Source organism: Camelus ferus, chromosome 11, assembly GCF_009834535.1.
Source record: "Camelus ferus isolate YT-003-E chromosome 11, BCGSAC_Cfer_1.0, whole genome shotgun sequence".
Lineage (NCBI taxonomy): Eukaryota > Metazoa > Chordata > Mammalia > Artiodactyla > Camelidae > Camelus > Camelus ferus.
In genome coordinates this window covers 10,929,799-10,999,077 of record NC_045706.1, presented here as the reverse complement: position 1 = coordinate 10,999,077, position 69,279 = coordinate 10,929,799, and the positions used below count along the sequence as shown (strand labels likewise).

General features: G+C 47.8%; 1 protein-coding gene across 2 annotated transcripts; it reads right to left on the bottom strand.

Moving 5' to 3' along the window:
• Nucleotides 1-27,461: 27,461 nt before the first annotated feature.
• On the bottom strand, nt 27,462-61,342 carry RGS10 (regulator of G protein signaling 10). Of its 2 annotated transcripts, none has more exons than XM_032490787.1 (5): nt 61,192-61,342; nt 50,168-50,286; nt 48,898-48,984; nt 40,234-40,377; nt 27,462-28,644 (listed from the first exon to the last, which is right to left on the bottom strand). In XM_032490787.1, the coding sequence occupies exons 1-5, from the start codon at nt 61,238-61,240 to the stop codon at nt 28,498-28,500; spliced, it is 546 nt and encodes a 181-aa protein (XP_032346678.1). In that variant the 5' UTR covers nt 61,241-61,342; the 3' UTR covers nt 27,462-28,497. The 2 variants fall into 2 exon arrangements, with proteins under 2 accessions (XP_032346678.1, XP_014421731.1); XM_014566245.2 differs by lacking the exon at nt 61,192-61,342 and adding an exon at nt 55,885-56,024.
• Nucleotides 61,343-69,279: the final 7,937 nt, after the last annotated feature.

The following is a 69,279-nucleotide window of genomic DNA, read 5'->3' as shown; positions in this document are numbered from 1 at the left end:
TCCCCCTGTTCTCACCCATCTCACCCTGGACCCAAGCGGCTGCTCTTCCAGTCCTCAGAGCCTCGCTGACTCCTGCTTGGCATCTCCTGACCCCTCCCAGCCTCTCTAGATCATCCTCTTCTCCTGCTGCCAACTTTCCCAGACCCTCCACATGTCCCACTTCAAGTCCCAGAGAGAGACAGAGCTCGATGGAGAATGAGAGGAGCCGGAACATGGTGGTTCTTTTTGGGAGAAATGTGCCCCCAAGGCCATCTCGTAATGCTGGCAACCTGCCCCTTGGCTGCCCCTTCTTGGTGAATCCCTGCTGCCCCACGGTGGGAAGAGGGGGCAGGGAAAGTGGACTGGCCTCACGGGATGTCAAATATGGTTGCTCAGGACCATGCTGCGGGCAGGCTCCCAACGCTGGCTCCTGGACACTCCACCTGCCCCCTCCCCACAGTTCCCACCGGCTGTCTGGAAGCCGGGAGGATGGACATATTGCAGCCAAGGTAAAGGACAGGAGTCCAGTAGGGTCTCCTAATACAAAGTTTATTTTCATTTATGGTTTGCATTATTATTGTTTTAAAATACATTATCAGTGTGCTCCAGGCCAATACAACCCAGGCCACAGAGTCCCAAGTGTCAGTGGTTTCCAACCGAACTTGCCCCACCTGTCAGTCCCATCCTACAGCCCTGCAAACTGGGTTTAGATTTCTGACCTCCGGAATAAATTCGTGTTGTTTTCAGCCACCAAGTTTGTGGTAATTTGTTACAGCAGAAACAGGAAACTAATGCAATTCTTGACATCAATATTCATTGTATTAACAGTGTCTTACCCTCCTATTGTGCTTTATTATTTACCAAACCTTTTACATCCTTGTCGCCCTAACTAGACCGTAAATTCCTTAAGGATGTGAAGTGTCTTTACTTCTCTTGCACCCCAATACTGTCGGCCCTCCGTATCTGGGTTCCACATCCTCGGATACCAAGGGCAGACTGCAGTGTCTAGCATCTAATGGCTCTAGGAACTTAGAAAAGGAGGAGGAGGGAAGGGAAAGAGAGATGCTTCTTCAGCATACATTGTGTCCCAGGCACTATCCTAAGAATTTCACATGTTTTATCTCATTAAATCTCCACACTCCTTTAAGGGGGGGAGGCGGGGGCGGGGCGGTAATGAAACATTACGCTGTACACCAGAAACTGATATAACGTTGTAAACTGACTCCTTCAATTAAAAAAAAAATTTTTTTGAAAAGGAAAAGAGACACTCATTTTTTAAGTCCTCATGTTTCCCTTGTTTATTTCCCTTTGGGCCTTGCGGGTTGTCACTAAAGTTCCAGTTGAAAACCTCTGTCCTTTAAGCCAAGGGAAACACAGAAAAGGGACCACTTTGACCACACTTGGCCAGAGAGAAGAAAGAGCCGGTCCAGAAGGGGGTTGAGAACGAGGCTTTGAGCCAAGAGAGTTGGGTACAAGACCAGGCTCTGCATCTCACTGGCTCCATGAACTTGAGCAAGTTACTTACGTTCCCCAAATCTAAGTCTCTTCTGCTGGAAAACTCATGCAACCTTCACTCCATGAATGTGTAGTGAGTTCTTTCTGTGTGCCAGGCCCTGGCCCTGGCCCTCGAGATGAACAGCTGAACTAAAAAGGCATAAGTCTCTACTTCCATGAGGCATACCTTCTAGAGGGGGATAGAAAACAAATAAGACACATAAATAAATGTGTAGCATCTTTGTCAGCAATGCTGAGGGGGAACAAACATCCTTCAGTAGGTGAGCAGTTAAGTAAACAGCAGCCCACCCAACATCAGCAATAAAAAGCCAGGAACACACAACAGTTTGCATGCGTCTGAAGGGCATTCTGCTGAGCGAGAAGAGCCCATCTCAAAAGGTCCCACGCTGTGTGATTCCGTTTATATGTCATTCTCAGAAAGTCAACATTGTAGACATGGTGAACAGATTAGAGGTTCCCCAGGGTTAGGGGTGGTGGGTGTGTGGGTGTGACTACAAAGAGCGGCATGAGAGAGATCTTTGCAGTGATGGAATATTCTGTATCTTGGTTGCAGCGGTGGTTACCACGTCTACACAAGTATTAAAAAGGGTCTAAAAACAGCACACACACATTGGACCAATGTGAATTTCCTGGCTTTGACGGTGCACGATGGTGACGCCACTGCGGGAAACGGGGTGAAGGGTGCTTGGGGCCTCTCTGAACTTTCTCTGCAACTTGCTGTGAATCTAAAATTAGTTCAAAATTAAAAGTGTCTTTAAAAATATGTAAGAAGATATAAACTAAAGCAGGGAAGAAGGATGAGCACTATGTGGGCAGCAGGTATCGAGATTTTTGGACAGGGCATCACAGCCTGTAACTGCCTCAGGGGGTAGCAGGTGGTTTAAATGCGATGTGATGTGGACCCAAACATGCCGCAGATACTCAGTAAATACTTTATCATTTTTTTATTAGATAGTTTAGGGTTCTGTTTCAGTAACTCCATTTTTTTTTTTTTTTTTTTTTGGTTTGATGAAATTGCTGTGGTTGTATCTTTTTAAGTCCATAGTTTTTGGAAATGCATGCTAAAACATTTACAGTTGATATGATAGGAGATCTGGGAATTCAAAACAAAACACAAGGCTGAGAAGTAGAGGGATGTGGATGGTCAGGACTGGCAAGGGTTTTGGGCTGGGAGGGGCAGGCTGTGAAGGTGGCGTTGTCCCTTGAATTCTGACACTAGGACACAGCAAGCCCTGGTCCCAGACGGACTCCAAGCACAGCCGGAGCCACTTGTCCTGTGGGTCCCTGAGGTCGACACCATGCTGATGTCATCGGCTTTTGGTGTTGCAGAGCAGGGGACGTGCCCTGCCAATCCAGGGGACCCACGTCTTTTGGGGGGTCTTTAGGAGTCGATCTGAAAGGGCTCCTCTTTCTGCTTTTTTGAGGCCCTTTCCTGGTTTGCAGTTTGAAGCTGGTTTTAGGGTTTGTCCCTGTCCCTGTTTCATTTCTTGATCTGTTCACTAGAAAGCCAGGTTCTGAGGGCAGGCAGGACAGCAAGATGTGTTTTCCCCAAACTTTTCTTCCCACAAACAAATCTTTATGAGGCAACCAAATGTATAAAACAGATCACCTTCGACACTTTTACTGCATGATCTTGGGGAAAGTGCTTCTCCTCCCCTTCGGTTTCTGCACAGCACTGCACTGCACTTTACAGTTTATCAGTTCGGCTCCAAAAGTCAGGCAGGCTAGACGAGGGCCTGGCTTGGAGTCCAGGAAACTGGGAGCAGAGGTTCTGTTATTTGCTCCAAGCCCCGTGGTTGCTGAGCAGTGGGGCCACTTTCTTCCTGCGTCTTCGACCGTGGCCGTGGAAGGGCGGATGGGCGGTCTCATCCCTGCAGCCCTAAACACAGGGCCCAGCGACACATGTCAGGGAAAAGACGGTGTGTGCTCCAGGCAGTCAGAGCCAGACCGTCTCCAGCTGGAGAGAACCACCTAGTTCCGGCCCTCAGTCGGCCACTGGCCACCCAGGGGACATTCGTGGCACCCACGTTTCTTGGAAAGAATGGAGTCTGACACAGCCTTCAGGCCTCTAAGGAACAGTGGCTTGTGCAAGGGGTCTTTATTAATAAAAATAATTAGCAGTATTTATTGGGTCATGTGCTTAGCATGCATTTCGCATTCAACTCTCCCAACCACCCGCCTCTTTGGGTGTCACTATGATTATTAACCCTATTTTACAGATGGGAACACTGAGGTTTAGACAGGTGAAGTAACCTTCCTGAAGTCAGACAGCCAGTAAGTGTTGGAAGCAGGACCCAAAACTCTGGTCCCGTCTGATTCCATAGGCTTTGCTTTTCCTTTTCAATTTTTTTTTTAAATCACAGAACAATCCCCCTCCCCAGTGGAAGAGAGTTTTCCTTCTTGTGTAGTTCTCTGGAGCTATTCCCTGCACATATATTCCTTTTAAATCTTACTTAAAGTGAGGACAGTACACAGTACTCTCCACTTGACTTTTTCATTCAACAGTGCATCTCTTTTTAAATTTTTTAAAATTTTATACAACTTTTAAAGATTCCTTCTCATTTACAGTTATTATAAAATATTGGTTATAGTCCTGTGTAGCCTTGTAGCCTGTCTTATACCCAATAGTGTGTACCCCCCTCCCCGACTCCCACACTGCCCCCCACCCCCGCCGGTAACCACTAGTTTGTTCTCTGTGTCTCAACAGCGCATCCTGAGCAGGGTCTGTATCAGCACGTACGGATTTGCCTCCTCACTTGTTACCTGCTCGGTATTCTGTACGTGTGGCCATATTGATTCTTCTCATCAGTCTTCCATAAATGATCGCTTAGGTGGGTTCCAGACTTCTCACCCCTAGCACTACCAGTGCTGATGCCCACACTTGGCCAACACTCCTGACTGCCTCTTGTCAAGCGACGTGGCCATGACCCAGCTCTGGGCTAAGAGTCCTTCCAGTCCTGACTACGGCCTCTGATCCTTCAGCTGGAGAAGGGCTGGGGCAGGTGTTCTCAATCGCTCCTGGTGTGAGTCAAAGGTCCTGCGGGAGGGGAAGAGGGCTGGTGAACAGTCGGCTGGTCCATTTGCCTCCTCCGTGCCTGGCCGCGTGCAGACCTCCCCGAGGAGACCCACTGGGCACACTCCTCCCATAAAAGAAGAAACACGTGGCACACACCGAGGGCCTCAGGCCCGCATCACTGTTTCCTGCCCTTTTGACTTGGGCCTCAGCCTCTAATCCCCCTTTTGCATCTTGTCACCTCCGGCCGACTTTCCTTCCTCATTTCCTCATGTTCCCTCTGCAGAGGGTGGAGCAGATGGTGACACAGTTCTCCAGGGTCAGCGCGGCCTCTCCTGAGAGGTGGCCTCAGATGGCTCAGGGTCTTCACATTGAAGAGGGGCTGTTGGTAGACAGCAAGTTTGGGGCCTGGGACAGGAGCCACTTGGGCACAAAGCAATGGCAAGACAATGTGGCCACAGGCAAGTTGGAAGTCATCTCAAACCCAAAGTGCCCCCCAGCGTCCCAGCCAAGTCAAATTAAGCACAAATTGAACCACGCCGAAGCTTTAGTAGTTCTCTTTCTATTCCTACAAAGTTTAAGAGAAGCAGGAAGAGGGAGAGGAAAGAATGTATCCTTCTCAGTGTGATGCTGAAAAATACGCACCTTGGGAGCAGAGGGATCTGGGCCTGAATCCTAGCTCGGCAACACGCTGGCCATGTGACCCAGAGTCACCCACTCTAGGCCTCAGTTTCAACAGCTGTAAAATGCGGTAAGAATATCAGCCTTATCCTGTGGAGAAAAGGGAACCCTCCTACACTACTGGTGGGAATGCAGGTTGGTGCAGCCTCTGTGGAAAACAGTTTGGAGATTCCTCAAAAAACTAGGAATAGACTTACCATATGACCCAGGAATCCGCTCCTGGGCGTGTATCCAGAAGGAACCCTACTTCAAAATGACACCTGCACCCCAATGTTCATAGCAGCACTATTTACAATAGCCAAGACATGGAGACAGCCTAAATGTCCATCAACAGGTGACTGGATAAAGAAGGTGTGGTATATTTATACAATGGAATACTATTCAGCCATAAAAACTGACAACATAATGACATTTCCAGCAACATGGATGTTCCTGGAGAATGTCATTCTAAGTGAAGTAAGCCAGAAAGAGAAAGAAAAATACCATATGAGATCGCTCATATGCGGAATCTAAAAAAAAAAAACCATAAATACAAAACAGAAACAGACTCAGAGACATAGAGTACAAACTTGTGGTTGCCAAGGGGATGGGGGGTGGGAAGAGACAGACTGGGATTTCAAAATGTAGAATAGATAAACAAGATTATACTGTATAGCACAGGGAAATATATACAAGATCTTATGGTAGCTCACAGAGAAAACAATGTGACAATGAATATATATATATGTTCACATATAACTGAAAAATTGTGCTCTACACTGGGATTTGACACAACATTGTAAAATGACTGTAACTCAATAAAAAAACTTATAAAAAGAAAGAAAAAGAATCTGAAGCTGTCCACCTGAAACTAAAACAATATTGTAGATCAACTAGAGTTAAATTTAAAAACCAGCTTAAAAAACTTCACTAATAAAATTAGTATTTTGAAAAAAAAAAAAAAAAGAATACCAGCCTTATCAATTACTGTGACAAGGCAGGTAAAGCATTTTCCACACTGCCTAGCACCTAGTAAAAACTCAGTACGTGTGAGTAATGTTGCTGTTTGTCTCAGGTCAGGTTCTTAGAAGCAGAGCCTGAGACCAGGATTCTCGTGCAAGTGCAGGCACGGGCACACCTTGGAGTTACTGCATGTTTGCTTCCAGACCACTGCAATAAAGCAAGTCGCATGAATTTTTTGGTTTCCCAGTGCATGTAAAAGTTATGTTTACACTATAAGCTATTAAGTGTATAATAGTATGTCTAAAAAAGCCAATGTGCATACCTTAATTTAAAAATAGTGCTGTTGGAAAAATAGTGCTGATGGACTTAACACAGGCTTGCCACAAAACTTCAGTTTGTTTAAAAACAAAGTTAATATCTGCAAAGTGCAATAAAGCAAAGAGCGATAAAAGGCGGTATGCCTGTATTGAGGGAGTAAAGGAAGTGGGACAGGCAGTGGAAGAAGCTGGGCAAAGATAATGGTTTCAGGGGAAGTCCAGCCTCACCCCAGTCCCATGGGGAGCTCTGGAGTGTGTGTTGCAGCACAGAGGTGGTCCTGGGGCTGGACTGTTACAGCCCTGCTTCCATCAGCCATTGGCCAAGGGTATCGTTGGGGGTGGTGGGGAGCTGTGAACCTGCCAGGCATCTCAGGATGAAGATGCAGGGGGCAATCTTCCAGAGAAGAATGTAGCTGTGAGTCCTTAACAGCCAAGCTCTGCAGCACTTGGGGTGTGGGTGCACCCCCCTGGTGGAAAGGCTTCTGCACTGGGCACCAGCATCATCTGGTGTGTTGTTACTATCATCAGTAGGAATGGCTGCCTGGTGCACTGTGCTGAGGAAGACTGTGAGGCTGAATGGTGGCTCAGTGGAAAAGAATGAGTCAGTCGATTAGTAATGTCTGCCATGGGCGTGGGAGGGGAAATGATGGCAGTGATTTGTCCATAAACTCGAGGGCCTCCCAGCCCTTTCCAGCCCTCCCTCTCTAGAATTCTAAATGCTGACCAGCTACTCATTCACTCACCATACACTGATAGAGGGATACTGAGTGTAAAGTACCGGACCTCTGCAGGACCTTCAAGGAGCCTGTTGTCCAGGAGGGAAGAGAAGACCCGTTCACACAGAAATAGTACCGAATCACACATGAGTGAGCACAAGCTAATAGTTGCCATCACTGCCAGCCATTCAATAGGGCCAGTCAGGAAGGGCTGTGTTTTCCAGCCATGCAGAGCCATTCTCAAAATTAAGTCTAAACAATTCAGTCCCTGAGTTTTGCTCATTTCCTCTTAACATGTGTCCAACTCTTTGGACCTCTTGCATTGTTCTCCAGGTGCTGTACAACACGTTTATTAAGGCCTCCGGCTTTGGCCCCAGAGAGAGATGGGGTCCAATCCTGGCTCTGCCACTTACTAGCTGTGTGACCTTGGGCAAGTTACTCAGTCTCTCTGTCTGTTTCCTCTTCTGTTAAACTGACCTTACAAGCAGCCATACGGCCAATGTGACATTTGCAGTGATGGCATTTGCTTGCCAAGGAGGACATATGTCCCAAGTGGAACAAGTGTTTCTGCAGAAGTAGGGACCTCCCAGCTCACTAAGGGTGAGAGGCTGGTGGGATGGCCCCTGAGAGGCCAGGAGAGGTGGGACCACCTCGGCTACTTCTCTTCCACTCTTTCCCTCTGCTGGGGGTCAAATATCTACCCCTGCCTCTGTGATTTAGGGGCCTGTCCCCCAGCAGGCTGTGATCTCAGCCCAGTCGGGTGAGTCCCTGTGCCTGTTTCCTCAGTGCTGTCTGGGCTGCAGCAGGAACCTGGGAGCCGCATCCCTGCTGTAGCTGCCAACAAGGCCCCCACACCCAGAGAAAGACCCTAGGTGCAGCGCCAGACTTGGAGGGGCTCGGAGAGCCAGGGAGGCCCTGGAAGGGTGCCGCCCACTCTCCAGCGAGAGGGACTGGGGTGGAAGCCAGAGGGAGACCCCATCGCAGCCAGGTTTGCATTTCTCTGGGAAGTGCCAGGAAGGAGGGAGTTGCAGTGAGGGGTGTGTGCAGCTGGGCTGGGGGCGACCTCTAAATGCCCTTCACACCCCACGGTGTTCTCCAGGGAGGAGAAGGGGGGAGCTTCGTCCAGCCCCCAGGGGACATTCCTGGTCAGTAACTCCAGGGAGCCCACCTGCCTCATCAGACAGGTGCTGGGAGGGGCTGGCGGGAGGAGGGGCGGGCCTCAAGCTGGCCTGGATCGCCTGACAGCTCTTTCTCTCTCGCTGTCTTCGTCTCTGTGGGTGTCAGTCTCTGTCTCTGCTCATTTCTCTGCCCCGTGTCCGCTTCTTCTGCCTGTCTCTGCCTCCCCTGTCCCTAGCACCGACCTCCCTCTCATGCCCTTTCCCTCCCACCCCACTTCCCTTTAGCCTCCCCTCACCCCTAGGTTTTTCTCTCTCTGAAAAGAACCCCAGTTCCCTGAGGTTTCGGGAAGGCGGGGTTTGGGACTCAGAGGCCAGGCCCTCAGGACCTGAGGAGTGACGCAATCACCAGCTCCCCCGGGGGCCATGGCCACAAGAGCCACGGCTGTGACCACCCTGTCATTTGGTCTATTTAACTACCTCATTTCTAGCACGTCCCACATGGAGTAACAAACAACCAGCCCATCCTCTCCCCCAAGGCCCCTTCCTTGCAAGGAGCTTTGTCATAGAGAGCTTCTGGCCTCCAGCACAGGGAGGGCAAGGAGCAGCGAGGCCCCAGCCAGCAGGGCTGAGGGCAGCTAACTGGGCTTTCTGGGTTTTTCCCACAGCTCATCCAGCCCAGCTCGGTTTGGAATCAGCCATGTTTGGCACACGCTGGGCTGGAATGGTGTAACGTGTGCTGAGATGCCAGGGGCCGTGAGGATGGCTTGTTAGATGTCAGGAGACCCTCCTCATCGGCTGAAACATATTGGCTGTTGCTGGGACTGGGAGCAAAGGGTGGTCCCTGGTGGGACGTGCTGACCTGTCCTGGCCCTAAGGCCCTGGCTGGTGGCACGACTGGCCCCGGATTCAGTTGGCAGGGTTGGGTCATGTTTGTTCCCTCTGCACCACCCAGTGGCACCCGCTGCCACCTGGCACAGTGGGCCGGGGCCCCAGGCACCTCTCAGCCGCTGGCCAAGACCTCCTTTGCAGTTTGCAGGTCTCCAGCTGTCCAGGACCCACTTTAACTGGAAGTAGGTTGGCACAGAGCTAAGCAAGCACTCCCCGCCAACTTCCTCACCGCCCAGCTTTTAATTCTAAAGCCATCTTTATGCCAGTCCCATAAAAGGGAGCCCGCGTCAGCAACAGCAAGGAGGGAGAAAACAACAATCAAAACGTGATGGACTCAGTGGGCTGTTGCACCAGCGCCTGGGGGCCCGGAGAGGTCCTTCTGTGCAGCCTGGGCTCAGCTTGTGACAGGGACGAAGCATCTGGGCCGAGTTACTGGCCCGGCTGCAAAGGCGTCCCCTTCATAGTGGCTCAGGACTCGCCAAAGATTCCAGAAACAGCAAGAGGGTTTGAGGTTGAAAAGTGTAGTTCAGGGTTTTTGTTCATGTTCTTGTAAATGATACACAAGTAGTCATCCGGGTGAATGGGGAAAGCTTAGGCGAATTAAACATAATGCGAACAAACAGGAGCAAGGCCATCTCAGTCCCTCGTGGGGCCCTGGCCGTGGGCAGTGTCAGAAAAGGCCTGCTCCTCTCTGCAGCTGATCTTGAAGTTGGGAGCTGGGACATTTCTAGAGGACTGGGGGCGGTGACATCACACCTCTTTGCAATGTAATTTGTAGAAATTCTGAAAAGAAGAAGGGATAAATTTTAAAATAATCTTTATCCTCTAAATAAGTATGGATTTGAGTTTTATCTCCGTCCTAAATCTGCTTATTACGTGTTTGTTCGTTTCTTCCCCATCCTTCACGTACCCACTGCTCTCGTCTGAGTTCATCATTGGCCCATTTTTTTTTTTAATTTGCCCATTGCCCAACCAAGGATGTGCTGATGTGTTTTTTTTTAATGATCCCCTGCCCCCGCCACCCTGGTCCTATAAATTAAACAGACAGGTAGTTAGATATCAATATCAATCTATCTTTCTATATCTATTTATAGCTCTATGTGTCTATATCCACTGATTGATTGACAAAGGAAACAATCAGAGACCAGGAATTCAAGGTTCTGTCACTTACCTGCCCAGAGCCCCCAATGGTCTTCAGCTGTATCAGAGACCACCCCTGCCTGGGACTGCCCTGGGACAGGGCTGTGCTGGTAAATGTTTAACAACAGGCTCTGAGGGGAGGAGGCTGAAAAGCTCTGATTATAGCTTTCGCCGATTTCTGTGGTGTAAATGTGCCCACCGTGGCTGACGTCACACTACCCGTGTGACTTCCCTGAGTGTGAAGCTGGGAAGACATGCACATGATTGGCTCTCACAGGCTGTATTTGCTGGATCCTGCACACCACGTGGGAGATCATTATGAGGTGGATACACATGGCCCCTGAGGCCGGAAGTCCCCGATCCCTCCTCTGTCCCAGGGGTTTGGAAGCACTTCCCCTCAATTCCTGTCCACCTTCCGCCCCTCCTCTGCCTCCAGCAAAAACAGACCAGGGAGGTGACAGTCCTTATCGAGCCGCCAGCCGGACCGCAGCCAGAATAACAGGACTTTATTTTGTTTTTAACAGGACTATCAACCAAATCAAAAAAAGTATTGTTTTCCCCAGATATGTAAAAGGAAAGAGAGCGAGGGAAGGGAAAGGGTGGTGGTGGCTGAGGGAACAGACCCGCTGAGGGGGCCCAGCCCCAGAGGGTCATGGCCTGTAACTGCGGGGTTTGTGGCCGATGGGGCGGGGAGGCCTCAGGAGAGGCGGCGGCGGCGGGCTGGAGCCCCGGGAGGCCACCCGGGGAAAGGGAGGCCGTGGTGTGCCTGAGGGCCGGACTTGGGGAAAGGAACCCCTGCACCAAGAGTCTCGAGTACGAGGCCACGGCAGAGGCTCGCTTAGTATAGAGATTCAGCTCCACCCACTCGAGAGCGAGAAGCGACCTTTCCAGTAGCTGAGACAATTCCACGCATGGCCCCCCGCGGGGAGCAGACGCCCCGCGTGAGCCTGAGCGGGGCCGGGAGTCTGAGCAGCTGGTCTCAGGCCCCGCTGCACGAGGACATCTTGCCGCTGCGTGTAGTTCTGCTGTTTAAAGACCTGCACATTCCACCCACCCATGTCCCTCCGCAGAGGTGGCTGCTGGGTTAGCACTTGTCCTCAGAGCCAGGAGTCTGTCCCACCCTGGAGGGAAGCCAGACCGGTGGGTCTTCAACATGGCGCCTTCTTGGGGGGAGCGGTTTCCAAGGAAAACTTTGACAAAGCACAGTTCTCACCTGATGTAAAGGCGCAGGGGGAGGGGCCGATGAGGCTCGTGGACCTGAAGGTGGGAGAGGTGAGGAGGCCATGGTGTAAAGTCAGTCCCAGCTGACCCGCAGTCACCACTTGTCCCTTGTCCCTTAGGGGGCTGAGTGATGCCACCCCCGCACTGGACTTTTGCCCCTCCCCACTTGACGGTGAAATGAAGAGTATAAGGTCCCTCCTTAGGGAAGTTGGGGACCCCTGAACCAGATGGGCACTGTTTCCACAACATAGGAAATGCTTTGGGATGCTGCTCAGACACAGAGTTAAACAACATAAGTCAACATTCTAGAAAAGTGATTTCTTTTCCATTTATTTTTTAATCTTTCTGGTTACTTTGCAGGGAAAGCCTGTATTAGTCTGCTAGGACTGCCACGCACAGTCCCACAGAGCCGGTGGCTCAAACAACAGAAATTAATTTTCTCATTGCTCTGGAGGCTGGAAGTCCCCGAGCAAGGTATCTGCAGGTTGGTTCCTTCTGAGTCCTCTCTCCTTGGCTTGCAGACAGCTGTCTCCTTCCTGTGTCATCACTTGGCCTTCCCTCTGCATGTGTCTGTGTCCTAATCTCTTCTTAAAAGGACACCAGTCAGATTGGACCAGGCCCCACCCTAATGGCCTCATTTTAACTTAATCACCTCTTTAAAGACCCTTTTTCTAAATAGTCACATGCTGACATCCCGGCGGTTGGAACTTTAACATATAAATTTCAGGGGGACACGATTCAGCCCTAACACCTCAGTTTAGTGCTGGCATCACACTGTCTCTACCTTCTCTCCTTTATTGAAAAGAGAGACCTCAGGTTGAGAGATGTGGGGAAGCAAGAGAACCTGAGTCAGAGATAATCAGGTCATGTTTCCATCCTTCGTACAGGACATGGGACACTGATTTGTCACTGACAGCAGTGATTTGATTTGATTTTTGAAAATAAGTACACTTGGGTAAAGCAGTGAGTGAATGCTTCACTATGAGAAGGGCATTATGAAGGCGGTACCCAGAGGACTAAAGTTTGGGGAAATACGATCTAGCCTAAGAGGATCAGCAGATGTGACTGGGTGTGTTAGAGCACGAACAGGAACCCAGGGCCCTACCTCCGAGCCCAGACCCTTCCCAGCATACTCAGTGCTATGCCAGTTGGCCTCTGGCTCCCTGCTCCAGGGCAGTGGAGCTCTGTGGTTCGATTTCTGTTTATGCTGCTATAACAAAATGTCATAGACCTGATGGGTTATAAACAACAAACATTTATTTCTCACAGTTCTGGAGGCTAGAAATCCAAGATCAGGCTGCCAGTATGATTGGGTTCTGGTGAGAACCTTCTTCCAGGTTGCAGATTAGCCATCTCTTTGGGTCTCTTGCATAAGGGCCCTAATTCTTGATGGGGGCCCCACTGTCATGACCGAATCACCTCCTGAAGACCCCCATGTCCTAATCGCGTCCTCCTTTGGGGATTAGGTTTTCAATATATGATTTTAGAGGGGAACATAAACAGTCAAACCATAGCATTTAGAGAGCATGTCTTACAAGTCTTGACCCCACCACATCCATCCAGGCTGTGACACACTGGACATGTTCCTTAAACAATATGTGTTTCTGTGTCTTTATCCACAGGGTTGTGGTAGAATTTAAAAAGCCATTATGGGGGTAGGGTATAGTTCAGTGGTAGAGTACATGCTTAACAGGCATGAGGTCCTGGGTTCAATCCCCAGTACCTCCATTAAAATAAATAAACATAATTACCTCCCCCCAAAAACAAAAAAAAATTTTAAAAAGCTATTACACATAAGTGCATAGGTTAGTACTTTGTCTGTAGGGAGTCCTTGATTAATATTAGCTTTTGAGCACGACCATAAAAAGAATCACGGAACACCCTGTAGAACAACTGAATCCCGAGTGTGCGTATTTTTTTAAAGAAAAAAACCTAGAAACCAACATCCTGTGAGCGCATCCCGTATGACTCCAGCACGTGCAAGCACTCACTCTGAGGAATGAATGGAACCAGTGAGCAATGAACGAGTGACCAGTTTCCATCTGATGCGCCTGGGCATATGTTAAAATGCAGATCCCTGGGCCCATCACAGAACAGGGACCCTCTAGGAGGAGGGCTTGGGAATCTGTTTTAATGAGTGCTCTGTGTAACTCTCATGTGCTCTATGTTTTAGAACCACGGACCCAGAGCCAAACTCATCTGCCTCCATGGCTTGTGGGCCCGTCAGCCTTACCCAGGCCCATTGAGGGTCCCTCCTAGCTACCAGATGAAAACCACCTTTCTCAAAAATGTGTATTGTTAGGAGCATGTTTCCATAATTGACTGTAATATGGAAATACAGGGGTTTTTTTTGTTGTTGTTGCTTTGTTTTGTTTGTTTTTTAAGTGAACTCTTTTATTTTGAGATAATTGTAGATTCACACACAGTGGTAAATAAAAGAGTGAGATCCCACGTAACCTCTACTCGGCTTCCCCCAGTGGTGACATTTCACAAAACTCTAGTACAAACCACAACCACGATAGCGACATGGATGCTGTCAACAGGCAAGACATCCCCATGACCCCAAGGACCCCTCAGCTGCCGTTCCACAGCCACGCCCATCTCCCCTGCCCCGTCAGATCCTTAACCCCTGGCAGCCACAAAGTAAGTGGCAGAAAGGGAGGCCACTGCAGAGGGCACACACTCACTGCAGAAGCACCAGCTCAGCGGCAGGAAGGAGAACCAGTGGGTTGAGGGCTTGGTGGCCTGAGCCAAGGGGGCTCACGATTAAGGAAAATACTTCAGAGACAAATTTATTTAAAAGGAAATCTTAAACAGGGTGTGGGTGAAATCTGCAAAGACCCAAAGGTGCAGCAGGACAGGTATCAGGGCCCCATGCTCTCGGCCGGCAGGGCAGGGGGAGGTAAGATGATTTCTGCCTCTCAGCATCTTAATGAAGGAATAAAGAGATCCATCAGGTAGTAACATATAGTGAAAAAGAATATGAAAACAAATATAGGTATGTGTATGTACGGCTGAAAAATTAGGCTGCACACCAGAAACTGACACAACATTTTTAATTGACCATACTTCAATTTAAAAAAATAATAAAAAATTTCAAAAAAATCAGTCAGCCTCTTCCCACTCTAGACCTCTGTGATACTTAAAGTCAGTTTTGCAAGTTAGTAGCATCTTGGAACCTGTTTTTTTCTACATTAAATTAAAAAAAAATATTCCAGTGAACTGGTTCCATCTCTGAAGAAACTCTGTGGTTTCTACAGCTTGAACTTGAGCAAAACTGGAACATCAGGAAATTCTTCCCTTCTGTGGCATCTCTTAAAATCTTCCAGTGTGATGCCGGATCTATTCCCTCACCCTGTTTCCAGAAGGAGAGCTGGGTGAATGAAGTTTTCTCAAAAATACATTTTATTGTCCCTCTTTCTGCTTCCTGGGCCCCTTCCACCCCCCCAGCCTCCTCTGGGACCCACAGAAGGAGGGTCCTGTTGGAAGGGGAGATCTACGCGCCAGTCGTTTTGAGAGGAGCTGCCAAGTAGTTTATTTGCTTTGCTTTTTCATCTCAACTCCAAACACCGCAGAACCAGCACCTGCCATTTTCCCTAGCACATCCTTTGAACTTGCTGCAAGTTAAACCATAGAAGGTTTCATTTCTCAGTTGCAATGTATGTCGCTTTCCCCGACCCCGTTTGCTTCCAAGAAACAACCCGTCCCTCCTTTCCTACCCCACCTCCCAACAACAACAACAGAATGGGAAGACGAACTTCAACAACAGCACACTTGGCTTGGCTCTGTGTAAACAGCAATGGTGAGAATAAAGCCCTGGCTCCCTCGCCCTCCTCCCTCCCGCCTCTGAGCTGAGAACACCACAAGCAGCAACCAAGCTGAGGGGCATGTGGGCACATCCAGATGGGACAGATGTAATTAGCGGCATCGCTCCTTTGTGTGTGCAGAATGGATAGCAGGATGCCGCCACCCACGTGATGCTTTGGCAAACGTTCTCTCACTCATTTTCACAAATAATTCAGTGGGTTTTTAAAAAGTGCCTACAACAAGCAAAGAAAGGCACAAGGGCAAAAAAAAGAAAAAAAAATTTTTTTTAAATCACAGAATGACAATTCAGCCTGTGTTCCAAAGTTACCTGAGAGTTGCTCTGGGGACAATGATGCCAAACGAGCTTGATAACTCTTCAAGCCCAAGTTCAGGTGGTTAGAGAGCTTGGTCCACAGGGCAGGCAGTGGGAAAGCACCTGATTCACAGTCAGACAAATTAAGCTTAAATACCCTCATGCTCTTTATTCAGCTAGCACGTGCCTCTGAGTCTTAATTTCCTAACTGCTTAAAGGGCATATCGATAGCAGTGTTTTATCTCTAGACTTCTGGTGAGGCTCGAAGGGGACCACTTGGAACAGTGAGTGCTTTGGGTTCTGTAGGATGGGGGTTGTTGTTTAGGGAGCCAGAAAGGCAAATCACACCTACGACCCTGAGCAGGAACTCCTCCGCGGTGGCAATCCCACTGGCCTCCCCTTCTAAAGGGCAAGGATTAAGAAAGCAACCTTAATAAACCCCAGAACCTACATGGTCCCATCTCAGAGCAGTTGCACAGTTGACAAGGCTCAGTTCAATGTGTTTTCCTTTTATTTTCCCCAAACTCTGAAGGAGCTCCAAACACCAAGTGCTGGGAACTTGTTAAAATCCCATTTCTCTCCCATCCTCCTCCCTCACCCCCCTCCCCCGTAATCACCCTGGCACCTCCCTCTGCTTCCCTCTCCCCTCCTCTCCACCCTCCTGTGTGATAGAGCTTAATTTAGCCTCTCTGGGCTAGAAAGAATCCTTTTTACGTGCAGGGTGGTGATCCAGCTGGCAGTGATGGGATTCTTGAGAGCAGCTGGTGGTAGAGGAAGGCTCCTGGGTTAATATTTATTCATTATGTCATTGTGATTGTTTCTTTTGATGGTGTTCGCAAAGCTCTCCATGGCCCAGACTTAAGAGCTTGTGTAAATGTTGAAAACAAATTATGCCTCTTGGGGTTTTTTTTTCTCTTAAGTCTCCCTTTTAAGCTCATTTCCTGCTTTCCCTCAGGGTGAAAAATGAAGATTTGAGTGTCTGCCTTTCTTGAGAAGTACCTTCAGAGTTGTAAGAGGTTGCAGAGTTTGGCTGGTCCCACGGCAGGTGATGTGTGAAGGCCCCGTACCACGTCTCACAGGTGGATGCCCAGCCTTTGTTCGGATGCCTCGAGAGAGAGGGGATTCTGCCCCTCCCTGAGTCCCAGCAGATGACGTCTGACTTCTCCCCAAGTGAGCCCTCCCCGAGGGGCACTCCAGCCCCCACTCCAGCCTCCATACCTTCCCACCCGACATACCCGGCTCCCAGGGGAGGATGTAGGAAGGAATGACCCAAAAGTATCCACACAGTGCCCAGTGTACAGGAGGTGCCCAAAACGTTCAAGCAGATGAAAGTTTTTAAGAATGATTTAACCTTGATCAACCAGAATGCCAGTGGTTTCTCCCCAGATTCACAACTGAAGTTGTTTCTGAGATGGGAACTCAAAAAGCACTGAAGTCAAGAGCGTGGACCCCAGCCAGGCCCGCTGACGGAGCCGGCGCCTAACACTTCAATTGAGAAGTTTAAATAATTCGCCAACGAAATATTGATACTTTCATGGAAAAAGAGCCCTTCAACCCCCACTGCCCACTGAGACTGGGGGGAAATGGCCTCATTTGGTATGGGATGGGAGAGTCAATATCCCAGGGTTTAAATCCACCCTGGCACTAAGTCACACCTGGAGGAACATTATTTGTCTCTCTGTCCTCTTAGCGGCTGGAGAAACTCAAGGGCAGGGCTGGGCTTGTTCATCTCTGGGTCTGGCAATGCCCAGAGCTCAGGGACTGTCACATGAAATGTATTCAACCAGCACCTAGCCAAGTGAACAGATTTTCTAGTGAGGGACATTCACAAGTCCTCTGAACTCACTCTGTTGGCTGGATCAAGAGCCAGGCCTTGTTCACTGAAACTTTATCCTGTCTTCTTCCATTTTCTTCTCTGAGCGTGAACTCTGCATCAGAGAGGACCTCAGAGGACTTGTCCTAACACAGTGGTCCTAGACCTAGGGTCTATGCTATGCTCCCTTTTTAAACGGATACCTGAAACCCCCGGATCAGTTTCCCTGGGATGGGGCTCAGGAATGTTCCTTGTAATAGGGTTCCCAGATGTTTCCAGAGCATAGCGAGGTTAAGAAGAACGGCTCTAGATAAGGAGGTGGTGTTCTCTGTTTATTTAGGTGAGAAAACCTGTGCTTGTTCACTTTGTCTTCAGGATGTGTGTAATCCTTGCAGCTGAAGTTATCAGATGCTAGACTCCTACTACAGTTCCCAAACTGCCTACCAAGGCACCCAAATGCCACAGCAAACTGACAGGGGTGCCAGACGATATCTTACATTGTAAAGGGAAACAGGGGGAGAGTTGACACTGAATTAGCTCAAGGTAGTTCACAGTTTCAAGGCTAGATCATGCTACATTCCTTCTGATGGAGTCGTATCTTTCCAAAGTTGGGCTTTCAGTGGTTGCTGTGGTAGATAAAAAAGAAATACCAGGGACCTAGTTAAACTTTTAAGTTTAATTCTTTTGCATAGCAAAGACCATAAACAAAACAAAAAGACAACCTACAGAATGGGAGAAAATATTTGCAAATGATGCAACTGACAAGGGCTTAATTTCCAGAATATACAAATAGCTCATACAATTCAATAACAATAATAACAAAACCCAATCAAAAAATGGGCAGAAGACCTAAACAGCATTTCTCCAATGAAGACATACAGATGGCCAAGAGGCAGGCACATGAAAAGATGCTCAATATTGCTAATTATCAGAGAAATGTAAATCAAAACTACAGTGAGGTATCACATCACATCAGTCAGAATGGCCATCATTCAAAAGTCCACAAATGACAAATGCTGGAGAGGGTGTGGAGAAAAGGGAACCCTCCTACACTGCTGGTGGGAATGTAATTTAGTGCAGCCACTGTGGAAAACAGTGTAGAGATTCCTTAAAAAACTAAAAGTATACTTACCATATAATCCAGCACTTCCACTCCTGGGCATATGTCTGGAGGAAACTCCAAAAGATATGTGCACCCCAATATTCGGAGCAGCACTATTTACAATAGCCAAGAAATGGAAACACCTAAATGTCCCTCAACAGATGACTAGATAAAGAAGTTGTGGTATATTTATACAAGGGAATACTACTTGGCCATAAAAAAACAATGAAATAATGCCATTTGCAGCAACATGGGTGGACCTAGAGATGATCATATTAAGTGAAGTAAGTCAGACAGAGAAAGACAAATATCATATGATATCACCTGTAAGTGGAACCTAAAAAATGGCACAAGTGAATTTATTTACAAAACAGAAACAGACTCACAGACATAGAAAACAAACTTACAGTTACCGGGGGAAAGGGGGCGGGGAGGGATAAATTAGGAGTCTGGGATTTGCAGACACTAACTACTATATATAAAATAGATAAACAACAAGGTCCTACTGTTTAGCACAGGGAACTATATTCAATATCTTGTAATAACCTATAATGAAAAAGAATATATATGTATAACTGAATCACTATACTGTACACCAGAAACTAACACAACATTGTAAAGTAACTATTCTTCAATAAAAAAAATTTTTTTTTAAGTAGCACAGAAAAATCACTGTGGGACAGGATCTAAGGGTGGTGGCATCAATCTGATTCCAAGGTTTGGGAAGCGGCTGGAGCCCACACGTGCACACATTCCATCAGTAAGTAATTTTGGTTATTTTTGACTAAAATAGAAATACTCTCTAGATTTCAATTTATGTATGCTATTTTTAAAATCAGCTATGAAGTTGTTAGTACACAAAAACTTGATACATTGTTTGGACCTAACTATTTAATAAATGGAGCCATTTGGGGCTTGCTTGCTTAACCTAAGGACACTGTGAGAAAATTTATGAGACGCCAAGGGCATTGTGAGCTGAGAAAATTCAGGAAACCTCTGAACTAAGGAGGAAAGTCAGCATAAGAAATGTTAATTTATTCTCAGAAGTAAAGGAAATACAAGCTAAATGACACCATGAAGAAACAATAAAACAAATCAAGAGTGCAGGGCATTTTATACTATATTTGGCCTGGTTTCTTCAAAAAAGGCAATGCCATTAAACAAAAAATTAAAAAGATTGGGAGACTGGTCTAACTTGAGAGACTTTACAATGCCAGCTCCTTAACTGGATCCTGTTTTGAAAAAAGGACATTTTGAAATGTTCTATAGTTTGAGAAGTCTGAATATTGAGTAGGTATTAGATGATATTAAGAATAACTGTTCATTTTATCAGGTGTAGTAAATGTTATTATATTAGGTGAACCATCACATCTAATTCTCTTTAAAATAGTTTGGCAAAAAAAAATATGAACAGATGGAGGAAACATGGTGAATAATTACTATTTCATAATTATTATGAGTGACATTATTAAGTTATTAAATACAGACAATGGTTTTATTGTAATCATTATTTTTACTTTTCTGAATGTTTTGAAACTCTTCCTATAAATTTCATAAAATGATGGGTTGTTGGTAAACTGAGCAACACAACTGGCCAGCACTGAAGACGCAGGGAAGTAGAGATATGGACAAAGTCACTGAAATCCAATTTTGCCTCAAAACTGTACAAGGCAGAATGGCACCTTGGCTGCTAACTATTTTGCAAAGTAGCTAAATTCCCTAACAAAACAAAATCAGAGGAAAGTCTCAAAGAGTTCTGTGCATAAAGGAGGGGACCCTTTATTCTCACTCCACACAGCTGGACAAGGAGTTGGGGACAGGGCACCAACATCTCCATCTGTAAGAACTGAGACAGGAAATACCCAAGGTAGGATGACAAATTCAGCGGGGGGTCCTGGGTTCCTCGATCCCCACTCCCACCGCCAGCATCACCACAGCCCCCTGGTCCCAGGGCTCATGTCAAATATTCCTCTGGGGTGGGCTTCTTAAGAGGATGCCCCTTAAAACCTGTACTCCAGTTGCTGGCAGTGTTCTGCAGCTGGACCTCGTGGTGGTTACATGTGTGTAAACAAATGTGGACAGTCATTGAGCTGCCCACTCAAGATTTGTATTCTTTAGGAAACAATTATTACTCCTCAGTTGAAAAAAAAAAAAAGTCCCTCCTCCCCAAAATAATAGTGTATCCCAGAAAACTTGGGAAGGAAAGAGTGAAATTTTAGCTTCTTATCTTGGAAGCTTCAGAAATAATAACTACATTTCAGAACAAACACCAGCGATAAATGATAAGGATTTGGAGATATACTTTTATAATCCACTGATGAGAAAGGGAGAAATTTAATATCTCAACCATTTTAAGCCTTTAAGCCTCTGTGCACAAAGCTAGTTATTTCCTGATCTCTTTGTTAATACGGTTTTAATACTGCACAGCTTATTGGATAAAGTCCTGCATTTCTTTAAGTAATAAACTCACATCAAAACATTGTTTCCAAGCACTTAAAAAAAAAATTAGCAGCGACTTTAGAAATGAATGAAATGAACAAAACAGCCCCCCACTGATGGCCCATCTGGGTCTTTGGGACCAGCAGAGGCCAAGGTGGGGGGGTGAGGGGACAGGATGGAGGTGGGGGTCAAGAACCAGTAAAAAGAGGCAAAAGAAAACCTCAGTAATAAGCCCAGGAAGTGCCTCGTCTTCCTGCCTTAACAGCCATGCGACCGTGGGGGCTAGGAAGGGTACCAGCGGCTGCCGCACCTTCCTGCCACTCACATCTGGAAGCCAGCGCAGTGGCTCTGGTCAGCTGGCGCGGACCGGGAGGTTCCAGGGCTGCCCCATTCCCGGGCCCGGGCTCTGCAAAGCTGATTAACGCAAAGACCCGTTTACAACCGGACCTGAGGAGGGGTCACCGTAGGGGGCCTTTGGCGGGGGCACTGCCCCCGAGGGGCGGGGTATCCAGGGCCTCAGTTAGTCTTTCGGAGGAACCCAGCTGCTCGCTCCCTCCGCGGCTCACCAGCGCCCCCGTGAGCCCGAGCCGGGAACTTCAGGAATGCTGTCCTCGTGCCGGTTTCCCTCTTCTCAGGAGGAGTCCAGACATCCTGGAAAGCACGAGGGCAGCTCTTCCCGGGGAAACAGTAATTCTTGCATGCCGAGGGAAAGTCGCCGAGGATGCGAGCATCTCCCCAAAGGATACTCAATCCCAGGCCTACCCCGGTCTCCCTCTCCCCTCCCAGGCTGCCCTCCATGTCCTCCCGTGCTTTGAGACCCACTCACTTTCTACTTTAGTCATTTGAACATCATTCAGATCCAGCTAGCTGGCCCTGGGGCTCTTCCTGTGGCCACTCAAATAATGCGGAGGAAGAGCCCCCAACCAAAGAGTCAGGAATTAGCCCAGACCAGGAATCTGCTACACCTTCCCTGTGTGACCTTGAACAGACCACATGACTCTAGATCATTAATATTTATTGGCCCCCTATGGACCAGGCACTGTGCTATGCACATTACGTGTGTTATCTCAGTGCATCTCACTGAGTCAATGGTATCCCCATCTAACAGGTGAGGAAAGATATGTCACTTGCCCAAAATCACACAGATAATAAATGATGGAGCTGCGTTAGAATTTAGGCAATCAAATGCCATGACATAATCAAAATTCTCATGCTAGCCAACAGTAAAAAGAAATGATAAATATTATTGAGAGAGATTCTTCCACAGCTAAGATTCTGGGGAAAGCTGCAATTTAGTAAAAGTGGACCCACTTTTCATGTCTCTAGATGGGCTGTGACCTTAACTACCTAAGAAAATTCAGAGAAATACTCCCCACAGGAGGGGCAGGGACAGCCTTCCTGGGAGATCAGGGCCTCACCTCTGCAATCACCAGAATCTGTAAATACAGATACTTACAAGGCAGCCCCTGGCACTGTATTTCTTCCCCCATTCTTCTTCTGAGGGTAAGAGGGGCGACATGTGGACCAAAAGCCACATACTTGTAAAAGCATCCTTCCTCTGGAGACCAAGAAGCAGCAAATTCTTTTCCTGGGAACATCTCTATCAAGCAGACATCTGTTACTCTTAGGCGATCTGCATGCCATAACAGTTTAAAAAACAGAGTTTAAATGCTTAAATAAGAAGAAAACAGTTTGCCCGTGTTGCAAAACAGCATATAAACTGTGCTGGAATTAGCACAAGAGAAACATTTATCTTCCCTAGATAATCTTGAAACTGGACCTTTTTCTTTTCTTTTTTTTTTTTTTTTTTTGGTAGTGTGTAATTATGTTTATTGGCATGGAAAGATGGTCATGATATACAGCTAAAGAAAAAGAAAACTGGTTGCAAATATCAAACCAGGCTTTTTAAAGGAGGATTTGACTCTTCCTCCCTGGCTGGGGCAAGGCGCCCTCCGCATGTCCTGTAAAGGAAAAGAAAGAAGGGGTCAAGACTGGCTGGGTGGTGGCCTTCTCTCTGAGAGAACAGAGTCCCACTTTTTAGCTGGAATGACCAATGATTTTTCTGAGCTGAAACCTGGCCCAGCCTGGTACAGAGAAAGATGGTGGGCTGGGGGATCTAAAAGACCTGGGTTCCAATCTTGACACCACCAACCTTGAGCCATGGGATCCTGGTGCAGGCTCAGTGCCTCTGAAGTTCAGTCCCCATTGACTGGGGAAGCCACAGCCACTGCCCAGGTTTGATACCATCTTCAATGCACCTTGCACGATACCGAGCACATGGGAGGCACTCAGGAACTGGTGGGCCTCCCAGTTCTCCATTTTCTATGACAATCATGAGGGTTGACCACTGAGGTACCAGGCTGTGAATGAGATCAACCAAAATTTGAGATCCTAACTTACTTGGCATTCCTTTGCTCAGTCAAGAACCACATATTGAGGGCCTGTCATGTGGCTACGGGGGGGCCAGGCAGTGGGTTCGCCTCTGGGAACTCAGTGAAACACAACCAGTTCCAACTGGTAATGGATAAAGGACCACATGCCAGGACTCTGAGGAGGGGAAAGGGCAGGCGGCTGCTTAGCAGGGTCCTTGGGAAAGACCGCTCCCAGGAGCTGACACTTGGCCTGAGACTTGAAGGATGAGAAAGAACCAAGGTCAGGAGGCGGCAGCCTGTGCAGAGGCTGCAGCGAGCAGCATCCATGCCCTGCTCACCTCTGAAATGAGCTGTAGGGGCAGGAGGCGAGGTGGGGCTGGCCTCAGCTCTCCCAGCTTTGCAGTCACGAGGCCGTGGTCATGACCTGAATTTTTATTTTGCGAACAAAGAAAGGCACAGAAAGGGCTTACACAGGTGAGCAGCACGGTCAGGTTTGTGCTTTTAAAAGGCAAGTGCTGGGTGAAGATGGGGAGGGAGTGTGGAGGGCAGAGGACTGAGCAGCGAGGAGGCTCCACTGGTCAAGAGAAGGAGGGAGGCAGCCTGGTCAGGGCCCGAGGCTGTGGAGGTGGGAAGGATGGACGCATTTAAGCTAGATTTTGGAGAAGACTCTAGAGGCCTTGCTGATGGATCAGACATAGAAGTGCAGGAAAGGGGAGACCCTCAGGCGCCACTTCCAGGTGCCCCTACCCAGTGACTTTGTGGGAATTGGCAAAAGGCTCCCCTTCCTCCAGGGGCGTACAGCACTGTGGACGTGCATGCAAGTGCACAGCAAGGGTACGGCCTGCAGGACTCTCACTTAGAGGCCCCAAGAAGAGGGACCCCCGGGTCTCTGCTCGAGCAACTTTGGACTTGCAAAGCTTGCAGTGCCTGTGGGAATCCAAGGAGAGCCATTCGGGAACAATTTCAACAGTGATTCCACCCCTGCCCTGATCTGTGCATAAGATCTCTCCCCTCCCTGCCCCAGCCCCGCCATTGCATGTAGCTAACCTTGAGAAGAAACAGACTTTTAAAATCCTGGAAGCTAATGGTCCAACAAGACCATTTAGCACTTAAATAAATGCAAGACCTAGAACATCTGCAGCCAAAATGAAAGTAAATAATGACAGAATGTGAGTCATGACTGTGCTTGCCTAGTAGTTTGCAAAGCTTATAAACAAAGTGTGCTCACAAAATTCAGAGCTGGGACCTGGGAGTCGGGTACCAATTCATCAGCTCCCAACTCTGTAACACATGAGAGGACACATTAGCAAAACTGGAATGGGAAACGTAGTGAACCAACTCTTCATTCTTTGGAGTGCACCTTGAGACTGGAATTTTAAAAGCTTCTGCCCCTCAGAACAGAGAGTATTCCTTCTCGTATTTCTCGAATGAAATCACTTCACCACCAGTGTCAACATGAAGCTTAACATAATGATATTTAGGGAAAAGAGAAAACCACCGAGCGTGTAAACTTAAGAGATGGACACAACCAGCCAGTCATGTCCCATCAGTCCCTCCCACAGCGGCTCCCTCTTTCTTGTAGCAGAGTTTGTGGTAAAGACCTCATCTCATTTCCCAACCAGTGGCTCCCTCAAAGTCGGGGTTGATGCCTTGTTCTTTCATCTCCCTCCCTTCCTATAGCTGGTATTTGGCCTGGGATGTAGTGAGTGCTCATTAAGTTTCTGCTGTGTAAGTGAGCATCTTTGCCAACCCTGGGCTCCCCTGGGCCCCCGTCCAGGCAGAGGATGGACCTGGGGTCAGGAGACAGAAGGTTTGGTTCCATCCTCAGATTCTGGCAGTCACGAGCACATGTGTGTGAGTCACGTCCTTTGTTTTGGGTTTCCCGTCTCTAACATGCAAGAAATGGCTCTTCTTCCACTTTAAGGTTTTGTGTATGAGGTAATGGGAAAGAAACCTTCTTCAAGTGTGAGTTGATTCCTGCCAGGCCTCGGAGGGGAGTTCTGTAATTGAGAAGGCAAGATCGTGAAGGAGCGTGGACGACAACGGACTCTGTTGTGGTTGAGGGTATGTCAGCAGAGTGGATTTGGAGGTATAATTAATGACTATAAAATCACAGAGGAAAATGTCACCCACACCGTGCTCTCTGCACATGGGAAATGGAGATCTAACCTTACATCCAGCGGATAACGTAAATATGTGGACGGCTTGGCATGCGGCAATAGGGAGTGACAGGGCCTGCGGTCGAGTGGAGATTACACTGGTGCTCTGCCCAAGGCAATTGCCCTGAAAGCTTTAAAACACATGCCCCATCACACACAACACCTACGGCCTGCAGGCTGAGATTCTGAGGCCCTGCAGACTGCTGTCTCAAGCGTGTTTTACCCTGATGCTTTCACGTCTGGGTCCTGGCTGGCAGTGGAGGGACTGCCCCTCTCAGCGCTAGCTAACTCCTAGAGATAGTAAACAGCTGTCCAACCCAGAGCTCACATCCCCAGGCCCCTGCTTCATGGGGCTTTTACACTCCAGGCCACCTGCCCTAATCACTCAGGCCCAGGTGCCAATTAGGGACAGCCCCTAAGCCCCAGAGCCCATGGAAATGACTCATACTAGCCAGTCCTACAGTGTACCCTGCCCTGCCTTTTCCAATGAAACCACAGTGAAGGCTCTTGCCCACATTTTCCCCTCACTCCCTCTGCCTCCTTATGGACCCTGGTGATTCCCATTGTGGCCCTGCCTGGCATGACCTGGCCCCTCCTCTTAGGAAGTGTAACAGACTGTCCTTTCAGTGGTAGTCATCTCCTGATCTGTTGGGCTCACCATACCTGAATCACAATAAAACCCACATTTTAGAACATCTGTAAGCAAGCAGCACCGGAGTGTGAATTACCACGGCCGCTGTATTCCCTAACACTATCCCTGGCATGTTGCAGACACAATTTAAACACTAGCCAATAAATGAATGGGCAGACAGACAGACATCGGGTGGAAGTGAAAAGCTGGGTAGAAGCATCTGGCTGCATGGGTTCCCTCCACTTCCGTCTCACTTTTGCCATGGCTGTAGGGAGCTGAATTCTGTAGGTGCCCCAGTTCTGCGGCAGGCAGGGGTGGAGGCAGCCAGGCAGGAGCAAGCTGGGGGAAGTGGTGTGAGGTCACGCTGATGGGAGCACGCTGGGGTTAAATGTAAGCAGCTCACCCTGGCGCTGACATTCAGCTTTTCAGGCAGCTCCGAAGCGAGAGGCTTTTCTTTCGGCAGACAGTCTTCCAGCTAAGTCTGGCTGTTTATGTGTTTATGACGAGATCACCACCTCAAAGGGTCTCTGAACCAAGTGGTAGAAAGGTAAAAGCCAGAAAGAGGGTTCCTAGCCCGCCTGCATTCTCTAAGACCCGCCCGGGGCAGACTCTCCAAAGGGAGCACCAAGCGGCTTGCTCAGCTCTGTGGCATCCCCAAGTCACCCTATATCTGCAAAGGTGCGGTGGAGTGGGGAGGGGTCTGCATCCCTGCACTGTTCTGCTGGTAGCAAGCTGAGAGAACTCGAGCTGTTTTTAACCCTTACTCTTTAAAGTGCAGCAGTCAGCACTGAGTGAAGATGGACTGGATTTCTCAGATGACACTGTCTCAGGTCAGCATCACTATCTCATCCCAGGCAGAGAGGAGGCTTGTCTGGGAGGTCCTGAGGGAGGCGGAAAAACCCCTTTTGGGGGATCAAGCACTTACTGTTTCTGATGCTCAGTTTGGTGGTTTGGTTTGCAGCAGTGAAGAGCTCCCTAAAGATTGTCCCTTCCCCAGGCCCAAGACGGAAGGACAGGGAACATTCGACCAGTGAATGGACAATGAGAATCTGGAGGACTGCCCAAGATGTCACGCTAGGAGAGGCTGGTCAGTAGGGTGATTATGTGAACTGGTTTCACCCAGAACAGAACCAGCTGATGCCTATTATCCCAGTTTAGTGATTAAACTCACTCCCCTTCTCTCTCAAGTGTCCTGATTTGATTGATAAATCATACAGTCACACTCAACAGCAGGGAATTCTGCAGATGGGAGCATCTCAGTTCAAAGGCTCTCAAGTAAGAGTCTGGTTACTTTGTTTTATACAAACAGGAGTTTAAGGTTTGGCAAATATGCTGGAGAAGGTCTGGCGGCAGCAGATGGCAGGAACAATGAGCAGAAGGGAACTGTGCCTGACCTTGGGCTCTGCGGGGGGACCTGGGCAGCCTGGGCCCAGCAGGATTTCACTCACAGCCTCTCCACCCAAGACAGACATTGACTGAAGTCTCAAGCCGAGTTAACAAGTCGGTAGGCACCATGAAGAAAGGGTTCCACCATCCACCAGATGGGCTACAAGAGAAGGGAACATCCCACCAACTCAACATGGGCAGAGGACAGGTGCCACAACCCCATTCAGCGCCACCTTGCGTTGCCACGGGAACCCTGAACAATCTCCCGTTTGTCTTTCTTCCTGGTTGAGATCTTATTTCTGTCAAAATGAACCAGGTATCTGTGCTGTATGAAATGTCATGGGTTGTGGGCAAAATCAGGACATACCCACACATGAGAAATAAGAGCCCTCTGCTGGCATTCAGAGGTCAGCTCCCCAAATCTTTAGAGGCTGTGATTAATTTTCTTTTTCCAGCACTGAACTTACTCTCTAGAAGAATTTAACCCAAAAGGCACCTGGTAGGCAAACCCCCAATGACCTGAGCTTGTCAGATCAACTTATTCTTAACCAGATTCACCAAGTGAATCTGTGGACACACATTACCCTCCTGCAGAGGCAGGGCAAAGGCTTCCAAGACAAGAGGTGGCTGTTAAGTTTCACCTGGTGGCCTCACATGAAATTTAATCAACTGTAAAACACTCAAAATGTCCAGTGTTGAAGGACTAGTCCACCTTTGTGTGTGTGTGTGAGAACTAAAACTTCAAAACTATTTGTCTCTTTATGTAAGATGAGCCATCATGCAAAACTTGCTGATCAAGCAGGAAATAAAATACACTTATCCCATTGAAGGGTTTTGTACATTTCAGTCCTTGCAGATAACAAAGCGGTTATAAACCCTGCACGGTCCTGAGAGTGAGTTCCTTTGCTTCTGAAAGCTGCCAGTCCCACCAGCATCTTGAGGGGCTCATGTGTTATAAATTCTCGAAGCTCTTTTAGCTGCCGTCTGGGCATCGGGAGGGTCTTCGTCCTCTTCCTCGGTGCGCTTGTGTTTTAAGAACAGGTCGGACTTTAAGAAGCGGCTGTAGCTGTCATACTTCATGAGGTTGAAGATCTAAGGGAAAAGGAAACGAGTCTGAAGGGTGAGGCAAACCAGGCTTTGAATCATCCTATCAAATATTTATTAAATACCTACCGTGTGCCGAGGAATGCAAATGCATGCCAAACGCACAAAGAAAGCTCAGGTAAGTCGTGTGCTAGACGAGGCGGACTTTGTGGATGTTCCTGGTCATTGTGAAATAATCTCAGTGAAATATAAGAGCTTAGAGAGGCCCCCGAACAAGTCTGTCTGTATTTTCCATGGAAGTACAGATTCACAGAGTGCTGATTCATACCCTTGTATCAAGAGGCCTTTAAGAACCTCCACTTTACTCGGGTAGATAATACAAGGATCCATTTCTCCAGGAACTTCAAACAGCAGAATAGAAACCATTTCTGTAGAGACGCTGGTGTAAAGGCCACTGTCACAACAGGCGATGTCAATATTGTTAAGACCCCCCCCATAAGTCTGGCATCCAAGATCTCCAACGAACCAATCATTATGCCCAGAAACAAAATGGGGCTTATTCAATGCAGGGCAGGGAAGTGGAACGACAGTCTTAGCGAGGAGGGGCTTCGGGAATAGGCCCTAATTAAAGAAAATAGCAGTCAGCTGCAGAAGGCAGATGCCTGCTCGCTCGCCCAAGCCCAGGGGCGCGTCTGGGGAAGAAATCATTCTAAGAGATGCTCACTCATCAGGTGCGAGGGGTGGACCCCCACAGGTTAGAAAGTTGCCATCTGCCATACCCCAAGTTGCCCCCTCTCTTCTTAGCCATGGTCCCTATTCCCAGCATCTCCTCTCCCCTACTCCCACCCTATCCTATGCACCGTCCTCCTTTGCCCTACAGCGGGGTGGGGAGAGGAAAAGCAAAAGGGAAGGGCTTTCTGGATGTTGAGGGGTGCAGTCCCTTTAGAGAAATCTCTCTCCACCTCTCTCAGACCTTTCGACTGAACTTTCAGGACATTCTGCAGACCTGAACATCCACACCGTGCAACCTGCTGCCTTCACTTATCGCCCTATAATGGGCTCAACAAGTGGAAAGTTCCAGGGGTGTCTAGAATGTCGCTCGCTGCCAGGCGGGGTTACCAAGTGGGCGGTAAAACCCTGACATCTCTTAGATCTGCCCTCTCCCAACAGGCACACAGACTGGTTTGTAAATGAAATGTCTGATGGAGTCCCAGGACTCAGAACACCTGCCCGGGGGAAGGGAGAACTGGACCTGGGCCCTGACACCTTCTTTTCCCCAGGACAGCTTCAACCATGGGACAACTGCCTAAATCGTGTTGCTATCAGCAGAGTTTAGATTTTGGGTTTTCTTTAAACTCTCAGCTAGTGCCAGCCCTTCCCTGATGTCCTTCCAGTCCTGTCTAACTGCTTACAGAGACCACGCCTCCGTAAACCCCCACCTCATGCCCCTCTATAGCAGTTGTCTATTTTGTAGCGATTTTGTAATCCTAGACTGATTTGCTGAGGTTTGGAGAAATTATTCATTAAAAAAAATTCCCATAAAATACAAAAATCATAGCCAGGGGTGAGGCGGGGGATGAGGAATGCCATTACCATTTCATGGCCTCCCACAAATGTGCTAAGCAGGTGTCACTATCCCTCACCACCTGCATTATTCATCCCTTCCAGGCACAAGAGCCCCCATGGGAGACTTTGAGATGCCCACCTAATTCAAAGTTTGGAATGATGCTCAGAGAGTGACTAATGAAACCAGCTTCGTGATTGCCCCTCCTGGCGCCGAGCCCTGCACCACCTCCCACCCAGGTCCGCAGCAGATGGGACCCAGCACTGCCAGCAGGATGCGGTTCGACCCAAGTGTCTCGTCTGAGGCTCCGCGTGTGGGAGTGGAACATCCTGTTTGCCTGCCGTGGCTCTTCAAAGAAGAGAAGAAAAAAGACTGGGCTGGAGGTGAGAGGCAATAGGGGAGGGGGAAAAGGAGGCTGCTTCAGCTGAGGGGTCAGGGACTGGCAGAACTCTCAGCCTCCAGAAGGCTCTGCTCCCCCTTCAGCACTCCTGGTGCCAGCAAGCTTGAGGGGAGGGGCTGGGAACTATTTAACAAGAGCTCACGGGCCACTCCCAGCCATGGGAGGGTGTGAAATACCTGTGAAGTCCTTCCTTCTCCAAGAGCCTCCCCCCTGCCTGCCTCCTGGTGTAGCGCCTGGTGCTGCTGAGTCCTGAGGTGGCGGCTGCAGCCATCAGAAGGGATGGAAGGGATGCTGCTCCTAAGGGCCTCATTTCTGGGGTTGTGAGCTGCCAGGTATCTGCCACCAGCAAAGGGTCTCCTGGGCACTGGCCTAGGAGCACACAGCAATAGGGTGCTCCCATCCCAGGGCCCCTTACAGGTGGTGCTCAGCGAAGATGGCTTAGACAGTAGAGAATGCGCCTAAAAATCTCTTCCAAGAAAGTGGCCAAAGACCAGGTACCCAGCTGCTGACCACAACCTTCCTCATCACAGGGAAAATGGCCATGATGGAGGTCCAATACATGCTTACCCAGTGAATGAATAGAACCCACCCTCTGAGCAATGACGGAGGGCTGGCAAAACGAATCAAGGTGGTACCCACCCCACTGAGAGCACCTTCAAACCCTGCACCAGGCAACACACGGAGCATCCTCTCTGATCCTCACTGAACCCTAAAGACCCCAATCACACGGGGGAAGGAACGGGGCCTTGGAGGTTCGGTGCTTTGCCCCAGTGGCTGGTATATTGTCAGCTCAGCTGCCATGACAAGTACCAAGGACTGGGTGGCTTACATAACAGAAATTTCCTTCCTCAGAGTTCTGGAGGCTGGAAGTCCAAGAGCAAGGCGACAGCAGGGTTGGGATCTTCTGAGGCCTCTCTCCTTGGCTTGTAGGTGGCTTTCTTCACCAGGGTCTTCAACTGGTCTCTCTTCTGTGCGTGTCTATGTCCTAATCTCCTCTCCTTATAAGGACACCACTCAGGTTGGATTAGGGATGACCCCAAGGACTTCATTTGAAGACCCACGTCTCCAAACACAGTCACATTCTGGGGTACTGGGGCTTAGGAGTCCAACATATGAATTTGAGGGAAGACACAGTTCAGCCCATAACAGTAAGTAAAAGAGACAGGCAGGTTGCAAACCCTGGCCATCCAGCCCTTGAGCCCACACTCCTACCCACCAGGCTATCCAGCCACTCATCTAACAGAGCAAGAGGCAGTCATTAAAAATGAAGATCGCAGAGAGGGGAGGGTAGAGCTCAAGTGGTAGAGCGCACACTTAGCACGCACAGGGTCCTGGGTTCAATCCCCAGTACCTCCTCTAAAATATTTAAATAAATAAATAAAACTAATTACCTCCCCCCACAAATAAAAATAAAAGATTTCAAACAGAATTCAACAAGGAAAAATGTGTTAAGTGACTGAATGCTGGGTTTTTTAAACACACTAAAACAAAAAATGATGATCCCAAATATGTACTTTCATGTGTGTTTGTGTGTATAAATGGGAAATAAACATCCCCAAAGGTTAGTATAGTCGGCTGAACAGCATGTCCCCTAAATTTACGTCCAGCCAGAACGTCCAATGTGACTTTATCTGGGGATAGGGTTAGTTGCGGATCTCGAGATGACATCATCCTGGATTTAGGGTGGGCCCTAAACCCAAGGAGTGGTGCCCTAATAAGAAGAGGAGAGGATAGCTAGACACACCGAGGGAACAAGGACATGTGAAGACACAGGCAGAGACCGAAGCGATGCAGCTACAAGCCAAGGAGCACGGAGGATGCCAGCAGCCACCAGCCACTGGAAGAGGCAGGGGAGGATTCTCCCCTCCAGCCTTCAGAAGGAGCACAGCCCAGCCGACACCTTAATTTCAGACTTCTGGCCTCCTGAGCTGTGAGAGAAGAAATTTCTGTTGTTTTAAGCAATTCAGTTTGCGATAATCTTTTGCAACAGCCCTTGGAAATGAACACAGTCAAATTATTGATTTCACCTCACTCCAGCTTGCGCACAGAAAATGAGATGGCCCAAGGGGTTCCAGAAGGTTCCACAAAACCAGAATTCTCTGATGGGGATAACTGGACTCACCAGAGCTGGACTGTGACCATCCCCTGACCAACAACACGCCTCAAGTTGTCTGCAGGGAAGCGAAAGGAGGTGGTAGAGACAAATCTGGGCTGCAGGTGTGGCTGGCAGACCATCGGAGCAGAGCCATGAAGCAGACAGCCCTTCGCGGAAGACAGGAGGCCAGCGGAGCAGAAAGCTCAAGTTGGCAGCTAAGTTGCATTCCCTACCTTTCTCTTTTTTTCTTTGCCAGCACAGCTGTGGCCCAGCAGGTTTCAGGTTTTGGCAGCCCCACGTCTGGGAGCTGCATGCCGGGACTGTAAATCGTCCAGTGTCGTGGCCTTGGGATGCAGCCCCGGGGGCTGCTGGAGGTGGGACTCGCGGCAAAAACAGAGAAGGGAGCCTTCCTAAGGGAAGGTCCCCCTACACGAGGTCATGACCCCACAGGGCGTCCCCCCCACCCCAGACCCTAGACAGCGTGACTGATCAGGGTTCACCTTTCTGCAAAGGGAAATATCCATGTGGGGCTCCAATCTGAGAGCGCTGAGCCTACTGCTCCGGAGACGGGCCCCTCACAGACACATCCTCGTCCGTGTAGAGACTGAGGAGCCTAACCAGCCCTGAAGGCCCCTCTGTGAAGATTTCATCCCTGTCTCCATCAAGTGCCTTTCAAGCCTAGTAAATCTTTTAACCCATCTTAGAAAACAAGGACATGAAATACTTAAACTGAACACACATCCTGCCTTCCCTTCAAAGCCCTCCGCCATGTTGTTTCAGCTGGGCACCAGGAGGAAATAGCGTGAATCCTGTACCACAACCTCAAGTTTTATTAATGGGATTGCATATTTGCTTCAAGAATTCAGTTCAGTTTTTACATGAAAATGGCTGAAGAAGGCACAGCTGTCCATGAACTGCAGTTCTAGAATGTTCTCTCCCACACGCCAGGACTAGAGGCTTTCACACCACACGAACAGACACAAAGTGTGAAGAAAGCCAGCCCCCACCCCGGCCCCTCCTGCTGCAGCGGCTGCTAGGCTGGTGCCGCCCACACCCCTGAGTTGAAGCCCACCTCCTCTGCTGGTGGCAGGAGAATGGGGTGTGCTTCCCAACGGAATGGGGGAGAAGGTCTGAAGGCAGCCAGCAGACAGCCGTGAGAAGACGAATCTCAGGACAGTCCTTGTCCCATGGCGCCAGGGAGGGCCACACAGAAGGTTCTGTCACCTGGACAGTGCTCCTGCTTCTTGGACAGCCGCCCCCCCCCCCCAGAGGTGCGAGGTGGGATCAGGACTCCAGAAGGAGGCTGAACACGGATGCAGACAGAGTCCCCTGCTCAGGGTGAAATCCCCTCGCAGGCTCATGGGTCTGGGGCTGTAGCCTTGTCTGGGGGTGACTTTTTCCTGGAGTCCTTAATAGTCAAATCTAAAACCCAAATGACATGCTTCCTACGTGGGGCAAAGGTGTTTCATTTTTGCCTTTTGCCATTAGGGGCAGAGTTAAATGCTATTCTGGCACCCATTCCCCACCCGCTCTTGGTCCCCTAAACACCATTTTCAAGTTGTAAAACAAAACAAAACAAAAAACTCAAAGTATTTCAAATGTTGTCCTCCCTGCCCCACCCTCAGAAGGCAAAGGGCTGAGGCAGACGCCAGGGGCCAGCGTTCCTTCCGTTGAATGAAAACCCACCAGCTGCTCTTTCTGGCTTTGCCCGCTGGAACAGGCCAGTTTCCGGACTGGGCTTGATCTTGGGGAGTGAAGGTCAGCTAGCCACAAGACTGGTGCCTGGAGTCCCCGGGTCCAGCCACCACTGCAGACTTGGAGAAATGAGGGGCCGGGGGAGGGAGTGGACCCCCAAATGACCCCCCGTAGGCATGGCGGCCCCTCCCCCACCCCCGGGTCCTCACAAGCCGGACCAGCCCTTCTCACTGAGGTCTGAAAGGAAGCGCTTCTCACTTCTTGGGTTCTGGGGAAATTCAAAGAGACGACACTGCTAAAAAAGGGCTTGATGCATGGTTCCTTTCTCTGTCAAGGATGTGGCTGGGAGCACTGACATCTCACTGAAGTGTTTCATTTTTTTTTTTACATCAGAGGTTGAGGACTTCCTTTTCAGTGGAGAAGGCTGCCTCCACTCTGCCTTCCCCAGACCAGACTTAACACCCACCCCAAATCCAGGTTGGGGGCATCCTGACGATACTCGAGATCCACAGTAAGCACAGGTTTTGCAGTCCCCAGGATTTATGGAAGAATGAGCACCTCTGCATCCCTTAAACCTGCAGGCTTCTCTTTCATGGTCCCAAAAAGCAATGACCTTGACCCTTCCGCCTTCTCCAGTCTCTGCTGTTTAGAGGGACCCCATCATGCTATGCTACAAAATTCAAACCAGAGGCTTCAGAGCAAGAAAGGTGTGTAAATTGGTGCCCAGAAACCTGTAGGAGTTCTAGCATGGGGATGTCCAGGCCACCAGGCTGACAGGGCCAGCACAGACTGGCACTGTCATTTCTTGTACAAAGAAAAGCATGTCAGGCTTCGGTGACTAATTTGATCCCTTCGTGTTGCGGCTAACTCTCCGTTCCCTAGTGACTGATGGGAATGTTCTAGAATCAGCCAGGGCCGGAGGCACAGGAGAGCACGACTGAGCAAGGGAGGTGAGGTGGGAAAGGAGAAGTTGAGAGTGTTGGTTGATCTTCATACCAGCGCCCAGGAAAGGAAGAGGGCAGCACAGACCAGGAGGTCAGTAAGAACAAATGCCACTGCTTCCCGAGGAGCACGGGCCTCACGGGGCGGTGGCGGGGCTGGGAGGGAGGAGCCCTGGGCGCAGCTCTGCTTCCCCTCTCCCAGCTCTGTGACCTCGGGCCAGTCAGGTCATCCTCCCCTCAAGGGAACTTTCTCCCATAAACTGAGGTGCCAGGTCCCACCTTCCCCAAGACTACTTGAGAGTCACATGAGGTGCACATACAAAAGCAGTGTGTAAACATTGCCGAGGTTCAGTCTTCATGTTTTCCCAGAAGTCTTGAAAGTGCAGAAAACTGACCCAGGAAGGCACATAGACGCTGCTACAGTTTTGGAAGTCATATTAAGCCAGGGTTTCTCAACCTTGGCATCACTGACATTTTGGACCAGACACGTCTGTGTCGGGGAGGGGACACTGTCCTGTGTGCAATGGAGAGTGTTTAAGCAGCATCCTGGCCTCCACCTATGGGGTGCCAGTAGCACCTCTACTCCAATTATGAGAACCAAAAATGTCTCCAGACATTGCCCAGTGTCATCTGGCCAAAATCACCCCCCGTTAAAAACTACTGCATTAGGTTAAAATGCATCTTCCCGTAACATTGTAAAGGACACGCACAGTCAACACTCATGCAGGGCTGACTGCGCGCCAGGCGCTGCCCTAAGTAAGCACTTCATAGAAGTGAGTGCGTTTCACCCTCACAGATGCCTTATCATGACCTGCATTTCGCCAGTGAGGAGACCAAGGCTCAGAGAGGGATCACCTCTTGCCCAAAGTTCCACAGCTACTAAATTCTACAGTCAAAGAAAGGAGAAAAAAGTTGGGGCTAAAGAAATAAGGTTACGGCAATCAGGGAGCAACCGTTTTTAACGTCAGGCCATTGAAGGCTTGCGGCCTGCTTCGCAGTGTGGCTCGGAGAGGCAGCAGTGTTTGCCGAAAGCCTCGTGTTACCGACGAGGCCACAGAAGCCACACCAGGAAAAAAGGACCCACCCGGGGTCAGATGGAGGCAGGCCTGGAACAGAAGATCCCTCTTCCCTCTTCTGGCCAGCCTAACATACAGTGATAATGACAGTGAATCTGAGCTCAGTGTCCAGGAAGTGATGGGCGGGGAGGAGTGAGGGAGGAGGCAGGGGGTCAGGCCACCGGGCACAAATGATGAGCCATGGTCAGGAGACCGCGGGTTTGCAGCTGACTTTCTAGAAACAGAGATGGCTCTGCACCGAGTCATCCGCATTCTCCTGCTCGGCTGATGAGGGATGGACACAGCCAGAGCTGGGGATCAGAGCCAAAGTATCTGGCTTTCAAGAGGACCAAACCTTATGAGCCCAGCTGGCACATTCTATAAATAGTCACTGTCGAAATTAAACTGGTTACCACGGGCTCGGGGCCTAACCCCTGCCAGTCCCTCCCAACTTAGCTTCTCCCTTCACCCTCCCTCACTCCACTCCAGCCACACTCACCCCCATGGGTTCCTTTGTACCTGCCATTTGCTCTCCCCGGAAGGTCCTGCCCCCAAGTCTTCTTCCTCAGCTTCCCCTTGCCACTCAGATCTCAGATTCAAGGAGCCCTCTCTGACCACTAGACCCAAAGGAGGGCCCGTCCCAGTCACTCTTCGCCCATCACCTGTGGCATTTCCTCCTTAGCACTTATCTCTCTCTGTCCTCCTGGGTGGACAGGTGCTGACTTCCTCACTGCGCACATAGCTCCAGGCACAGTCCCTGGCACGCAGTGGGCCCTCCATCAGTGTTTATAGCATAAAGGAATGAAGGAAAAAGCAAACCCACACACCAGCAAGCCAGCCAGAACTGAGCTAGACCTGCCAGCGGCAAATCTTTACGATAAAAAGCCACTACAATACAAATGACTATGTATAAAACAGATGCACAACAAGGTCCTACTGTAGAGCACTGGGAACTATACTTAATGATCTGTAATAAACATAAGGGAAAAAAATATGAAAAAGAATATGTGTGTGTGTATATATATATATATATGTATATATATACGTAAAACTAAATCACTTTGCTGTACGCCAGAAACGAATACAATATTGTAAATCAAATATACTTCAAAAAAAAATCCACTGCAGGGAAGTGCAATTCACTGAAGAAACCAGCTCTTTGTAAGATCAGCTCTGCCTTCCTCCTTCTCACAATGTAATTGTGTCCAAAAGCAGACTCAGACTCTAGGCTAAAGTTCCAAAGAGGTGCCCTTGCCTCTGCTGGCCTTCCCAGCATGCGCTGGGCACACAACTGGGCCACGTTAGCAGAGCTGAATTAAATCACAGAACAATCTCTCCAATTATGAATTTTCCAGGTAACAAAGTTTTAAGCCCACAAACTTCTCTTCAGATATCATTTTTGATGAAATTCTTATTAAAACATCTAACACATTCTTCACGGAATACGCCGACCACAATTCAAGTTTTGCTTGATGCCCTGGGGTCATTAGAATCACTAATTGCACCACCATCCTGCAGCACAGGGATGCCCCCAGTGTGGTGTGTGGGGTTGTGGGCCCCCACACTCGGTGGTTCCCAATCACTGTGCTGTGGTTTTGTGTTTAGTATCATTTTTCTGCCTCTTCTCTGGCTGTTAGCCATCGCCTCTTGGGGCTCATCACTCCACAGCCTCTACCAGCACTTCAAATCGGCTGTGAACTGAAAAACCAGAACCTGTTAGAATTGTATGTAAATCAAGAATCAATAGGACCTGAATGAAAGAATATGAAAACGAATATATGTATGTTATATGCATGACTGGGACATTGTGCTGTACACCAGAAACTGACACATTGGAACTGACTATACTTCGATTTAAAAAATGGAGAAAAAAAAAAAAAAAAAAACCCAGGACCTGCCTGAATGAGGACCTGAGAAGCTCTCCTTTAAATGAAATGTCAGGTGATGAACTCATCTTATTTGATGTCTGGGAGTATTTCTCATTCCTCTAGGTTCCAGCTGTGCCCCCAAGACCACGCTGCCCTATAGGCCATCTCCAGGGTGTGGAGCACTGCCTGCCGTGGGGAGGGGCTGAGGCTCCCTGGAGGTTTCCAGGTGAGCCAGTGCTGAGAGCAGCCTGCTCAGACAGCTCAGTGATAAAGCCAAGTGGTGCTCAACAAAACCAACGCCACTGAGGAGGTTTTTAAAGTTATATGAAATCTCGTGGTTCCAAACATGCTCCCCTCAGCCTCACACTTCTTCACTGAGGGAAACAGGGCTCTCATGGGGGCCCTTTGGGGAGCAGAGAACAACAAACCATGCTGAGCACACATTTTGATAGTTACCAGCAAAGCCCCCGAGAGGCAGAGTTTTCTGAAGCCAAACAGATCTTAGAGGCCCTTAACAGGCACTTGCTGTGGAATCAGATTCCAGATGTCACGTTTGCACCCAATTATGCCTGAGGAAGAGAGCGCATATTTCTCCCTCTCAAATAAATGACACAGTAAGTAGTTTGAACTGCATTGTGCCACGTTTGTTAGATGTGTGTGTACACGCGTTTTTAAAGGAAAAATATGATGGAACGTCTAGAGAGCAAATGTTATTTAGTGGTCACCTTCCTATGAAATTATCTTTTTTCATCTTTATATTTTCGTTTCCCAAGTTTCTTTTTCTGAGCATGTATGATTTTTCTAGTTAGGTGGATAAAAGTTTTTTTTTTAATAAAAGTTATTTTTAAAATGTCTTTCTTCGTCACTTAAAAAAAAATCTTCCTCTGTCCCTTGTATTTCCTCCTTTCTGTGTCAGCTAAACCTCCTACGGTATGAATTCAATGCGGGGCAGGTGCGGGAGGGTGGTCAGAGGTCCAGCTCTATTTTGAGATGTGTTGCAGGCCTAACAGCAAGTGAACTGGGACCTTGGGAACCCAAAGTGCCACCACCTGGAGTGACATCAGCCTATCCCATTCCTCGCTGCTACCTTGGCTTCTGCGGTCCCACAAAATGCCGGTACCACGTGGCCTTCCAATCCTTCTGCTCCAGCTGGTGTCATGGGGTTGTGAGGAGCAGTGAGAGGCTGCCCACGAGCCTGGGACAGCTGCGTGGGCTGCATGTGTGACAGAGTACAGGCTTTGAAGGCAGGTGCATGGGCCTCCAGTACTTCCTACTACCTGTGGGTCTTTGTGCTAACAATCCACTCAATCTCCCTGGACTTTGCTTTCCTCATCATCAAAATGGGAGTAATACTGCTCACTGGAGATTAAATGAGATAATGCAGGCCAAGGGGCCCTGGGCACAGAAGGGCACCTCTGAAGGGCAGATACTACTCTTGTTGAGAGTACCTAGGACACAGGGCCTTCACTGCAGTTTCCCAACCCTGGCTGAACTTCAAAGTGCCCTAGGAAGCTTGCAAGATTGTGAGGTGGGGTTGGGGGGTACCCTCATGTGGCTACAGCCACAAAAACTGCCTTTAACCACACATTTCCCCCCTTTACTCCACAAAGCCATGTTCATGGTATTCCTCCCGTTGGCTCAAAATCACCACCTCCAGGAGGCCCTCAGCAAGTCTCCCAGGCTAACTGGAGTTCCTTCAACACTCAAACTTGACTCAGCATTCATGTGCAATTTGCGCTTGCCACTGTATCAGCTGGAAAACATTCTCAAGCTGCTTCTCATACGTGTACTTGCTAACTGTCGGTTTTCTATCTGATGCTGAGCAAATGAGGCCTGGCAGGCCAGCCTGTCTCTTTCATCAGCCACGGCCCCTCAATGGGCCTCCAACCTGCCCCGCTGGATGGGATGACTTCCAGGGTGTCTAACATTTAGTTTCAACTGAATTCTTCCAGGCTGGTGGGGGGCGGGGCAGGGGGAGTTAATTTTCAAATTAAAGTGCAGGTAGGGAAGTCAGGTTACCTGGTCCTGGAGTTTCTGGAACATCAGAGGGTGTGGTTCCTCCAGGATCTTCTCATTGAGCCGGGACTGGCCCTCGACATTGACTTGGGACGAGGCCTTGCTGGACAGAAAGGTCGTGTAGATCTCCTTTGCCTTTTCCTGCATCTGAGGGAGACACAGAGAGCCTGTCTGACATCTGCAAGCACAGCCCTTCCCGGCCTGAGCCCAGCAAACCGTTCCAGCCCAGGAGGCACCGCTGCTACAGGAACCCTGGGGGATCTGGCTGCGGCTCCAGAGCTAAGCCCGATCTGGGGGTGCTTGTGATCGGCCTAGCCCCTCCCTCTCCCGCTCCATGCATCTGTAGTCCCATCTCCTGTCTCAAAACTGCTGCACCACCCATTCAGACACGATGACGGAAAGAATCCTGGCCCAGAGGGAGTGACATTCAGCAGCATTCATGACCATCCTGTGAATTCTTCAAATTAAGGACTCATGGGAACATTCTTCAGCCATAAAAAGGAGTGAAGGACTGACACTAACTACAGCATGGATGGACCTTGAAAGCATTATGCTCAGTGAAAAAAGCCAGACACGAAAGGCCACGTGTTATATGATTCTACTGATATGAAATATTCAGAATCGGCAACTCCATAGAGACAGGAAGCTGAGTGGTTAGCTGGGGGAGGAGGAAGGACACAGGGAGTAGCAGCTTAATGGGTAAGGAGTTCCTGTTTGGAGTGATGAAGGAGCTCTGGAACTAGACGGTGGTGACAGCTGTTCAACATTGTGAACGTATTTAACACCACTGAACTGTACGCTTTAAAACGGTTAAACTGGTAAACCCGAGAGCTCTAAAAAGTGTAAGTGTGGTAAAATTTATCTTATGTCTATTTTACCACAGTAAAAAATAAAATCAAACAACAAGTTTATACTGTATAGCACAGGGAACTATATTCAATATCTTGTAGTAACTTATGGTGAAAAACAGTAAGAAAATGAATGTGTATGTTCCTATGTGACTGAAGCGTTGTGCTGTGCACCAGAAATTGACACAACATTGTAAACTGACTACACTTCAATAAAAATACATTTTAAAAACATCAAGTTAAACCGTGAACACATATCCCAACCAGTCATCAAGTCCCGACTATGCTCCAGATACATGCTAGGTGTTTTACAGCCATGGTCCCACTTTCTTAATCCCCTGGGCGTCCAGCACAGTGCCATTTTCCTGTCAGCGCCATGTCCCTATGAGGACACGGAGGCCAGGAGAGGTGACGTGGCTTATCCAGGGAGCCCGCAGGGAGGCACAGGACTGTTCAGCTCCAGGGCCTAACGTTTCTGCTCAGCTCCACGCCCGTGAGATGCATTACCCTCCAGGTGGTGCACTCTGTCAGCCTTCCGGGGCAGGGGCTTGTTTTCAGGGAACGACGTGAGTATTAGCAAGAGAGAGAGCACTGCTCACCTGCCCTGAGTCCCAAGTGCTGTCGAGCGGGAAGGTATCAGCCCTAAGCAGGCACCCGGGAAGGCTTATCAGCGGGGCTGGAAAAGGTATGCACACCTGCACTTAGGTTGCACCAAAACCCAGCAGGGGCTGGTGCAGGCATGCTCTCACGGTGAGTGCCTTGTCCTAAAAACAGCAGGCCTCCGTGCCTGGGCTGTGGACAGGAGCCCGTCCTACAGGGCGTCCCCTGCGGGTTCTACTTTCTCTAACTTCCTGTGTTTGCACTTTGCAGGCAGCAAACGTGAGGGCTGTTTCTCTAAACATTAGAGTCTCAGTTTTACCTCACCCTACAGAGGAAGCCGGATAATGAATGCCTCTGAAACGTAGCCACAGAGCTACGATTTGTGGGAAGAAGAGGGGGTGCTTCTCGGGGTCCACCTAGAAAACTGCCATTCTCTCCAGAGAGCCCACCACACATGCTGCAGAGCTTAGCTTTGGAAACCCCAGGCTCTGAAAACCTCTGGCCTCATGGAAATCACCAGAAGGCTTCAATACCTGGGGCTTGAAAGGAGGGGAAAAGCAATCCTTCAACTTCTTTTGGTTGCAGGGACCAGTTGACAAAAAACCCCGTGAGATTGAGGCCTGACCTTCTCCCATCCCCCAGAAAGAAAGCCTTAGCAAGACGTGCAGAAAGACTGCTTAGGCGGGGGTCTTAAGATAATATGGCTGTTCCAGGGGGCAGGCCTGGAGACCAGCATGGAGACCAGCATGGAGACCCAGGTGGGGCAGAGCTCTGAGGCTAGAAGAGCCACTCCCTCCACGAAGCCACGAGCCTCCCTCCCACCACCCCCATTCTGTCAGGAAGGAACATCTTTGGAAAACCACTTCCTGTTTCAACAATACTTCATAAAAGTAGAATTTCAGCCAGCCAGACTAGCAAACTCCATGTGGGGCTCTGGAAGCAGAAATCACTTTAGGTCTCCCCCTCTCCTTGAACATTCACACACACACATTTTCTAGATGGATCCAAGTCGTCTTAGGTGGTTGTGAAAAGAAGTACCTTGAGGCTTAGAGGTGGGGGCGGGAGGGGGGACAGGAAGCAGGTTTGGGGAGGGGCACCTGCAGGTGCACAGATCTCAGGTCTCTCAGCCGTGCCTGCAAGTCCCCATCCCCCCCCCCGAGTCTCTGGGAAGAGTGATGGGCCCCCCAAGGTGCCCGGACCTGGGCCACCCTCATCTCCAACTCTGAGCGATGGCTTCGTGGGTAGAGCTTATCTGGCTGGGGTAGGAAGCGTGACTGAGAAGGGAAACCCTGAGACTGCCGACCGCAAGCCAGTCACGGGAAGGCCTGATGTCCGTGCAGAGAACACTTAACAAAAAAGAAGAACCGGTCTCTTGAGTTATTTTGGTAAATTTTCCAGAGCTTTGTTAACCCTATTCTAGCTCCCATCAGGATACAGTGAGAACATTCCCCGCCCCCTCCCCGGGTGCAGCCGCCACATCCTTGACCCTGGGAGAGACCTAGAGGGATGGCCAGCAGCTCTCCTCCCACCCTGACAGCCTCCACCAGAGCAACAGCCCTGCTGTGGACAGCAAATGTTCAGGTACCTGCAGTGTTGGGGGCCATGGGGGCAGGAGGACAACAAGAAACATCTAAAAATGGCAGGAGCTCAGGGGTGTCAGGAACCCTGGCGGGAGGGATGAACAGGGTGGCAGAAAGAAGCTGTCAGACCCCCCCCCAGGTCCTAGACCCTCCGAACCCTGAGCAGTTATCTCCCTCCCCTACCCCACCCCCCCGGGAGACTGGGGTTTTCTTCTCTAAAGAAATTGACTCAGAGAATTTGCAGACAGAAGCTCAAAGAAGGCAAGGAAGACACCAAACTTAGCATAAGGGTTAAATGAAATTCCACATACAGACCCCCAGCAAATTTCTCCCCACCCAGCTGACTGCAGATATGTTTCGTTTATAAATACATCGGGCTTGTGGCCGCCAGGAAGAGGCTGGAGGACTCCCATGTATAGAAAACAAAAGCAGGAAAAATTCTATAGAAAGATTTGAAGATAAAGTTGAAATCTCCGAAAGAAAAAGTAGGAACCAAAAGCCAAAGAGATGAAAAAATAGGAGGGGAAAAAAAAGGATAAAATTAAAGGCTCAGTCCGGGGGTGGGGGGGAGGGGGGAACGCGCATCACTGGGGAAGAAACCAGAGAAAATGGAAGGAAAGAAGTTACTAAAAAATAACATAAGAACATTTCCCAAATTTCCAGATTAAAAGGCTCCACAAAACACCCCCCATGATGAATGAACCTCACCCCCTCCAAAGCCTCTGACCACACAGTTTTAGAATATTGGTGATGAAAAGAGGATCCTATGCTCTTCCAGAGAGAAAAAAGGCAAAGAAACCAGAACAAAACCGCTTACATGTAAGATACTGATTCTTAATAAAAATGGAAGCTAATGGGACAATGTCTTCAAAATTCTGAATGAGTTTCAGCCTAGAATTCAATTCTATGCTCTGTGAAGTGGGAAAACAGTTGGGGGAAGAAACAACACTTTCACTCAACAAGATGTTTAAAGGTCTACCTGCCAGGCCCCCTTTCTCAAGAAATTATTGCTGGTCGTGTTCCACCAAAATGAGTGAGTGACTCAGGGCAGAGGGGGACCTGGTCCTGGAGGCGGGAGAGGGAGTGGCCAGTGGTGGCAAAGGAAGACCTGGGGATGCCCTGGTGGGAGCTGTGGTCAGAGGGCCCCAGGAGGACTGTCCCTAGGGCAACTCAGACTGCAGAGCTGATCTGAGGGGCCTGCGTAACACTGTATGGAGAAGCATTTTAAAGAGTTACCAGGGAATATAAAAATAAGAAAAGCAGAGAGAAGGTTTAGCTCAAGCCGTAGGGCACATGTGTACCTCCTCTAAAAATAAGCAAATAAATAGACCTAATTACCTGTCCCACCCCACCGCACCCCCCAAAAAGCCACAAAAAATAATAAGAAAAGATGCTCCAAGAAGAAATCTCAGTATCCTCTTTGGCTCAGCAGCAAACAACAAACAATAGAGTCTTAATTATGAAAACGCAGTAGACAGGGATGCAAGGTAAGTACAACCTCAGTTATTGTACGAGGATGTCAGCAGATGACACCTGAAAGTGATGAGGTGAGCCAGGAAGGGACGGAGGCGCAGGGCAGCCCACCCCACAAGAAGCTGAGCTCCCATCCGGTCCCACCTGGACCTGGCCGAGTCCACGTCGAAAGGCAAAGATGGGAAAGACAGCCCAAACCAGAGAGAGAATGAAATCTGGAGGGTACTGAGGACTGCCAGGAACCCACCCTTCTTACCCCATCTGGTAATGACATGAATGAATTTCAAATAAAGACCGCTCATCACTTTTGGATCATTTTTTTAAAAATAAAGAATATGGCATTTTAGCCTTTTAGGAAGACCTTTACTATTACTTTAAATAAGAATATCAAACATTCTAAAATCCAGGATTGAGTTTTAGTGTTAAATTAAATATGATAAAATTAATAAATACCATAGACCACCTCCCCCTCATAACTGTTAACTCCAAAACACTATCAACATGCCTGGTACTATTATATTTAAATACCAGTGCGAGTTGCTCTCAGAGCTATGATTATTAGAAATCTTCCACCACCCCACCACTCCCCCACCCTCAACTCTCAGTCTGATTTTTACAAATCTACAGGAGCTGCTGTATCCATCCCAAAAGCAGGCCCAATATGCATGCACTGATGGATGGATGGATGGATGAATTCAGGGGTAGCCAAAGAATGAACACCTTGGAGGTCTTTCTGAGGTTGCTTTGTGTTACAAGATAGACGTATCTCATGTGCTAATTCATGAGGAAGAAGCCCTTTAAAAAATTTTTTTAAGCCATAAAGAAATTGCAAAGGGAGAGAATTGCTTTGAAAGCAGACTGCTGCATATGAACACCTGGCAGTTACAACCCCAGGAACTCCAAGGAGGGAAGGTAGCAGGCATCACCCTCCCAACTCCCTAAAGCTCCAGCACCCCCACCGTAAACACAGAGCGCTGAGACCCTCCCAAACTAAGAGGCTGCCTTCCTGCCTGCCAGGGGTGCAACACAGACCAGGGAGGGCAGTGAAGACACAGCACTGGTCCACTATTTGGAGCTTCTGAGCACATGAGCCCCAAAAGAATAGACAGTGTGTTCCTCTCTCAAGTCCACTCCTAAGGCAGCAAACTGCAGCTCAAGATGAGCAGGGAGGCCAGGACCCCACTGATGGCAGGTTCTTAGGTGTTGGCTGACCTGAGCGGACAGCAGGAAGCGCACAGTGAGCCAGGCACTTCATGGGCACGCAGATACAGTGGGGAAGAAGACAGACAAAGACTACAAACCCTAGAGAGCCTGTGTGATAGAGGGAAAAGCAAAGAGTACAGAGAGAAAGAAATTATATACGGTACCAGAGAAGTTGGTAAGCACTGTGGAGAGATCTGGCTGGGTAGTTATGGGAAGAATGAAACAACAAGCCAGGCTTAGTTCACTGTAGAGAGAAACCGTCGACAAGCTTCCTGCTGGATCAGAGGTGGTAAGTCTGGTTGTGAAATTTAGCTGGGCTGACTTCTCCCTGTCTGAGTCCTCCACTTTTTTAAATTAGTGAAACAGAACTTCCTTCTGGTTTTACTTCCCCTGCAGTCAGACCCACTAGAGAACACACAGGCCCTGAAGTCGGAGACCTGGGCCTGCACCCCGGCTCTGTCTGCACCAAGTCGGGCGGCCGTGGGCCAGCTGCAGCTTAACCTCTCGGCCCACGGCCCCAGCATCTGAAAGGGTAGGAGTTGTCACGAGGCTGAGTGCGATAACCCAGACTGAGGTATGGACACCACAGGCCTCAGAGATGATGCTCCCGCCGTTCCCAGTGCTGTCTGTATCCTCAGAGAGCTGACGGGCGAGGCAGCACTCACTGCACAGAAGCAAAGACCAGGCACGTCCAGCTTCAAGGAGTCATATGCTGGGTATCGGGGTGGTGGGTGCAGAGAGGAGCTGTCAGATTCTGGAAGCTCTGGCTGTAGGATGTGGATGGGCCAGTGCAATCCAACACAGGGCCCCCCAGTGTTCCCTGTGCATCCACGTTCTCCAGGTGTGGCCCCACCTCAAACACAGCAGAGCCAGCCTGCCCCTCCACACGACCCTCTGACGGCTCTTGTCTCCAGGCCTTCCTCCCCATGTGCTGGCCCCTCTCCCAGGAACACTCCTCCTACCCCCAAACTCCACTCAGATGTCAGCTTAAGAGTCACTTCCCTCAGGGCCTTCCTGACACCCACTGCCCGTGCTCCCACGGAACCTGCACTTCCCATTTCTGTCCTCGCCATATTTGCAAAGGCTTGTCTAACAAGCAGCTGCCCCTCCCCAGGCCTGTCCCCTGAAGAGGCTCGTCTGTCTCGTCCTTGTGTGTCACCCGTGCTTTTCACAAGGCCTGGCCCTGGCAAAGATCTGGCAAACTCAGTTGAGTTGGAGGGCGCTCCAGCACCACGTGCAGGGCAAACAGCCAGGCGGCCCAGGGTGCAGGTGCGAGTCCCAGCTCGGCCGTGCAGGGACCCGACTGGTTTGCACGGTGCAGGGGTGCGCTGGCTGACCCATCAGCCCCTCTCACCTCCAACACACAAGCTGAGGCAAAGGAACGGACATCTGTCCTCCTGCTTGACTCCCAACCAGGGGATTAGGGTGAGGCCGGACAAATCCATTGCACAGGCCAGCGTCTATGGACAGTTGTCCCTGGGCCTTGTCTTGGGTACTGGGGGCAAAGGACAGCAGTGGGCTCGCCTACCTGAAAGGGCACAGCCAGCACCCAGCTTTCCGAAGCCGCGCCTCCCACCTGAGGCTGCTCACCACCCCTCAAGGGGCTCAGGCAAAGTCATCCAGGAAGGAGACCAAGCAGGAAGGAAGCAAATGGCCAAGAGTCATGCCTGGGACAGCTTTCTAGGCTGACCTAGGAAATTCAGCCAAGGGGAGCTTGGAATCCATCCTTGCCCCTGCAGAGGGGAGGGCAGCAGACACGCTGTTGCATCCAGGGGAAGGGTGTCTGAGTCAGAAAATCCTTTGAATAAGCCTGTGAGTCTGCAAACACTGAATGGCTTTGGCCTCATGGATTCCAGCTTGTGGAGCCAGAGGCTCAAAACCTGGCAGCCCACAAGCTGCCTCTGCCCATGGATGTGTTTTGTTTGGCAGGCAAGGTTTTGCATTTTTAAAAAATTAGTTCCATCACTTATAATATCAGATGGGTTCATATAAGAATTCAAATGCCCAGCTTCTCTGGATAAAGCAGCAGCACTGGGCTGAAGACAGGAGAAGATGCCTTAGGAAGAAACCTCCCTTAGAGCTCCAGGGTGAGGGTGGGGCAAGCCAAGACCTAGGTGGACAGAGCTCAAAGCAGGGAAAGCTCAGACAGCCTAGACCCTAAAGCATTCACTGCCAAAGTCAGCTGAACAACCAGCTACAGCCTCTGGAGGCAGGGCTGGCTACCCCCAAATGGCCCTAGTCCCCACCACTCCCTACAGCCTCACACCAAAAACCTCACTCATGCACAATACTTACCAGCCATTGTAGACATTTAGCTACTAGCCTCTTAGAAATACACAGGCAGGGGCCTCGTAGACACATCCAATTCACAGGCCTCCTTCCCCATAACCTCCTTCACCTCCCCTGACACTCAGCCTTCAACGGCAGAAAATCCAGCTGCCACTGGAATTAAAGGCTACCTCCTGCAAAGAGCACACATCCACCCAGAGAACAGTCAGAAACCCTCTCTGTGGGATGCCTGCCAACTACGAGCTGTTTTGCAAAGATAGACTGAATAACTGACAATCCATCTGTTGCACGTTGTGCTTTTATCAACACGTATCTGCTTTACTACGTCCACACAAAATGCCAACATGTCAAACTCTGCAGGAAGCATTCACATAACTTATTCATGAAAAAAAAAATCATACTCAGTGACAAACTCTAAATGACTTAAATGGTTATTTTTGCTTTAAATATTTGTCCATCTGAACATCTCCATTTAAAAATGGATAACATGTTCTTTTTAAAATTGTTAATATTTGATCAACACAAGATGCCTTATCTGAAGCTTAAATCTTTCCCCAAATCCAACGGGAATCAGATTTCTCCAGGCAATTTCAAAACATATTGGAAAAGCAGCTGTAACTTTATAAAGAGAGAAAAAAATTATCAAGAACGTGATTATGGATTGGAAAAAGTACCTGCTTTTTATCTTGCGTTTTCTTAAAATCTTCGCATGCTAGCCAAAATAAAACATTTTCTTCACTGAATTCTTTTTTTAAAAATTCCTGTGGATGAAAAGAAGAAAAATATCAAGCAGTAGTCTACTTAGAAAACAAATAATGCATTTCCCTTCAAGAACTGATAAGTCCAAATTCAACAAATGAGCATATTCAATCACCCTGTGAAAGCTCCCCCTGAAACACAAAGTATTAAAGCTAGAATTTCATATGTGTTTGAACTTGATGGCTTTGACGCTGTGAAGAAGAGTGAAAATGAAGCCGGAATCTACTCCCAGTCCTCAACTGACAATAAATTACTAAAAAGTAAATTAAAGTGGAAGATATATTAGTTCCTTCCAGACAGTGTTTAAACAAAGTACATTCCTCAAAAATCAGGCTCATTTTTTTTTTTTAAACAAAAGAGAAGAAGACATATTGAGCATGCCTTACAAACATCGCGAAGAGAACTCTTTTAAGTTGGAGGTGTGTTCTTTTGGCAGATGTTGAGGGGTCAGTGGCACAGCCAGCTCTCCTGCTGTGCATGGAAGTTTCCTCTCTGGAATCTAGACGGTGCTCACAGTGGCCTTGTGTCCAGGAATGTTAGTAGCCCTGTCTGGTACCCCACCTCCTCAAGGTCTGCAACAAGGACCAACAGCTTGAGGGCTTATCCTGGCCTGACCCAAGACTGAAAGCCAGAAGTCAGTGGGACTCGGGCAGATACGAGGCATTCTTCAAATTCACAGATGTTTTTTCTGACACCTGGGGTTTCTGCGTGCCATTTCTAGGCAACACCAACATCTCCCCATCCACCTGTCCTCCTCTTTGAGTTCAACTTCACTCTGCCAGCTGTTGTTCAGCTGCTTTCACTCTGTTAATAATGTGTCCTGAGGATCCCTAACACACAAGAGAACAAACCTTTACATCAAAGAGACCCAGACACCCCCTCCCAGGGCTCACAGAGCTGGAAATTCTTTGTAGACTCTGCCAATGAGCACAGTACTGATCCCCCATTACCCTCATGCCCTCCCATCGAACTCTATAAAAACCAGAGACAGTCTGTGCCCGTCCTTCAGTGCTGGTCCATAGCTAGTAGGAAAGCGTTTCCATCTTAGTCATAACTAGGGAGAAGTTCTTATTCTCAAGTTGGGACAGACAGTGTTTAAAAAAAAAAAACCTGTGTTTCCCTCACATACATCTCAACTTCTTTGTATGATGCATCAACCCTGGTCAACAACAAAAAAATGCAAACCCTAAATCTTTTCACGCCTTCTGGGTCTTCAAGCAGATTCTCCAGAGAAGCCGCCCATTTGGCTGTGCTCTTGGGGTTCTGGTGGCTGCTGCTGGAACTCCCATCACTCTCATGGATGTCTGCAAAGCAAAGTTCAGACTGTGTATGTGGCCCAAGGATTCTATCATTTTATAACAGTCATTTTGATCATCATCACCATTATGGCTAACATATAGTATTAAGTTACATGCCAGAATCTACTCTAGGTGTTTAACACGCTGAATTCATTCTAGTCCTGACAACAACCTTAGGCAGTAGGTGCTACCATTTCCTTCATTTTACAGATGCAGAAAACTGAGGCTCAGAGCTAAGAAGGGACTTGCCATTTCCCAACAACCCCATACATTCTTCCCCTACCCATGTGTTCACTGGCTGACCCCCAGGCAGCCCTCAAGTCTCACGCAAGCCCTCCTCCCTGGGACCTTGACTCAACAGCGACTCTTTCCCATCGCATTCTGTGCACGGTCTTATAATTATCTTGCTGTGTTGTGACTATGTCTCACTTGACCGGCTCTCACTTGTCTGAAAGCTCCTGTGTATCTTGATCTTATATCTCCTGCCAGTAGCTCATTGCCTGGCACACAAATAAAAGTACGTACCAGGGCTGGGACTAGGGTGGGGGAAAGGAGGCACTGGCTGCAAGCACAAAATTTAAGGAGGGTTATCAGATAAATAAGATTTTCATGCAATATTCTGAAACATCAAAAGTAATGCAAAAAAAAAAAAAAAGTTCCATAATGAGCAAAATACCAAAAATTTAAATAAAGGCAGGATGGTTAAAACTGATTTTTTTTCCTTGTGCCTCTCAGGCTCCAATAGGACTCAGCATCACGCTGTTACTATGTGTGTAGACGGAATGAATAAGTGACTTTGCACCTGCACATCTGCTGCACTCTTACTCTTAAAAAGAGCCTGGGTAGGGGGGTGGCATTGCTCAGTGGTACAGCACGTGCTTAGCATGCATGAGGTCCTGGGTTCAATTCCCAGTACCTCTAATTAATTAATTAATTAATTAATTATTAATTAAATGAGCCTCTTGACTAAAGGAAAAGGGACAAGGACTTCCCACTAACACACTCTGGCTACTTGCCTAAAGAAGGAAGTAACAACATGAAGACGCGTCATCTATAGAATTTGGCCCCTTTCTGGAGTGAAGAGGAAAACCACGGAATGCCACTTCCATGGGCCCAGGTTCCAAAACCAGTTTGGCCAATTGGAACTGTGTGACCACAGGCAAAATTCTGTGTACGAGGGAGATCACCCCTGATCTCTCAGGTTATCGGAAGAATCAGAGGAGGAAGCACACCAGGCACCCAGACAGTGGACCCTCAAGAAATAGAAGCTCTCTCTTGAAACAATGATCTATCAAGGGAACTATTTTTACAGCTAATACTTTTTTTCTCCATTCCTTTTTCTCCCCCCAAAGTAGAGAGACATATTTCTCTAAAGAAAAGATTAAATTTAGGAGAAAAACAAGCTTTAAATTAAACAGGAAAGCAAATCACTTTAAAAGGATAAATTTTTAAATTCTTATCAATATTAATTGCTGCAAGTAGCTAAGGGGCCATATGACTTAAAATTTTTGGAGGAAAGTTGTAGCAGAATATATTGGACTTAGTAGTATCTCCGCTTCCGTGATCGCAACTGTTCTGTTGGGTGTCAACACACAGGTTAATTTCTCAAGCAGCTGAGACTCATCTCTCAGCATCTGGGAAAACTATCTAGATTTTTAGACACTGATTGGCTAACTTGGGCTAAATAAAGCAGAAGCCAGAAGCCCACAGGGTCTGTGTTTCACACGCATTGGCGATAGAGCAAGTAAGAGAATGAATTGTTGGGGACAAATCCATTCTTTAATTGAGAGGCAAACTCATTCAAACATATCACAAAGGTACCTGATGCTTCTCTAAAGTGAATCTTCAGTTCGTGGATGTTAAATTAGTTCCCCACTCTCTTTGCAAATGCTAAAACCGGCAAGCTTCTGAACACTGCGTTTCTTCCCAACAAAGTATGAATCAAATTAGAAGATCATTATTATAAGAAATTTCTGCAACAGGGCTCATTCTGCCAAGCATTTCACAAATTTACTCTCTGCTCTTTACGCAAAGCATACAGCTGGACAGTTTACTCCACTTCCCTAGCAGATCTTCTCTTAAATAAATACATGTAGAGACACAAGTTTGCTGTTCCAGGAACAAGCTTAGGCAGTCCGAAATTTCTCTCGCCATTGCAGGCACTACTTTGGCTATAAGTTTTCAACCCTGGCCTGAAATTACTCCAAAACTGCTAACATTCTTTTCAATAATAAACCAAACACATTTGTGTTTTCACGGCCTCACTCGGAGGATTCCCATTTAGCCAATAGAGTGCTCTAGTTAACCAGGTCTTCTGGTTGGTTAACTGAGAGATAAGATACCTGTCCTCATCACCAGATAATTGTTCCCTCCCTCCTTCCTTTTATTTCATACTCTAATCATTTTGCATATTAGGTTTCTGTGCCAGCTTTCATTTGAACAAAAGGTTTTACAACTCAAAACCCACTCACCTGATCTATTCCCCTAATTTTTTGTTTGTTTTGTTTTGAGGGGAGGTAATTAGGTTTACTTATTTATTTATTTTTAGAGGAGGGACCGGGGATTGAACCCAGGACCTCGTGAATGCTAAGCATGCGCTCTACCACTGAGCTATACCCTCCCCCTATTCCTTTAATTTTATAGACTGAGAAATGAAGGTCCAGATGGTAAGGTGACTCAGCTAAGGAACTGCTGGATGGAATCACTACTGGGATTTACAAATAAGGGCAACTGTCCCTACACCCCCATCCCCCGAGGTCCACCTCCATAGAACCCCAGGGTTCCCTGGAACACCAGAGTTTGCACATGGTTGGCCCTTCCTTTCCGTTCTCTCCTAGGCTACCATCTCCCTTCCAACGATGTCGTGAAACACATCTATAGCTGACACTGTTACAGAAGGTACAGAATTTTCAGGGCTGGCTCAGAAATTATACCAAGACACAGCTACTCTCCACAGCCGTGGTCACTGGTTTCTGGCTTTGGTGCCCTGGATAAAGTGAAACTCCTCCGTGTCTTTCTGCCCCCCTTCCGCCCCAGCAGTCCTTACCAGAGGAATCCTCTGCTCACAACTCTGTCATGTGTTTTCACTTTCCCCAGAAATATTAGTTTGAATTTTGCTAAGACTTCCTGATTGTCTTTCAATTTTGATTAAGACTTTTGGCTGTGCCTTATTTTAAAAGCCTTTTTAAAAAATTTAAAAAATTTTTAAAAATAAAATAAAAAGTCCTTCTTGATTGGTATCAATATAGATAGCTCTGGATAGAGCAGTGTTTGCCAATTCCACTCATTAAATGATGTCTCTCTTCTCTATATCATTTTCCCCAACCACCAGTGAGACTGGCTGAGGTCTACCCCATTTGGCACTGCCCCAGAGATTGCCCCTTAAGTCAGGGCATTTCCGTTCCTCAGGATCCTCTGCGCAAGGAGATGTCCACTGTTTTCTGATGCATGTACATAAGGGCTTCCTAAGCCATCTCGGCTCACTTTAAATGTTATAATCAGCCCAGTGATGTACAGGAGAAAGAAATAACCTTTCCTCATAGCAAGCAGGCTTACTTCTGAGCTTAAGAATAGCGCAAAGCCAAGAGCTCCCAGTTTCCCAACTCCTTCTCAATTCCTGGCACTTGAAAACACAAAGATCCAATACTCTTCTTTCCTTTTTCATTGATAAAAGTTTCCATTTTAAATTTTCATCTTTTTTTTTTTAATGGAGGTACTGGGGCTTGAACCCAGGACCTCATGCATGCTAAGCATGCACTCTATCATTGACAAGGTTTCTGCCCACTCACAAAGTTTCCATCTTAGATGAATTACACAAGAAGGTAGGTTTTGAAAGCACCGGTGGGAAAGGAGTCAAACCTATCTTTCTAGCAGCTTGAAGATCAGCTCAGGCTAGTAAGGAGCTGTTGGTGACAACATTGGTTTGTTTCAATTTTGTCTAGCTCTGTTTATTTATTGTTGCCCTTGAGATCAACTGTGAAACATTTTTGCAATGAAAAAAATAATTTTTTACCTCCTTGGTTCTTCAAAGCATTTTAGATCTTCAGATTTTTGAAGGCCCAGTGCTTACTTTTCAATAAATTTACCTTCAGAAGAATCTGTCATTGGCTAATAATAAGTTAACACTTCCAAATTATTCACAATGTGCTGGATACCATTCCAAGCTTTTTCCGTGGGTTGAATCATTCCATTCTCACAATGACCCTCTGATGTGGTTAATATTACCCCCACTTCACAGATGAGGAAACTGAGGCACAGTAACTTGCAAGAGTCACCTAGCTTAGGAAATGGGGAGTCATGGTCCAAGCCCAGATAACCTTGCTCCAGAGCACATGCCATTTACCACAAGGCTCTAGCACCATTTTTATTTTTGATATCTGCTGATCTTCACACTCACAGGGGCCAGAACACAACAGCCTTGAAGAGAATGATAGCAATTATACTCTGGGTGGAGACTGCAGAAAACTAAAAGTCCATTCCCCGCAGACAAAAACCCATGTGAGACTGAGCCAGAATCATCCGGCAAGCAAACACAATCTACACACGCTCTCCATTCACGTTTAGGCTGTTCTGTGTGGTCTCTGACTTCAGCAAAAGCCATTATTTCAAAGCCAGTGCAGCATCAAGGTGCAGAGGGCTGAGGCTGGCTGCTTGCAGCATATTGTGCGATGCATTATTTATAGATGCTATGATGTCATATCTATCAGAGATCTTCTCCAGACCTAATTCCTTGGAAATCCATGCTCAAAAGGCATCTCTAACCCTGATCAGAACTGAATGCTTACAGCATGGATTCCTGTTGTTGGTCTGCAGGAAGGTCCAGGTCACGATCCTGCCTGGACAATTTCCCCACGTCAAAGAGGATTTTAGTAAAATCTCAGTGTTGAGCTTCCTCAACAGCAGAGTCAACTTACATTTGCAAAGGGTTTTCCCAAAGTACCCCCCAAACACACGGCATATTAAAGAAAAAAACGAGGAACATTCAAGGTCAGGAAAAGGCAAAAATGTTGACCATAAATTCTATAATGGTACCTACCCCCAACACATACACACACACTCTCCTTTAAAATACTCAGGGAAAGTACACACCCCACAAAACTTATTTAAAATCTCTTATCGTCTAAACCACATCAAACATTACATTAAAAAAAAAGTTATCCCAACTTAGAAGCAGAGAATCAGTTGGTTACAACTGGTGATCTATGTATGGCTCCGGAGAAACTGGGTCATGGAAACACTCTATCTAAATATTACTTTGAGTGTTTATCAGCTCCAGTATCTAGTTTCTGAGAATAACTACCCTTCAGGCATGCAATTCCCTTTGTGGGGAGGTTTGTGTGAACAGCCATTAGCAGAAAATAATAATAAAAATAAAAACGATTTGAAATAACCACACTAATTGCAAGCATCAAAGACCAGAGCAGGCCAATAGGCTGGAGAGGTTGGCTCAGCTCAGAAACGGCCTCATGGCAGTTTTCACAGGAGGTCTGAGGCCCCCTGTGCACCTGTGTCTGCACCCACTCCCCCCACCCCTACTCCGCCTGCCAGCACCCAGCGATGGGTGAGCTGAGGGCAACTGTCAAAGCGGCAGGGGTCACTCCTTACATGCCATGCTCTGGGGTCTGCCTGGGGGGGCGCGGTCCACGCAGCCCGAAAATCCGCTGTCTTCTTGGAGACGCTTTGTGCGAGACAGGAGGGGGCTGCGGGGCTCCTGAGCACCCTTGGGTCCAGAGAAAAAACAAGCCTCAACATCCTCTTTTGAGTGGACTAGACAACAGATGGCCACTGGTTTCCAGTTTCTACCAGAGGGAACTAAGAATGCTGGACTGTTATTTGTAGCTTCCCTAGAATCTTCACTTTCTAGGCAAAGGCCCAGAAAAAAATTTAAAAAATAAAAACTGCCCAGGAGCCCAATTCTGGAGGTGAAGGTGAAGACCCTGTCATTTTTTTTCACTTTCCAAAAAGCCCTCGTGCTTCCTCTGGGACCTGACACTGATGCAGAAATGAGCCTTCACTCTCCCCTGGCCTCTACCTCGGGGAAAGTAAGTTCTTTTTCTCTCCAGTGTCAGTAGGGTAGACTGTGTATTTCTTGAGAGGGAGGCTGTGTCTTCCTCGTGGTCAGCAGTGTCTGCCACTCACGTATGGATTTTCAGTGATGGCTGTTTTCTGATAGATGGTCAGCGGTGGAGGGGCAAGACACAGAGAGGAGGATGATGGCTGTAAAAACAGCTGGTATTTACTGAACACTTGCTATGCCCCATCTCAACCTCACAACCACCCTTGGGGGGTGTCAGGCCCATCACCGGCCCATTTTACATGTGAGGAAATTGAGGCACAGCAAGGTTAAAATCATTTGCTCCAAAGGAGCAAATCAGGAAGTAGAAGCAATGGGACTCAACCCTAGGTTGTCTGGCTGCAGAGCCTAGAAAGGGAAGGGCAGTGAAAGATGCAAGAAATGAAAGGCGGGCCCTTTTCTCACTGAACTTAAAATTAATTGAGAAGATGAGGCCAGCCTTTCCCAGATGGCCGTCTGCCCTCAATGCCACCCACTGGCATGAAGTTTTCTTCAGAGGTCCCTAAAGGAATGAGAATACGGAGAAGGAAATATTTACCAAGTGAGCTGTGCCGATCAAGTAAGGACAGTCTTGGGTTGTCTTTTTTAAGCGGATAATTACATTATTTACATGGTGCAAAAGTTAAGAGCTACACAGGGGAGCACAGTGGAACAGGTCTTCAGTGACCCAGAGCCTCTCCCTAAAAGCAATAGAAACGGCCTCTACAAGATTCTTGTGTACCAGGACAGTTCTCTACATGAGATGCTCTCTTTCCTGCTATTTGGGGTGTTGGAACAGCCTTCGACTGTGGGATGGTAAAGATGGCTGATGATGGTGTTGTCTGTTTTTAATGTCCTGACTGGAGACAGAAAGAAAGAAAGAAAGGAGGAAGTGAAGCAGGGAGGCAGGGAGGCAGGGAAGGAAAGAGAAAAGCCACGCACTCCATACTCAGAGATTTGAGTTCTCAGTTCTCTCCCTTCTGAAATGGGCATCTCTGGACAAGTCCCGCCCCTTGGTGGCCTCTGCAGCTGTCCGGGGAGATGGATAGGCTGCATTTCAGGTGCAGGGAGGGAGGGAGGCAGGAGGTAGGAGCCCAAGAAGAGTGTGCCCCCTGGAGCAGGGAGACCTAGCTTTGGGAGAGGACAAGGGACAGAGGCGGGAATGCCCAGCCACCCATGGGCAGAGCGGGGAGAAGGGGAGTGGGAATGGGAGAGAAGGCAGGCCAGATTCCAGGTCCCAGAGCACTCCACAGGGAGGGGGGCAGCAAAGCTGATCCACAGGCACTCAGCAGGGCCGAGAGATGGGAGCTTGTTTAGAAGGGACATTTGTCCCCGGAAGTCTGCAAGGGACTGTTTTGCTCGAGTGGACACCTCCTGACAGCTCTTATCAAGGAGGGGATGCTGCTGTCTGCCTGGGCCCCTCTGCCACCCCCAGGGTTGCTGTTTTGGAAAGATATCGGGGGGAAGCAGAAGAAATGGTGAGAGTAAATTTAGTACAACTTAAACAGCAAGTTCCCAGAGCCCAGCGGAAGGGGCCAAGTGGATTACTCAACCCCCGGGAGGGAAGTGACTCAGTTCACCCAGGAAGCTCTAGGAAATGGCCCAGCCAGGCACCTGCCTAGGTTTGCAAACTTTCTAATAGTGAGGAAAGGAGACATCAGTTCAAATATAAGGTCTGTGAAGGCAGGTAAAGTACCATTAGCACCCGTCCACAGGCTGCCTTTGGTGGTGTGCAGAGTTGGCACCTTGGACTCAGCTGGCTTGTGGGCTGACCACACCTGTATAAACCATGCCCCTGGCCCAGCCTAGCCTCTCTGTTCTGGATTTGCTCTCCCAGATCTCACTGGCCTGCGCCAGTGATGTTCTGCAGAAAGTTTCCCCAGCAGCCAAGCCTGCCCCGCCACTGGGTTGTTATAACAAAGACATTAAATTGTTTTGTCAACTGTCATCTTTAAATAAAAACTTAAGCCCAGCAATAAATTTGAAACTGGTCCCAGAGGTTTAATGGGACCAGTTAAAGTCTAACAGCCTGGCAGGGGAGGGGATCCCCCTGATGGGTCAGCCCTCGGTCTGGTCGCAGCTGTGGCTTTGGCTTTGCTTTTCAAGTGAACAGCATCCCAGTTACCATCACAGTGCCAGTCGTGGTTGGGGCAGGGCGGGTGCACAGAACCCTTCAAGGGGTCCTCACACTTCAGGGGCATAAGAATCAACTGAGTGCTTGTTGAAAACGCAGCCAACTCTTTCTCACCTCGGGCTCCCAAGACTGAATCAGGGGTTCTGGGGCATGATCCAGAAAGCTGCGTTTTATCAAGCCCACCCCCCCAACCCTTATGTGATTTATGAACACACTGAGAAACCACAGAAAGGAGAATAATCACACTTTGAATCATATTTCGAAACTTGGAATTAGGGGTTGGGAGCACCAGCGTTCAGCTTAAAGACATCATCTCCGATAAGATTTTGCAGAAAAGCAGGAAAGGTCTAGAGTAAAGGAAGCCAAGAGGCAGGACTGCGACAAGGTCCAAATCAGAGTCCTGTAGGCACTGATCCAGCTTTTGTGGGGTCAGAAGCTTATACAATTTGGAGAACCACTTAAAAAACAATTCAAAATTTAAAAAAAAAAAAAAATCAGTCCAGGGTCCTGCAGATTTTTTGGCTGGCTTTCCAGTGCCTTTGCCTCGGGGCCCACATTCCCCCTTTCTCACTGCAAGGTGGTGATGACCAAACTGTCAGGGGCTCATTTGTCCTTTCCCATCAGGGGACAGACTTTAAACCTAAAAATCGTAAGGAAATAGGGCTCTTGGAAGCCAAGAACCCAATTCCAATCCATAATTTTTAGCTACTGATTTTTCTCTCAGCGACCTACCCACATTTCATCAGTCCTAAAATGTGTTACCCTGAAACAGGTACACTCTCCACTAGTGTCCCTAAAACTGCCTCCAGTCTTTCTGTGGTACAACCTGCCCACACATGCAATAGCACCCCAAAACCATGTATGTCATAATTCAGTTGTTCTATTTGGAAGACTTCATCCCAAAAGCAACCTGTGCAGGAATGTTCCTATTTATAACAGGAAAACTCAGAAAAGATAACAGCCAACCATTTATTACTCTGTAATGCCAGGCACTGTACTAGTATTTCATGTATACGCTTTCATGTATTTAATTATACAACTCTATGAAGCCCACTTTATAGATAGGAAAACTGATGCAGAGGTGTGCTGGTAGATCAGCTCTCCTAGGGGAAAAACAGACAAACTTGATTTTTAGCATCTGCTGACTTCCATGGTGAAACTAGCCGCTGATAGCCAACTTCAAGCTACCTGTGGGTTAGCAACCAGCTCCCAAATATCCTGAAGATTTAGCAGTTGGCTCAGAGGTCAAGTAGCTTGCCCAAGGTCACCGAATGATAGAGTCAGGAATCAGCAGTTTAACTTCAGAGACCAGGCTCTGACCACCTACCACTCCACGGGCCTGTCAATATCTAACAATAAGGAATGGCTAAAACAAACACCCACAAGGGATTCCTTTGACCCACAGGAAACAAAGAAAAGTGTACATGATCACTAACACTAATATAAGCAATTTACAGTTGTTCTAAATATTAAATGCAATAATTTGCAAATTTTGGTGGATGGGAAACCAGCTTCAATTAAGTTTTAAGAAGGGTATTTTATTCCCACTTTGTAGACCTGTAATCTGGACAGAGAGGCTCCACAGGTAGTCAGTGGTGGAGGTGGGATTTGGATCCAGCCAACCTGCTTTCAATCCATCCTCTTAACCACAGTGTCCCTCATAAAATAGTGATACTAGGGTGAAGGAAAAAAAAGATATGCACAGACTCAGTACTATGCAGAAGCAACTCCTGGATTGGGAGGCAGCAAGAAAAGTCTCTGAACTTGAGTCAGGCCAAGCTGGATTTGAAAGATTCTCCATCACCTAATTGTGACCTGGGGCAAGTTACCTAACAGCACCTGGCTTTCAGTTCCCTTCTTACTGAAGTGGGGAGAACAATGCCTATCTCAACGGGTGGCCCTAGGGGTGAACAGAGAATTCATAGAACAATGTGACCACAGATCCGGGCCCACATTAAGTGCTCAAAGGGGCATAGCTATTATTACGAACAAAAAACGTAAGATGGTTGGAATCAAGGGCATGCTTTCATCTTCTCTGTGGGTTCTTGGTCCCACTGAGTTGCTCCGAATTGTGGCTAACGCTGGTCCAGAGTGACAGTCAAGCCGAACCCTTAGTAAAGTCGGCTCTTCCCTGGCGCGAATTGCAGATGTGCCCTTCACCTTGTGTTCACCCTCCTTCTCCGCCCCACATTTCAGCTCCGCAGCGCAGAAAAGAAGGTGCTGGCTGCCCAGTCGGATACCCGGAATCCAGGCATGCCTTTCCCGGGTGCCATGTGGGCATCATTCGCAGAAACGCCAGCAGCAGATGCAGAGAACTCCAGAAAGGGGGTGGGGGGGTGCGACCCGCGCAACGTTCTACTTTTGGAATCTAGAGCCCATACTACCTCCAAGTTTGAGGCGGGGATGGATCTCCTTCTCCTCCCAGACCATCACTAAAAAGAAAACTGCTGTTGTTCCCCCTTTCAGACAAACTTCCTCCCCTGCGCGCCTCTCCGGGCTCTGCGTTCCCGCCGCGGCTAGGACCGCAGGGACGCTGGACCGAGCAGGGAGAAGTGGCGCGTTTGGCCGGGTCTCCCGTCGGCGCGGCATCTCAGAGCCGCGCCCGAGCCTGGGCGGGAGGGAAGGATGCCCGGGGCGGGCAGTGCCGACCCAGGCGGCTCATCGCGGCCCTTGGGGGCGCCCCAGTCTCCAGATCCCAGCTCGTCGGGCCCCAGGAGCCGCTTACCTGACGGCGGCCGCTTCCTGCTCAACCGGCTCACGGCGCGGTTAAACATCGCCGCGGGCACCCCAGGGAGGAAGGAGGAGCAGCGGGGTGGTGCGGCGACAGAGCCAGAAGAAGGCGAGGAGGAGGAGGCCGAGGAGGAGGAGGAGCCGGCTCGGCACCGCCCCGGAGGGCGCGGCCCCCGCCCCGCGGTTCTCCTCCAGACCAGGCGCCGCGTGGCGCGCTCCGTGCTCCCTGCCTGTCTGCCCGCGTGGGGGCTCCGCGATCCTGCCCCGGGGTCCCGCCCTGGGTTACCTGGGCGGGCAGGGAGCACTCGGGTGACTCCCAAACGCTGGGACCCGGCCCAGCGCCCAAGATGGAATGCATTAGAAACCCTGCTCAAGCGGTTCTCACCTCCTGGGGACCCCTTGTTGCGCCTGTCGCGCTGCGAGGCTCGCCAGAGAAGCCACCCGAGCCCCGTCCTGCCCTGCCAGACTCCCAGCTCCAGCGTCCATCCCGGGCTCCCGCCCTCTCCCTGCAGCCCCAAGAAACACACTCGGTGCCGCGGGCGCGTCGTGCTTCGCGGCTACATAGGCTTTCGCCTGGCAACAGGCGAGGGTCACCTCCTGGTTCAGAGACCTGGACGCCGAGGCCTTGGAGTTCTGCAAAACCCAGGCGCGGCCCACAGCCTTCGCCTCCTTGCCCCCAGGACCCAGGATCCCTGTACGCCCGGGCCTGCCCATCCCGCGACTCCGTGGGCGCTGGGCCTTCCCACGGCTGCGAAAACTAGTGGAGCGTCGCCAGGGCCCGGGCCGCGCTGTCCGTGGGAGGAGCGAGCCGAGCTGCCGCCGACGGGCGCCCTCTCCCGGGCCGCGCTGCGCGGGCGCCGAAACTTGGGCGCCTTTTGCCCTGGGTCTTGAGACTCCGAGGTCGGACCTCGGGGGAAGTTCTGTAGGAATCCCTCGGGTTCCAGCGAGGAGCAATGCCTCTGCGCCGCACACCGGCTGGCCCGAGACACCAACTGGGGACACGTGGCGCACCTTCCCTCGGGGCCTTGGCGCTCAGCGCTCGAAATCACTCGCGTTCGCCCTGCGCTCCAGCTCTGATTCCTCCTCTCCCGCCGCCAGTCACCTGCTCGGCGCCGCCAGCGCCACTCGAATCTGTTATCTCGTTTCTTCTGCAAAACAGCCCAAGACGGGGTGTCATTAGCCCCATTTTCTTGAGGATCTGGTTTGCGAGGAATTGTCTTTCTGGCGAGTCCTATTTTTCTCCTTGTGTATCTGGCTTTGTCTCTAAATTGGTCTTTATTTTTAGCTGTACTAATTGCTATTTTTCTAAACTGTTCCCCCAGTCGTCGGTCCCCCTCCACCCATCCTTTCTCAGTATTTTCACTAGTTGGCAATTTCTTTTATATCTTCTATTCTGAGCTTCCCATTCCGTTCATTTTTCCTCCCTCCCTCTGCCTACCCCTTCAGTCCCAATCCCACCCCATCTCTGGCCTTCTATGGTTGCTTCTCATTACTCTCCCTAACCTTCCCCTCTCAAAGCATTTTCCTCAGAGCATTTCTAAGCACTCTGCCCCTCTGCTGCGGAGAGAGGCTTGTGAAGGTTACAGGGATTTTCAGCTGCAATTCGAGGAGATCACTGTGACCAAGAACAGAGTTAGAACCTAGCTGAGACGCTTAATTTTAAGTGTCCCCTTCTGTGGTTGGCCTCCTCCAGACATGGGCTCCTGCCAGCTTCCTCTCCATCGTAAAAGGACTGAACTTTTTATAGGCAGTACCAGAGTAGGACTTTAAAACTCTGCAGAGTCCTGGATCCAAATGAGATAGCTCATAACAATAACCAGGGAATCTGTGCAGCACACCTCCCCAGAAAACTCCAGAGACCAAATTACAAGTTCTCCTAACACAGGAAGTGAGACTGCCCCACTGGATAAAAGTTAGGCACAACTAAATATTATGCCAGTTTCCAGTTCCAACCCAGCCGTGTCCTGAAAAAACCTGGTGTGACGTAGGACATCCTTATAAATCCATTCTGAGCTAAGATGGCAGCCAGGCCTTTCTGAAATGAAGGGAAAATGGAACAGCAAAATACACTTTTACTGTCCTGTTAGCATATCACATAATAAGTACAAAAATAAAGATCCATGTAAGTTAAGATTTAATGTTCACGGTTTAAAATTTGTTCTGAGATATTGAAAGACTGCCCTTATGAAATTGCTATAAACACCTGTTTCAAGTGTCTGAAGATCCAAAAGCCAGTTTTTAACATGCACTATGCAGCAGACCAAGTATGAAAGTATGGAGCCTCACAGTTCCTAAGGCTTGCCAAAATAAAACACACACACACATCCTTCCCACATGATTCAAGTTCTGCCTGTGGTTTGCAATGACTTAAGGTGCTCTCCATCCCAGTAGCATTGCTCACTTTCTGTAGCTGTCTCAAGCCTTTATAAACACTAGTAGCCAATCTGGGCAAGAAGAGGACAAACAGTTTGGCCGCTTCCTACTCCTGCTGGTCTCACCTTTGGTCAAACAACTTTCACTGGGACCAGGCAAGGAGCAAAAGACTAAGATGTCTTCTGGTAAAGTAGAATTTCAGAGCGGTCATTGGCTTTAGAGTTTGATTTGTTTTATTCTCAAAAACTTAAAAAAAAAACTGATAAGCAGGAAATACATTATAAAGTCTTTTGCAATAAAATATATTTTAGAGTCTCATATAAGGAATATTCTCAGCCATTTGAAGCAGGTGAGATATAGTAAAATAAGTAAATATGTAAGTGCCTATGTTGTAGTCAAGAGACCTGGGTACCAATCCCTGGCCATATAGCAGATCAGCGTGTGTCCTTAAACACAGCCTCTTAGGATTGGACAAGGAAATGATGCCACCTACACTCTAAGGGTGTGGTGTTCACTAGCAGTAAACAAGAAATCACCTGGCACAGTGCCCAGCACTTGTAGACACACAAAAAATATACTGGAATCTGAATTACTCATCCCTCTAATAACTAATAAACTTTAGCTTATATGCAGTAAAAAGTGACATTTTAAAAAGAAATCATAGGAAGTTGGCAGGATTCGTAACAGCATGATGCAACTGACACACACAGTGAAGGCGGGAAAGTAAATTGCTACAACCTCTCTGGAAGGTAAGCGAGGCAGATGTGTTAAGATGCAAGTTTGGCAACATGTGTAAGAGAATGTTTATACCCATGAGATCAGTGAATAATTCTACAACTTATGCCAAAGAAAGACTAAGAGATACAAAGATTTATGTGCAAAATTGAATATTAACACTGCTTTTATCAGTGCTATTTATAGTAGCTATAAATACCCACTAATGGAATGACTAAGTTACAGTATATTCCTGTGATGAAATATTGAACTGAGTGAAGAATACTGGGTTATGTAGGGAACATGCTTATAAAGCTGCCATTGAAAAAAGCAGGATACAAATATAGAGACAATTTTCAGTGGGGAAAGGGAGGAAATATAGTATATTTATTGATAGAAAGCTTGCAGGAAACTATTCCAAAATGTTACTAGCATTTATCTCTAGATGATGGGATGATGGGTGATTTTAATTTTCATTAATATGTTTTTCTGTTTTGCAAAATTTCTGCAGTGAATATGCTTTTCAGTCGGGGGGTAATCAGTAGTTGGAAATGGGTCAAAATCCCTACTAGATTTAATCTACAAATATTTAAGCCCACATCTTTACAACATTCATTTGCTTTCTTTAAACTCTTAATTTCCTGTGGAAGGAGAAAGCCAACATCAACTGCCCATCTTTGATCTCTTTTGCTTTTCAAGTCACATCTTCATGGCCTATCACAGCTGGAGGGAATCCTTGGCGATCAGCATATTACTACACTGCAAGTCAGGAAACTGAGGCCCAGATGGCTTTAGTTGGGAGTGAGGCTAAGTCTCCTGAGGCATAGGCACGTGGCCTTCCCGGTACAGCACTATCTTGTACCATGCTGCATCCATGAAGATGCACCTAAAAAAAGGAAGGCCTATGTGTACATTTAAGATTCAAATCGGGATTCCTGCTAAACCAGGTAGATTCATTATATCAGCATGCAGACATATTTGTATTTCTTCCATTTCAAAACTGATATATTTGACGTGGGGGAACTGAGAATGAACAGTAAGACAGCGAAGACCTCATCTACCACAAAGGGAAGTCAGCAGAAAAATTCTAAAATTGTTGCATTAAGAAATAGCAGTATGTGTATTGTTCATGTTACGTGGAAGTAAGTATCAGAAGAAACAGCTAAATATTGTAAAAGGTGGCCTCTGAGGAGAAAGCTTGGGAGAGGATGGTGAAGGGGGTAGCTATTTTGCTTGACTTCTAGTACTATTTGACTTTTTAAACTATTATACATGTATATCCTTTTAATGAAAATAAAAATTAATTTAAAAAAATTCTAGTAACCGTCTGTGCCTCGTACATAACAGAAGAGGTCAGACTTGATTTCACCACTAACAGTAACAGCGAGAGTTCCCTGAGCACTTTCTATGTGCTTAGCATGATTCTAAGTGCTGTTTTAGGTACTTTTCTCAGTTACAACCCCTTGGAGGGGTCTTAATCCCAAACTGCCTCTAATGGAGGCTGGATCACCAACTGCAAGTTAAACTGTTGGTCTCTATGGGTTTAAAAAAAAAGTACATTCACACATATTTTCATTTGATCTTTACTACACCTCATAATAGAGGAATTTGTAGAGGTAGAAACTGAGTCTCATAGAGGTCTCAGTGTCATAGGTACAGTTGAAAAACAGGGCTAGAGTTCAGGTCTTTTGGCTCTTGGTGTTTTTTATTAAAGTGCCTCACACCCATGAGAAAATGATTTTTAAAAATCGCTGTTCCAGGTACCTACTTTGTAACACTGTTCCCGGGTCTTATTTCTAAATGTTAAAGGAGAAAAGGGTTTAGCATTTCCAAGAATCTTAACCCAGACCTTTCCTAAAATCCAAATAAAAAATGTCATCTGAAAAGAAAAAAAAAAGAAGAAGACGAAAAGGAAAGGAAAGGAAATGTACATTTGTGCACACAAACTAACACAGACACATATAAGGCGTGACCATAGTGTAATATCATGTAGTAATACCGTTCTGGGGTTTTTTGAACAATCGTATTGCAACACGTATCTCCTATTAAGTGCAGTCCTTTCACTGTGACCACACAGACACTCTCCTGAGGCAGTTGGGCACCTCCACTGCTCAGAACTTTTCAAGAACTTCTCCTAGGGTATTTCTAATAGTGAAAAACATCTTGTGGATGGAACTAGTTTTGGGAAACTGCTAAAAGCTATTCGATGAAAATCAGCAGAATGAGGTGGGTGATACAGTGGTGAAATGCTGGTGGGGGGTATGACACACAGCTATAAAATTCGCTGAGCCAGTTTACCTCTGTGGCTTGCCCAATACTGACTTCAAAAGAATTGGCATTTGGGAAGAGGATTACAGATGACTCTTTTTTAAGACAAACATACTTTTCACATTTTGGATACATGAAATCTAGCATAATTAAAAGAAATTCACTTTATAAAAGCAAAAAGTAAAGTTTATGGCCATCATATAACACACCCACAAACATTCCTTAGTACTTAACAAAAACAATGGACATTTTGTGAACTAATCAGTCCCATAAGACAGAATTCCATAGATATTTTAAAAATTCTTTTTTAATCCAAGTCTAATTGATACTGAAAAATACAAACATTTTAATGATTTTAATTAAAAGTCTTCTGGTTATTCATCTATGCTTATAAACTAACCTACAGAGAACTCTTTAAAATGCTTTTTAAAATCATAAAACCCAACCAAGAAAGTTAGAAAGCAAGTTTCAAAAGACAGATCATTTATCAAGATGTTCCCATTTACCAATTCCAAGTGCCATTTGATCAGCCATTAAATTTCACCTAAAAACTATTTTATACCTGTTTTGCATGCAGTTGTAGAAAGTGTCAAAAATGGTGGTAACCATATAAGAAAATCATCTGATAAAATACAGGGACTGCAAATCTTGTTGTTCTTGCCTAAAATTTTAGCCAGATAGAAACTTTTCTGAATCACTACTTCCTAGAAATTCAATGACCAAATTCTCAGGAAATGCACTTGGGCTCACAAGGTAGATATTTTATCAGGTATTAAAGACACGTTACATTTGAGCTTTTGCACCTTACACCAAAAAAAAAAAAAAAAGCTGAAATAATATACAAAGTCATAATTCAGATCTTGAAGACCCTTGGGGTGGAAAAATACGTGTGTGTATACGCATACATGCATGCACACGTATGCATATATAGAGATACGTATTTAAATGACTTTGTAACGAAGCTAAAAAGCAGTAAAGGTTGGTTGTCCAGCAGCTGGATAAACACACTTTAGAGGCAGTCTGCACGCCTACACCTCTCAAGAGTAGGCATTAATTCCACACAGAGCTCTGGCAATCGTCAGATCAGAAGTTTTAAACCCATAAAGAGTTACATTTATGGAGAGGCAAATACCACATATTTCTGGTTATCAGGATCATTAGATGATCTCTATTGATGAAGACAGGAAAATCCACTAACAGTCCTTAGTTTTACATGCTTCCAGTCATAAAAAACTGAAATACTTTCTTTAATAACTGCAAATCCCATATATTCACATAATAGGCCATAAAGTCCCATTTTGGATCGGGTTCATATTTTGAAGGGATTTACAGATACAGGTAAAATCTGTTGCCAGGCACTATTTACAGCCTCAGACAATCTTTCCAGCTGAGGCTGTGTCTGTTCTCAGCCACCACTACCCTCAACCTTTTTTAGTCAGGGTCACCAGAAAGTTTTTTCACCCTTAACATAAACAGCAGTAAACTCTCCAAGTGCAAACACACCATTCTTGACTTTATGGGCTAAATGGATAGGCGGCCATGGAGAAATAAAGTCTGTCATCTGCTGCGTTTTGCTGGGGTTGATGGTCTACCGTATTTCTTCATGCCTAATATTTTTATGCCATTAGATAAATGCCAGTAGAGTAAAATCACCGTAAAGCAATTTAAGTCAAGAGGAAATCCACTAAACAGCCGATGCCTAGCTGAGATCTTAACTCACCTAAGGTCTTAAATAACTAAGTTCTGTCACATAAAATGGAAACTTGATAAAACAAAGATGTGGAGGAGTACTGTTTCTCAAGTGGAAAAGTGTCGTAAGAACAGTCACCTAACAAGAAGAAAGCTGAGTAAATTTACACGGAGACTCTCACTGTCAGAGAGAAAATGAGAAGAATTTGGAGAGCAGTGTAAACCTGAAAGGAAAATTGTATCTAGGCCCAAGCAGTAATGATTCTCCTGTTAACCATTTTTTAACGTGATCCATAAAATTAAAAAATTATATATTTTATTGTGTAGAAAGAACACAACATAAAATTTTCCATCTTAGCCATTTTTAAGTGTACAGTTCAGGAGGGTCACGTATATTCACATTGCTGTGAAACAGAGCTGCGGAACGTTTCATCCTTCAAAGCTGAAACTACCCCCATGAAACAATCCCCCTTTCCCTCTTCCCTTCGGCTCCTGGTAAACTCCATTTTACTGTTTCTATGAACTTGACTACTTTAGAGACTTCATAAAAGTGGAATTACACGGTATTTATCTTTTTGTGGCTGGCTTATTTCACTTAGCACAATGTCTTCAAGTTTCATCCAGGTAGTAGCATGTGTCAGAATTTTCTTCCTTTTAAAAAACTGATAATATTCCATTGTATGTATATACATTTTGTATAATCCATTCATCCATTGATGGACATTTTTTTTTAAGTAGCGTTTATTTGACTCCTTTCTTATTGGAGGTACTGAGGATTGAACCTAGGACCTTGTGCACGCTACACACATGCTCTATCACTGAGCTATACCCTCCCCCCCATCAGCGGACATTTGCAATGCTTCCATCTCTTGGCTATTGTCAGTGCTGTTATGAACATGGGTGTACAGGTATCTCTCTGAGAATCTGCTTTCAATTCTTTTGGATATACACCCAGAAGTGCGATTGCTGGGCCATATGGTAATTCTACCTGTAATTTTTTGAGAACGCTCCAGACTGTTTTTCATAGCTGTTGCACCAT

Excerpts from the sequence above, each read along its gene's own strand:
- RGS10 (XM_032490787.1), bottom strand. The coding sequence starts at position 61,240 with ATGTTTAACCGCGCCGTGAGCCGGTTGAGCAGGAAGCGGCCGCCGTCA. Across the intron at positions 50,287-61,191 it reads CAGGAAGCGGCCGCCGTCAG|ACATCCATGAGAGTGATGGG; the intron begins GTAAGCGGCTCC and ends TTTGCTTTGCAG. Across the intron at positions 40,378-48,897 it reads AAACGCAAGATAAAAAGCAG|ATGCAGGAAAAGGCAAAGGA; the intron begins GTACTTTTTCCA and ends TGTCTCCCTCAG.